Below are 72089 nucleotides of genomic sequence, written 5' to 3'. Positions count from 1 at the left end.
TGCAAATGAAGAAGATGAATATGATGAATACGAAGTGAGTGCTAGTGATGATGAAATAGGATTTGTAGCAATTAAAGAAGAAATCCCAGAGAAAGTAGCTTTGGTATCATAGGTTGAAAAGAAATCTAATTGGATAATTGATCATGGTTGTTCACATCATATGACTGGTGATATGAACAAGTTTGTTAACTTCAAAAGTCAGGATGGAGGCATTGCCAGAGTTGGAAACAATGCAACATGCCAAGTTAAAGGTATTGGATCTATAACTCTTGATGGTAAAGCTAACACTAAGGATGTATATTTTGTTGATTGTTTGAAGCACAACCTTTTGAGTGTTGGACAACTAGTGTATAAAGGTTATCAGTTGCAGTTCATAGAAAAGAAATGCATGATTAGAGACAAAGATAGAAAGGTAATTGGAATAAGAAATAGATCTAGAGGTAATGTATTTTAGTTTAATCCTACTAAAATGACATGTTTGGTTGCAAAGGTAGATGATAGTTGGTTATGGTATAAGATATTTTGTCATATAAACTTTGACAACATTGTGAAGACTAGTAGTATGTTCGCAGTTAGAGATTTTCCTAAGATTGTAAAACCTTCTAACACAATTTACAAGGAGTGTGTTTTGGTAAAGCATAACAAAACCTCTTTTCCCTGCAAGAAGTTTACTACTACAAAAAAATTGGAGATTGTACACATAGATCTTAGTGGTCCTACAAAGACTAAAGGATTCTATAGTGAAAAGTATTTTATGATTTTAGTTGATGAGTTTTCTAGAATGATGTGGGTTTCATTTCTTGAAGAAAAAATTGAGGCATTTGATAAGTTTAAGATATTCAAGAATAGAGTTGAGAATGAATCAGGCATAAATATTAAATTTTTGAGATCAAATAGAGGAGAGTTTACTTCAAATGAGTTTAACATGTTTTGTGAAGAAAATAGAATCAAAAGATAGTTATCAGCTCCAAGAACCCCTGAATGAAATGGTATAACAGAGAAAAGAAATAGGCCAGTAATAGAAGCTACAAGAGCTATGTTAGCTGAGAATGAAGTATCCAAGATGTTTTGGAGAGAAGCTATGAATACAACAGTCTACACTTTGAATAGAGTATAGGTCAGGAAAGATAGAAACAATACCCCTTATAAATTGTGGTTTGGTCACTCACCTAGAGTTAAATATTTCAAAAATTTTCACAATAAGTGTTATATCAAAAGAGATGATGATATTGATAAGTTTGATGCTAGAAGTGATGAAGGTATGTTTCATGGTTATTCATTGAAAAGAAAGGCTTATAATGTTATAATCAGAGAACTAAAACTATTATAGAAAGTGCAAATGTAAGAGTTGATAAGAAATTTAGGATATAAGAAAAAATAGTTCATTACAATTTAGATGATGACATTGTTACTAAACCAAGGAATGATGAAGTATTATTTGAGACTAACAATGATTTGTAGAATGAAGGAGAGTTAAGACAGGAACAAAACTCAGAACCTTCAACAGAGCCAAGAGTTGAGATAACAACTCCTACTTTGGGAAAGAATATGACAAATAATCATCCACTTGAGCAGATCATCGGAAGTAGAGATAAAGGTGTGATGCCAAGAAGTAGAGTCAATGAGGAACTATGTTTGATTGTATCTCAAGTTAAACCTAAGAATGTACATGAAGCATGTAAAGATGACTATTGGAAGCAAGTTATGAAAGAGGAATTGGATCAGATAGTAAATAATGAGACATGGGAGTTGGTCCCAAGATCATCATACAAGAATGTGATATGAATTAAATGGGTATTTAGGAACAAGATAAATGAACAAGGAGAAGTCGTAAGGAACAAGGCAAGATTGGTATGTAAAGGTTACTCACAACAAGAAGGAATAGAATATGATGAGACCTATGCTCCTATGGCTAGAATAGAAGTAGTAAGATTATTCGTAGCATATGCAACATATAAAAAATTCAAAGTATATTAGATGGATGTGAAGTCAACATTTTTGAATGGAGAATTTGAAGAAGAGGTATACATTGAACAACTTGAAGGTTGTCCTTTGACAAACAACAAGGACATAACATGTAGATTGAAGAAAGCATTGTATGACTTAAAGCAAGCACCCATAACCTAGTATGTGAGGTTGAACATGCATTTGACAAATCTTGGATATAGCAAGGGTATGGAAGATAGTAATCTCTATTAGAAAGAAATTGATGATGAACTAATGATTTTGGTAATATTTGTTGATGATATCATATTTGGAGGGAATGATGAGGAAAATGAAAAGTTTGCAATAGAAAGAAGAAGGAATTTGAAATGAGTATGATAGGAGAAATGAAATATTATCTAGGATTATAGATTTGTAGGTGCACTTTTAGTTCACCATTTAAAAAAATTTTAAAGTCACCTCACATAAAGAATTTCCCAAAATTGTTCCCAATATGCTTAACAAAATCTTTATGAAAGATTGAATTTTTACTGAGTCCAAATATACAAATATGAAAGCAAATGGAAGTCAAAGCTCATTTTTCTGCCATGGAGAAGCACTTCTTGAATTTTTTGCAATGGAGTAGTCAACTTGGGATTTTCCATCAAAGGGAAAAGTAGAGTGGAAAACTTATTTTCCACTACACCTTCGTAGTCATTTTTAGATTTTCCATTCGAGAAGCAAATGTTTCATTTTCCATCAAAGGGAAAAGCGTAGTGGAAAACTCATTTTCTACTATGCCTTTCATAGTCAAAGTTAAGTTTTCCACATGAGGAGAGAAAAGACAAATCTAAATCCAAAATGAAGATATATGGGGTCTAGTATCAAGATCACTTCTGAAAAGTAATTTATGAATCAATCTTCATCAAAATTGTGCCCACTACATTGAGGTGGAAAATTGAAGATTGGGTGCACTTTTTGCACTCAACAATGAAATTTCTGCCAAGCATCAAATCCACAATAGAGAGATGGAAAAGAGCTGTTAATTGATTAAACAAAGAATAGTAATATCATAATGATTTATTGCATGAAGATTTGTACATCAACATGACATTAAATATGAAGTGGAAAATTCATTTTCTGCTATGACTTTCACAGTCAGTTTGGAGTTTTCCAAAAAGGGAGAAGACAAAAATCAAATTTCCACAAAGGATGAATTAGAGTGTTCCATAGCCAGTGACCTGATAGCAAATAAGAAGTATTGCTTGTTAATTATTTTCAAAGTGCAGCTATTACTAGAATGTGTGAATTTCACCTACAACATAGAAGTGAAAAAATGAGAACTTGGTACGCTTTACAACCTTCATTTGGGATTTTCTGCCACAAGCATTCTAGAGAATCACTTCCAAAATTTAGCAAGGAATAAACATGGTAAGCATTGAATATAAAATAGTGGCAAATTGAAGATATCTGGGTTACATAGCATGTGAAAGAAGAATGGTTGGAATCTTTATTTTATCAATTCTGATTGTAACAATCATATAGAGCAGAATTCAGTAGCTCATATCTTTTGACTCTGTTGGTGCTTGAAAATGTTACCCATTTCCAATTATCTTGATGAGAATAGAACACATCTAGGGGCAGCTAACTCCCATTTTCAACATGCCCATTGAGACACCAGGCCAACTATAAGGCTAGACCCTTCTTCTTCTTTAGGATTTGCAAAACCTAGGCGGGTAGACCTATAGATTCTTCATATGGTACCAGTTGTCAAAGCATACACTGAATCTATTCAAAGCAGATAAAACCCTTATTTCTCCTAAGAACTCATGAAATAACACAGACCTATGATAGCTAGATGCAGATCTATGAACCTCATAAGCTGAGTGAGGGAATTCTATGATAACTCTTCAACATGAAAGGGGAAAAGCATTTGATTTTTGATGTTGATTTCAACAACCCTCAGATATGCAGCAGTGAAAAAGTAATGACCCTGTAGCTGATCAGTGCCTAGTCCATTGGGAAAATTCATGGATCACAAACATACATATGCATATCTAAGACATGTGTGTATCTTCAGATATAGATCTATCTATTTAACTTGTAAATAGACATCTATGTTTAGTTTAAAATCTCATTCTTACCTGATATCCTCCTCAATAAATTTGCAACCCTGTTGACTTCTATGCAGCATTTAAACAATTCCTTGAACTATCAGCAACAATGAAACAACATACAGTCTTAGGGGACTGCAACTACGACCTAAACTCTTTGTTCAGAGATCGTAAAACATTGAAATTCAATGAGAATGGAGACAAGATTCAACTGAAACTTAATTGTCTGCTGCTCTTTGCATTATTTCCTTGAAAATATACAATCATATGCATGGAATGAAAGACATGAAACAACCTAACAGATCTGAACTATCTATATTTATCTTCCTACTGCTGTTCACATGAGAGAAATTGCTGAAGAAAATATGTGGTATCATAGTATGGGAACATATCAAAACTGGATCCAAAATCTGGTATCTCAGTAGTGACTGGTTTTTCTCCAAAGACTGGAATCCCTCCAAAGAATGAAAGATAGAAAGATATAAAAGAGAAAGAATTCTCGGATCTAATCTTCATGTGACAAGTGTCCATTTGAAATGCAATCCTCTGTAACTGAAAAACTTCTCTCTTCCATCTCCATTCTGATTTGATCTTGTTTCATCATTATCTGCAACTGATTTGCAAAATATCTCTATTGAAATGATGAAAACCTTGCCGAGTCACCAAAATATCCGATTTACCCATTGAAATGCTTAGCAAAAATCGGGTTAAATTGAGTTAATGTGAGAAAAGTGAACTCCAACCTCATTCTTACCAAGTTTTACTGATCCCCTAATTGGATTTTTAGTTTTTTACCCATTCCATTGAAAAAGCCCCAAAATTCATGTTTTTCGCTATAGCTCAAACCAGGAAGCACCTATGCAAAAACTGACTTCAGAAATGGAAAATTTGGATTCTCACGATTCCAACGGTATATGATAAGGCATATCTAGCCTCTGAGAAATGCCTAAAATCTTCGTTTGAAAAATAGTCCCCTGGTTAAGATTGTTCAGGTCTATATTTAAAATAATTTCAAAAAGTTTAAAGTTTAAACTTTAGGAAATAAAAATTTCAATTAAAAAGACCCTGCATATCACGTCATTTTGTTGGCAAAATAATTTTAAAATGAAAAATTTAAAATCATTTAATTTTTTCTAGCCCTTCCAAATTTGAGTCAACTCTAGGTTTGACCAATGCCACGTGGCACACTCTGATTGGACACCTAATCTGCATCATCCTCCATGTGTCATCTCCTTGCTACTTCGCCATGCTTAACCGGTGAGCAACTTGGTGAGCAACTTCGGTTAGCGAGGTAACGCAAATCGTCATATCTGCCACGTGGCGCAATCTGGTGCACTCCTAACAGTTGCTTGCCACATCATAATCCAGTCACTCTGTCGCTGCCACTTGTCACCATCTGATTAGCTGTTATCTCTGGGTGGGACCCACTTGGCATTCTAACTCTTGCCAGATTTTGGAAATTTTTCAGCGACCTCGCTATCTCGCTAGCCAGAGTTGCCAAGATTTTTTGGCTGGCAAAGTAGCGAGGTGCCGAATTCTTGGATTTTCTGATTGTGCTGACGTCATCAATTTTAATTGCATTTTCCTTCAAAATTGTGCTTTGTCAGCGTCCATGTGCACAGGTTTTCCGCAATGAACTAATGCTTTTACTTCAAAAGTGTGCGTGTCTTTTAGACACAACCTTTGTTGCTTGTTGACGTATTTAAACACTCGAAAAAGATTTTCCCTCCCCGATGTGGGATTAAGAGTTTTTTTTTTTTAAACTTCTCCTGGGATTACTGTCCTCACTGGTCAGCGGCTTCTCTCTTTGAATTTGGCAGCTTGCTATTATTTAAGTGCCTGCAATAACTTCCCTTTGACATACGAGAATCTTTCTTCGTTATTGGATGAAGGCTTCTTCCCTTGCTACGAAGTTTTTGGCATTCCTTATGTGCCCTGCTACTAACCGGTGCTATTCTTTTAATGTTTGAGGCTTTTTTATCTTGCAGGCATGGGCTGCTTAGAACTCTAAGCCTCTTTTAAATGCATAAGTCTCTCTTTGGAGCTGGCATGGGTTGCTGCATTTTTGATGATGATGCGTTCTTTATTCTTTGCGTGGGTTCATTTTTTTGAGTATTCTTGATGGCCTATGTTCCAAATCGCATGGTCCCTTTTACTGGCTGTGTGTTCTGCTGGTGTTAAAATGCGTGGAGATATTTGCTTGCACCTCCTCTTATTCAACCTGTGGAGTCTTCTTTTTCGCTGCTTTTGCCGAGGTTTATTATTCAATGTGGGTGCCCATTCTGACTGGGGCCTCTGTTCATGCATGGAGCTGCTTCAGCATGGCATGGAGACCCATGTTCTTAATGTCCTTTTCAACCTGATCCTGCGCTTCATAATAGGTGCCTCCCTATTTTTTGCGTGAGGCTCCTTCATGCTTTGAATGGCATCACATCTTAAAACTACAGCTTCCATTGTGGATGCTCTGTCTATGGCCTTTTAATCTCCTACCTCGATGGGACTCATGCTCATCTCCAAGTCCCCTATACTGAAAACTAACAAGAATTTGATGTGCCGCATTGCATTGAGAGCGAGACATATTTCTAGCATGTTCAATGGCATTATGCCTCTTCAACTCAAATTCTGAAGAAAAGACAATAAAATCTTGTTTTGCAAGGCACTCCGGATTTTCACATAGGAAGTGATTTTAACTGAAGTGTGCCTCTAAATCATTGTAGTTTCAATGGTAATCATAGCGGCTAGGGTGACTTCTCTGGCATATGTAGCAAGTATAATCTTCTATTTGCATATGCATATAAAGTTTATTTTCTCTATAGAATCTTTTTTGGAAAAAATCACAAATTGGATGGCCCATAAGACGTCCTCTTTCTATTCCATTGCCATCCACTTCTGAATCACCTTCTTTGCAATTTTCTACCTCGAGTTCTTTAACCTATAAGTAGTCGGATGTCAAAATCAATAATGCACCCTTAGCCAACTTGACACCTCCTATTTCAAACATTCTACTATTATATCACTGGCCCTCTATATAGAGCAATCAACACTTAGAGCCAACTGCGAGTGGGGACATATCTATAGATTCTACTTCGTCCACTAGTTTTGATAGCACGACTTTGGCATCTTCATACTTCGAGATGGAGCCAGTTATTTCCACATCTCTTATATTGCTTTTGCATTATGATACTTTAATAAAACAAATCCATTCCAATCGCAATTTAATCATGTTGAAAACTTCATTATGCCTTATAAATCTGATAACATTAGTCGGGCCCCAAAGTGGGTCTGGCAAAAAAAATTTTCATTTCCAAATGACTGAAATGCAGAAGTAATCCATTGATCATTTTGAACTAATTAGAATCAAATTTGATCATTGACTGATCAACTGAAACCCAGTTTACCACTAATCTGGAAACTATCAAATTAGTGCCAGAAGGTCTGTTGACTGGCCTTAAAAACTAACCTAAACAACTGACAATGCTCTGAAAATTGGCATACTGAATCTTTGTTCCACATTCTTGCCTCCTATCAATTTTTGTCTCATGAAAAGATCGCAGCCAAAAGATATTGACTGTCAAAGTTGCCTTCTCAGATCTACGTGCAAGCAAACACGTCAGAAAGCAATAAACTAAGTTTGGATTCGTCTTAGAAAACTAGGCAAATGAACGCTTGGGAAGACGAAAATTGGGGTACTCATTCTTTGTCATGAGGACATTACGGCTCTAAGATTTAGGATCATGAGGAATAACAGGGCGCAAATGGTGATTAGTCAAAGTGGGCTACTCAAAATTTTGCAAACTGGACATGCTGATAGAAAGCATTTTTTGCGAATGTAATTGACCTGGAAAAGTGTGCAAATAGATTCGTCATGACTTGCAAATTGGTACACTTGTAGTATTTTTAGTGGACAATACAAGGGAACAAACCGTTTGATCTTGCCAATCACGAATTTCAAGTTATAACGTCACGAACAAGGGTACTGATAAATCTGTAAATGCTGACACCAGTATAACTTCAAAAATTCCATTTTGAATCGCGTTTGAAAACTGATCAAACAGATTTTTCAAGAGCTGAAACTTGAAACATGACAAGTCTCTGATGTCTACAATGCAATGCAAAAGGAATTTTCTCCTTTGGGTCAACTGGTCAAAAGTTATTGCACGTCAAACAGGGCTTCCCAGAAATATGCGCAAAGTGCAAAAGCATGAAAACAGTAACTGACCAACTTTGAGGGATTCAAAACCTATTCAAAAGGACTCGAAACAACTCAAAATCTGAAACATAGGTTCTCAGGTATAGATATTAGATACTCCCAAAGTGGTAAGTCTTGAAACATTTCTAGGTGTGAGATATTTTGATGCAAACACAGCCTCTTGTCGCTGTTTGACACTTTGGGCAAAATTGTAAATTTGACAAATGCTTGAAACAGGACTTTGCCAAATGACTCAGACACTCAATTTAACTTCATGAAGTGCTTAGGCATGCTGAATGAAAGGTGCTAGAAGCATTAAACACCTTAGGGGTCTCAAATGGACAGCTGGGTACAACCAGGCACATACGCATTTTAAAAGCGTTTAAGGGCTTGATTTTTCAATGGTGCTCAAAATCAATAAGGTAATTTTGAGCGCCAACAGTGGCTCTGTCTGGGGATGCATGTCCCTTGCGGGCATGGCAAGGATTCAGATCTCTGGAGAAGTAGACCATTCCAAAACTTCAAAATTCTCCTGAACAACAAAATTTTCTCGAACAATTTTATTGAAAACAGGAAACTACTCTAACTATGTGCAAGTGATGGCCCCAGACCACCAAAAAAGTTTCAGAACTCCTTACCTCTATCAAAAACCTGATTCTCATTTACATCCTTCTGAGGCAAACTGAAACTCTCTTTCCCATCAATTCCACCAATCAGATTAGCACTTTGAAGCAAAACACTTGGCAAAATTGAATTCACACTTTAATTCTCATAATGCATACATATATCAGAATTTCCCTTTACTTCATGCTCATTATGAGAGAACAAATCAGCATGCTCATAATTATACAAACTGGTTTTAGAATCAAAATCTGACAATGATTCATGCACGCTGATCGGAAACACAAAGACTTCATATTCTATATCATTCATCAAGTTGCAAACACCAAAAACTTGCAACTCACCTTGTGCCTTCGGCTTCAAAGAATACAATGGATTTGAATCAACTTCATGTATCATGTCATCACATACCGAATCAGATCTGAAACTTACTAAAAAAAAAACACCATAGTCTTCAAACGAAGATTCTTTTCATCAGACATATGAAAAGAATCTTCATTAAAATTCTCATAAGCAGGAACTCTACTAGCATCAATATTCTTATCAAAGAAATTGCTAGAGATACTTGTGAATGCGTCAAACTCACTAGCATAAGACTCACCAACCTGTAGAGAAGATTTAACTATAGATTCATGTGTACCATTGTCGGTATTCACTTTACTGCACGAATCATCAAATATAATCTCAAGTAATTGCAGATTACTATCATATACTTCATCTGGATCAGATAAAAAACCAACTGATCTCTCATCATCATTAGTAACATCAATCATAGGAATTTCTTCATTAAATGTTAAATCAGAATCGAAAGACATCAACAACCTCTCGTTATCATCTCTATAACATAGATATGATTTAACATCACTCATGACAGTAGTAAATACATCTCTACTGGTCTTCATTTCTTCAAACAAATCTTCATGCTTAAGCTGAAAGTCTTCAAAAGAATAACAATGTTGATATGCAGGTGAACAAACATAGGGGTATACATCATACCTTACATCATCCTTACGAGATGCATGCACTAATAAAGGCAAATTTGAGTCACACATTTACATATACCTTTCAAACTCATGTTGCAACAAGGCTGAGACCTCATTTGTATTCAACAGATCTTTTTCACAAACTTCTTCATCTTGATTGCAATTATTTCTCAGATAATCTGAAGAACTTATAACAGTAACACCATTAGTCATACAATCTAAACAATTAGTAGTACTTTCACAATATATATCCTCTTCCCTGCACCACATCTAGACATTAGATGCGTCGCTACATTCAACTTCATTGCAGGAAGATATTTCAAGATTACTGTTATAACCCTTTTCATTCTCAAACATATTGTCATAGGACTCATCACTTTCACTATGACTATGAACATTTTCAATTTCGACAATACAATAACCATTCTTTTCTAAATAGCCTTCACATTCTCTAAATACTCTCTCAAAGTATTTGATCTTTTCAAATCTTGTTTTCACTGTCCAATGTACTGAATTAGGCATGAAAACTAATAAAAACACAAAAGCCCATGATAATTCACTGGGTCTTGCTGAAATGGGAAGCTCTAAGATTTCCAACTTGAATTGCATGTAAATCTGAACTGCATCTAAGTCATCTACACTTCCCACATTCCTTTGGATAGAAGAAATGACTTGACTATGAAGCTTTCCATACAACATAAACAAATTTTCATGTACCTCTTCATAGCTTGACAGAGTATGATCAGATCTACAATCTGAATCCATTTTGAGAATGAAATTTCTACCTCTTTATCCTAGTGCTAAAAACCAATGAATAGAGGCAACCATGTTTTTAACGTTTGAATTCCATGAAAAGAAAACATGAAAACCAAAATACCTTAAGTGCTGGTGCAAACTTCGATCTGCTGATTTGGCATAGGTGCAAGACTGAATATTCTTTACACCACTAGTCAAAATTTTATAGATTCGCCACCTCTTTGCAAGAGGAATGAAATAACCACTACTATGATCTACTTTTACATTTCAATTATTTATAACAACAGATTGCAACCAACACTTAAAACTTATCAAGAATTTGAAACTCCTTTTCAAGAAACTACCAAAAGCTTCAGATCTGCCCATACAACTGAAAGTCCTTCAAAAATTTGCAATGAAATCAACTAGGAATAAACTGGTATAGAGATTTGAGAGTCGCCACTCACATTTGGTGAGAAATAAAACATAATTTGTCACTTGACAAATCTAAACCAGACCTTCAATGTAGCAGAAACTTGCAGATCACTGACATCCTGAAAAGAATTTACACTTTATAAATGAATTCTTGACTCTGAAACTTTCTCAACAATATTGGCAAACTGGACTGGTTGAAGATAGACCTATGACAGTCATAGAATACAATTTTTATCCAATTTTACAACCTACTACTGATCATGAATAAAGCTTAACTGGGGAACATGAAACTTCAGTAAGGAAAAGGAACACATCTTGCTACATATTTGCTATATCCAATCTGTTTCATGACAGAGATTTTGGTTCTTTCTATATGCAACTCCCCAGCAGAGTCACCATTTTGTTGGTGTTTGAAAATGTTACCCATTTCCAATTATCCTGATGAGAACAGAACACATCTAGGGGCAGCTAACTCCCATTTTCAACATGCCCATTGAGACACCAGGCCAACTATAAGGCTAGACCCTTCTTCTTCTTCAGGCTCTGCAAAACCTAGGCAGGTAGACCTATAGATTCTTCATATGGTACCAGTTGTCAAAGCATACATTGAATCTATTCAAAGCAGATAAAACCCTTATTTCTCCTAAGAACTCATGAAATAACACAGACCTACGATAGCTAGATGCAGATCTATGAACCTAATAAGCTGAGTGAGGGCATTCTATGATAACTCTTCAACATGAAAGGGGAAAAGCATTTGATTTTTGATGTTGATTTCAACAACCCTCAGATATGCAGCAGTGAGAAAGTAATGACCCTGTAGCTGATCACTGCCTAGTCCATTAGGAAAATTCATGGATCACAAACATACATATGAATATCTGAGACATGTGTGTATCTTCAGATATAGGTCTATCTATTTAACTTGTAGATAGACATCTATGTTTAGTTTAAAATCTCGTTCTTACCTGATATCCTCCTCAATAAATCTACAACCCTGTTGATTTCTATGAAGCATTTACTCAATTCCTTGACCTATTAGCAACAATGAAACAACATACAGTCTTAGGGGACTGCAACTATGACCTAAACTCTTTGTTTAGAGATCGTAAAACATTGAAATTCAATGAGAATGGAGACAAGATTCAACTGAAACTTAATTATCTGCTGCTCTTTGCATTATTTCCTTGAAAATATACAATCATATGCATGAAATGAAAGACATGAAACAACCTAACAGATCTGAACTATCTGTATTTATCTTCCTACTGCTGTTCACATGAGAGAAATTGCTGAAGAAAATATGTGGTATCACAGTATGGGAACATATCAAAACTGGATCCAAAATCTGGTATCTCAGTAGTGACTGGTTTTTCTCCAAAGACTAGAACCCCTCGAAAGAATGAAAGATAGAAAGATATAGAAGAGAAAGAATTCCTGGATCTGATCTTCATGTGACAAGTGTCCATTTGAAATGCAATCCTCTGTAATTGAAAAACTTCTTTCTTCCATCTCCATTCTGATCTAATCTTGTTTCATCATTATCTGTAACTAATTTGCAAAATATCTCTATTGAAATGATGAAAACCTTGCTGAGTCACCAAAATATCTGATTTACCCATTGAAATGCTTGGCAAAAATCGGGTTAAATTGAGTTAATGTGAAAAAAGTGAACTCCAATCTCATTCTTACCAAGTTTTACTGATCCCCTAACTGAATTTTTAGTTTTTTACCCATTCCATTGAAAAAGCCCCAAAATTCATGTTTTTGACTATAGCTCAAACTAGGAAGCACCTGTGCAAAAACTGACTTCAGAAATGGAAAATTTGGATTCTCACGATTCCAACGGCATATGATAAGGCATATCTAGCCTCTGAGAAACGCCTAAAATCTTCGTTTGAAAAACAGTCCCCTGGTTAAGATTGTTCAGGTCTGTATTTAAAATAATTTCAAAAAGTTTAAAGTTTAAACTTTAGGAAATAAAAATTTCAATTTAAAAGACCCTGCATGTCATGTCAGTTTGTTGGCAAAATAATTTTAAAATGAAAATTTTAAAATCATTTTATTTTTTCTAGCCCTTCCAAATTTGAGTCAACTCTAGGTTTGACCAATGCCACATGGTGCACTCTGATTGGACACCTGATCTGCATCATCCGCCATGTGTCATCTCCTCACTACTTTGCCATGCTTAACTGGTGAGCAACTTCGGTTAGCGAGGTAACGCGAACCGTCAGATCTGCCACGTGGCGCAATCTGGTGCGCTCCTGACAGTTGCTTGCCACATCATAATCCAGTCACTCTGTTGCCGCCACTTGTCACCATCCGATTAGCTGTTGTCTTCGAGCGGGACCCACTCGGCATTCTAACTCTTGCCAGATTTTGGAAATTTTTTGATGACCTCGCTATCTCGCTAGCCGGAGTTGCCAAGATTTTCCGGCTGGCGAAGTAGTGAGGTGCTGAATTCTTGAATTTTTTGATTGTGCTGATGTCATTAGTTTTAATTGCGTTTGCCTTCAAAATTATGCTTTGTCAGCGTCCATGTGCACAGGTTTTCCGTAATGAACTAATGCTTTTACTTCAAAAGTGTGCGTGTCTTTTAGACACAACCTTTGTTGCTTGTTGACGTATTTAAAAACTCGAAAAAGATTTTCCCTCCCCGATGTGGGATTAAGAGTTTTTTTTTTTTAAACTTCTCCTGGGATTACCCTCCTCACTGGTCAGCAGCTTCTCTCTTTGAATTTGGCAACTTGCTATTATTTAAGTGCCTCCGATAACTTCCCTTTGACATACGAGAATCTTTCTTCATTATTTGATGAAGGGTTCTTCCCTTGCTACGGAGCTGTTGGCATTCCTTATGTGCCCTGCTACTAACCGGTGCTATTCTTTTAATGTTTGAGGCTTTTTAATCTTGTAGGCATGGGCTGCTTAGAACTCTGAGCCTCTTTTAAATGCATAAGTCTCTCTTTGGAGCTGGCGTGGGTTGCTGCATTTTTGATGATGATGCATTCTTTATTCTTTGCGTGGGTTCATTTTTTTGAGTATTCCTGATGGCCTATGTTCCAAATCGCATGGTCCCTTTTACTGGCTGTGTGTTCTGCTTGTTTTAAAATGAATGGAGTGTAGAACAAGAATTAGTATGCAAAGAACATTAACAAATAAAGTAAACATTCACAAACCAAAAACTAAATTCACATATATGCTTAGACAAAGAAAGCAAACAAGAAGTGCAAACCTCACAAGAGAAAACACTCCATGCTTTCTTGATTCTATAGATGTGTCCTTTTGCTGTGGATGTATGCTCAAGATGCTCAAAAGCTGCTTCAATGGAGATGGATAATAGCAAATTGGTAGCTTTGTGAGCTCTCAATTTGGCATTATAAGGGTATGGGTATGGCTTTTGGCTCTCAAAAGGGCATGGTAACTTTACCTCAAAGATTGTTGATGAAATGGCTTGGGATGGGATTCAATTTATAGGCTAAGGGGTAGAGGGATGGAGGGCTTAGATGCAAGGATGGATGAAGGCTTAAGGAGGGCTAGAATGCACTCAAAGGAGAGCACATGGATTGTGCTTGTTTAGCACCAATGGGAAGGTGACACTTGTCACAAGGAGGATGAGTGTGAGAGGGTAGGGTAAAGGGTTGGTTAAAGGCATGATGAGTGGGGTTGAGTATGTAAGAGGGATGTAAGAGGAATGAGTGTGGAAGAGGGAAGAGTGTGGAAGATGGGTGTAAGAGTCATGAGTGGGCTTGTAAGAGTCTTTTATGTTTTGTAAGAGCACTCATGACTTAGTGGTTGGGTTTTTTGAGGGGAGACTTTGGTTTGGATTAGGAAAGTCTTAAACTTGTTTAAGGAATGTGACAAGATTAGGGGGTGGATTAGGCTTGGGTTTAGGATTAGATTAGGGATGTTAGAGATGTGCAAGTGGATGGCATTAATGAGGGTGGGTGAGTTAGTGGCTAAGCTTGGTTAGTATGGGTGGATGGGGTGGATTAGGCTAAATGGAGGATTAGAGATAGGTTAGGGGTTTTTGAATTTGAGGATTTCATTTATCAAATAGATTTATTTAATAAATGGGGATTTTTGGAATTAGATAGGAGAAAAGGATTTAATTGATAAATAATAGATTATTTGATTTATCAATTAGGACTATAGATGATTAATTAAATTAATCAACTAGGGATGGCAAAGGATTAATTAAATAAGAATTTAATTAATGATGCCTTTAGAGATGGCTAAATTAGATTACCAAAGCAGTGTAATCAAATTTAGGTGTCTACATGGAGATCTTTGCTTGCGCCTCCTCTTATTCAACTTGTGGAGTCTTCTTTTTCGCTGCTTTTGTCGAGGTTTATTATTCAATGTGGGTGCCCATTCTGACTGGGGCCTCTGTTCATGCATGGAGCTGCTTCAGCATGTCATGGAGACCCATGTTCTTAATGTCCTTTTCAACCTGATCCTGCGCTTCATAATGGGTGCCTCCTTATTTTTTGCGTGAGGCTCCTTCATGCTTTGAATGGCATCACATCTTAAAACTACGGCTTCCATTGTGGATGCTCTGTCTATGGCCTTTTAATCTCCTGCCTCGATGGGACTCATGCTCATCTCCAAGTCCCCTATACTGAAAACTAACAGGAATTTGAAGTGCCGCATTGCATTGAGAGCGAGACATATTTCCAGCATGTTCAATCGCATTATGCCTCTTCAACTCAAATTTTGAAGAAAAGACAATAAAATCTTTTTTTGCAAGGCACTCCGAATTTTCACATAGGAAGTGATTTTAACTGAAGTGTGCCTCTATATCGTTGTAGTTTCAATGGTAATCATAGCGGCTAGGGTGACTTCTCTGGCATATGTAGCAAGTATAATCTTCTATTTGCATATGCATATAAAGTTTATTTTCTCTATAGAATATTTTTTGGAAAAAATCACAAATTGGATGGCCCATAAGACATCCTCTTTCTATTCCACTGCCATCCACTTCTGAATCACCTTCTTTGCAATTTTCTACCTCGAGTTCTTTAACCTATAAGTAGTCAGATGTCAAAATCAATAATGCACCCTTAGCCAACTTGACACCTCCTATTTCAAACATTCTACTGTTATATCACTGGCCCTCTATATAGAGCAATCAACACTTAGAGCCAACTGCGAGTGGAGACATATCTATAGATTCTACTTTGTCCACTAGTTTTGATAGCACGACTTTGGCATCTTCATACTCCGAGATGAAGCCAGTTATTTCCATATCTCTTATATTGCTTTTGTATTATGATACTTTAATAAAACAAATCCATTCCAATCACAATTTAATCATGTTGAAAACTTCATTATGCCTTATAAATCTGATAACATTAGTCGGGCCCCAAAGTGGGTCTGGCAAAAAAAATTTTCATTTCCAAATGACTGAAATGCAGAAGTAATCCATTGATCATTTTGAACTAATTAGAATCAAATTTGATCATTGACTGATCAACTGAAACCTAGTTTACCACTAATATGGAAACTATCAAATTAGTGCCAGAAGGTTCGTTGACTGGCCTTAAAAACTAATCCAAACAACTGACAATGCTCTTAAAATTGGCATACTGAATGTTTGTTCCACATTCTTGCCTTCTGTCAATTTTCATCTCATGACGAGATCGCAGTCAAAAGATATTGACTATCAAAGTTTCCTTCTCAGATCTACATGCAAGCAAACACGTCAGAAAGCAATAAACTAGGTTTGGATTCGGCTCAGAAAATTGGGCAAATGAACACTTGGGAAGACGAAAACTGGGGTACTCATTCTTTGTCATGAGGACATTACAGATCTAAGATTTAGGATCATGAAAAATAACAAGGTGCAAATGGTGATCAGTCAAAGTGGGCTACTTAGAATTTTACAAACTGGACATGCTGACAGAAAGCATTTTTTGCGAATGTAATTGACCTGGAAAAGTGTGCAAATGGATTCGTCATGACTTGCAAACTGGAGCACTTGTAGTATTTTCAGTGGAAAATACAAGGGAACAAACTGTTCGATCTTGCCAATCATGAATTTCAAGTTATAATGTCACGAACAGGGGTACTGATGAATCTATAAATGTTGACACTAGTATAACTTTAAAAATTCCATTTTGAATCGCATTTGAAAATTGATCAAATGGATTCGTCAAGAGCTGAAACTTGAAACATGACAAGTCTCTGATTTCTACAATGCAACGCAAAAGGAATTTTCTCCTTTGGGTCAACTGGTCAAAAGTTATTGCACGTCAAACAGGGCTTCCCAAAAATATGTGCAAAGTGCAAAAGCATGAAAACAATAACTGACCAACTTTGAGGGATTCAAAACCTATTCAAACGGACTCGAAACAACTCAAAATTTGAAACATAGGTTCTTAGGTATAGATATCAGAAACTCCCAAAGTGGTAAGTCTTGAAACATTTCTAGGTGCGAGATATTCCGATGCAAACACAGCCTCCTGTCGCTGTTTGACACTTTGGGCAAAATTGTAAATTTGACAAATGCTTGAAATAGGACTTTGCCAAATGACTCAGACACTCAATTTAACTTCACGAAGCACTTAGGCATGCTGAATGAAAGATGCTAGAAGCATTAAACACCTTAGGGGTCTCAAATGGATAGCCGGGTACAACCAGGCACATATGCATTTTAAAAGCGTTTAAGGGTTTGATTTTTCAATGGTGCCCAAAATCAATAAGGCAATTTTGAGCGCCAACAGACTCATTGATTATTTTTTTGATCGCTTTAGTCAGAATGAAGATAATTAGGTTTGGAAAAACATATCTAAAGATGAGCTTGATCCAAGGTGGAATGAAAAGATATGCCCCCGAAACATGACCCATTTTTACCTAGCAACAGTATTTATTTTGCTGTCCACTCAACAAAGGAAATTTTTTGATATTGATTTAACATATTTAAATGTTAATTGTTAAAATATAATTTAAATATGTTAATATATATCATTATTAACTTTAAAAGTTAATAAGCATATCAGTTTTCAAAAGGAAAAATATGAGAAGTCAAAGAGATAAGATTCGTTACAGAACTGAAAAGTCACTGGAAGAAACCAAACGATTGTTGGAGAATGTATTTATTGTAAAACCTTTTCATTTGAAGGGGTTCTTCTTTTCTACAAGAGTAGGTAATGCTGGAGTAGAGGGGAGACAATAATTTATTTAATGCATTTCATTTCATGCATTGATTTCTGTAATAGATTTGGTCAGAGTTGTAGGCAAATAAAAATCAGAGCATTGTATTTGTTGTGTTAAAAAAGAAGAGTTTTGCTTCAAATCAGAGAATTTGGGTATTATTTTATGAATATATTCAATTAGAGCATTGTTGTATTTGGTTTTGGACATTATCTTGCATCTTGTGTTAGATAATGAATGTGTTGTAGATCAGAGCATTTGCACATATTCCTATTGCAGAAATATGAATATTAAATCTTCATTTCTTCATTGCATTCACATAATCTACATTCATTGCATTACCAATGTTGAGAAGTCATAGGAATTGTGGGTTCTTATTATTGGCTAGGTGTAGAACTAAAGTCTGCCTGAGTTAGTTCTATCTAGGACTGGCTTGGTTTTCCTCTTCCGTTCTCGGGTTAAGAACGCACCCAATTAGTTTAGGAACAAAAAAATTCATTGAATATCATTGATAAGGGAGCTAAACCTTTCAATTCAGAGGAAATCTATCAACCTCATGATAGATTATCCAACAATTGGTATCAAATTATTTCTCATAGGTTTAGGCATTTAAGAGTTACATTGGAAAGAACAATCTGTTTACCAACAAGATTGTACAAAATAAAGAAGGAATGTTTATTTCTCAGACTAAGTACTTGAAAGATTTATTGAAAAGGTTTAGTTTGGAAACATATAAACCTATTGGAACACTATGGTAACTAGAAACAAGTTATCTACAAAGGATGAGACACCTATTGTTGAGCAGAAAATTATAGATCTATGATCAAAGGTTTGCAATATCTGACTCACACAAGGCTAGAAATAGAAAATGTAGTTGGAACTGTTGCAAGATTTCAAGCTGATCCCAGAGAAGCACATTATGAAATAGTCAAAAGGATATTTAAATATTTGAAAGGGACACTAGAGTTTGGATTGTGGTATGATAGATCTAATGATTTCACTCTAAGTGCTTATACTAATGTTGATTGGGCATGCAATATGGATGATAGAAAGAGCACCAGTGGTGGAGCCTTCTTTCTTGGAGGAAGATTAGTTTCTTGGTTGAGCAAGAAATAGGATTATAGCTCAAAAAATACAACAAAAATAGAATATATTGCAGCAACAAACAATTGTAATCAATTTGTTTGGATGAAGCAGATGCTAAAGGATATAAGGATAGAATTCAATGAACATGTTGTCATACATTGTGATATCACAAGCATAGTAAATATGTCTAAGAATCTAGTGTTACATTCAAAGACCAAACACATTTCTATCAAGTATCACATGTTGAGAGAGAATGTTGTAAAAAAGGAAATTAGATTGGAGTACATGAGCACTAAAGAGTAGATTGTAGATATATTCACTAAGCCTCTTTCCAAAGAGACTTTTGAGTATTTGTGAGGTACGTTAGGGGTTACACCCCTTCCTACATTAGAGTAGAAGATGCAAGAGTGCATCAGTCTAGTGTAACAGAGCACCATTGTTTGTTTGGACCGAATATTGATGATTCCTGTATGGGGGAGTATCTATGATGGATAGAGTCATTTAAGAATCTTGTTTGATGTTGTTTTTGAATAGTGTCTTTGGACACTTGAGCTAGTAAGAATTAATTGTTGCAGAGTTTGATGGATGCTAAAATCTTTTACATTGATGTCAATAGGGGAGAAGATTAGCATGAAATACATATGGGAAAAAAAAGTTGGAACAAGTACATCATGTTCAAAAGAATTTTTTTTTTTGGGAGAATGATTGATAAATAGGATTTGAAAAGAAAGCTTAATAGTCTTTAATTGTTGGTATTCTTGGAACTAGACTTTCATCTATGTTGCCATCAATGCCAAAAGGGGAGATTGTTGAAAGCATGAATGCTGATGATATTCCTATGGGGGAGTATTGTAGATACATGGCTAGATCATTATCATGATGATATGTTACATTCATGACTAAGTTTTTCATTGATGTCAACATAGCAGTATTCTATAGTATTTGACAAAATAACAACAAAAAGATCAAGTTGGTAGGGATGCTAGTTGAGTATTCTCACTATTTGAGGTTATGGGAGATACTTCTAAGTATCTAGTATATGGAGTTAACATTAGGTGAAGAAATTTTTAGTCTAGAAGAAGTTATGTAAGTTTTGGTGATGTCTACTCTAAGATAGAGTTTATAGAGGCATGTTCTGGTAAACTTGTTATATCTCTTAGTAGAATTGTTATTCTAAGAATTAAGGTTGAGGATATGAAGAAGACATGTTGATGATGATGTGGTTAAGCTCACTTGTCACAATATTATGTGTATGGAAAGATATTCAAGTTGTAAGGTAGAAGATTAATGTTATCGCTAAGTATAATATGTTCTTAATGTGGTCTTATAATAATTAATTGAGAAGTTATAAAAATTGACTTAGGAAATTGTTTTATGGATTTGGTATAAAGGAAGGACATTTTTCTTTATCGAGCATGACATGAAGAAGTGATTTGTAAGCAACACAAAGAGCAGAATGTGAAGTTGAGAAAATCAAAGCGAAGGTGAAGGAAACTTCATTGCTAAGGTTTTATTGTATGATCCAAGGTTTCATATTTGGGTATGAGGTTCATGACCTAGTCTACAAGGTCTAATAGTGATTGGTTCAATTGAAAAAATAAAGTGAAGAGGAAATTAATAGTAGATTACTTGTTTGGGCAGTGAGCTCTTCCTGTAATTGAAATTGCATTTTTAGGCAGTGGGCTCTTCTTGAATACATTGTACTACAACTCCTAATAGGGTTGGAATCACCTAATAGGGATTCAAAGTCTCTGAACAAGGACTCTACATACTAAATGTTGTAATAGACTTCTAACAAGGTCCATCCTCTAACAAGGAATATTTATATTAGTACATCATGTTGTGGGCATCATTCCCATCGAGGTTTTCCCTTTGATCAAGGGTTTCCCTAGTTAACATATCTAGTGTAATCATCTATGCACATCTTTTTATGGTTGTTGTTTAGTTTATTTGAATGGATAAGATTGTTTAAAGATAATAAATGTTATAATTGTTGGATAACTGATTCACCCCCCCTCCCCCCCAGTTATCTTAGTGGACTATTGTTTCTAACACCTTGATATACTTGCACTTGGTTGTGATATCTACAGAGGTGTAACATGTGTTCTCAACCTCTCAAAAGCTTGACTACTAGGAGGAGTAATAGAAACTAGTAGGATAACTAGAGTTTGTATGGAAATTTGTCCTTTTTTTGTAGTATTCACATTCAACTCTTCAAACTTATCATATTTACTCTCTTCCTATTGTGCTTCACCTTGTGTTTGTGGAGTAAGTACATGACTTTCTTCCCGACCTGTATGAACCTCAGTTCCATCTCTCTCAATAGTTAAGATAGTTGGCATACCTAAACTATGTATGCTAGGCAATGATGTATCTATCTATTATGCCTCAACCTCTTTTATCTAAAATGTAACTATAGACATTACATATTGTTTCTTAGTTGTAACAACTGTTTGTTCTAGATTTGCACTATGATATGTTTGTAGATCCTATTTTTCTTTCTCCTTTGCTTCTATGGATTGAGGGGGCATAATAAATTTGTCTTTTGTTTGCTCCCATGTTGATGCAACTTCTACATTTTGAATCTCATCAACTCTCACCAATATGGGCTTTGAGCATAGTTATGTTACTATGGTGGAGTCCTTCAATATCTTTTTCAAATCTTCTTCAGTTAAGGTATTGATGTTCTAAGCTGAATTATCAAGAACATCCTTTATTTGTATTGAGTCCCAATGAGTCACTTGGTCTATATGTGGAGGACTAACACTCGACACTTGTTCATCTTTAAAATTTTGCTACTCATCTTTAGATGCGACCTCTTTTGCTATTGTCTCCTTAGTGCCTTCCACATTACCATCCTTGATTGGAGCCTCTTTTGTAGTATCTGATGCCTCTTGTTTACTTTTCTTAGTATCTTGCATTTCTTGCTCCTCTTTGTCCTTGATTGTTAGAGTGGATATCCCATATATTGATTTCCAAATTGCTATGCTTTTGGTAACCACATCTTCAATATTCTTTGTCAATAAATGGAAAGCTCTATATTTGGGGGTAAATTTAGTCTTATGATTTTCCATAGTTTTAGCAATCATTCTTTTGTCTAATTTTGGCATAACTTGGGCTAAATTTTATTCCTTGATCTATCTTTTAGTTTGCAAGCTATATTGCCATTTCTGCTCAACTTAGTCATATACACTCTTGGGTAGTGAGTTGGTAATTTCTACAGGAGTTGATTTAAATGTAGCCATCATGTCATATATGGCTTCTTCAATTTTATTTTGATGAACTTTCCCTATCTTATCAAATTCAATATGTGTGAAACTAGATAAATTTGTATTTGACTTGATATTATCACACAAATTGTCTAAGTCAGAGGAGGGATTGTTGCTTGCCACTTTAAATTGGCTCATGTCATCTAACTCTATTTTCTCCTCATCTAAATTTGGTTGAGGCATTGACTTCTTGATTTCCAGATGGGTCTCCTTTATATATTATCTTAGGAATAGATTAGAAAGGGGGCTGCCTAATGTCATTACTTATCAATTGAATATTGAAGACCTCTTTCCCCTCTTTCCTAACATTTGCAAAAGAGATAGACACCCTTTCAAATGTCTAGGGTTTGCAAAAATTCAAACAATATAAGTTCACAATAGGTAAATACCTATTGAATTTGATGATTGATGATGAGTGGCGATTGAATTTAGTTCAAAAACACATGAATCATCTTTCTCAATTGGCCTTCATGCTCTTCATTCACTCTGAAAACTCTGGTAAGTGAAAATGAGTCAAAAATTGACTATATACCCATTCATATTTGACGATAAATTCTCAATGCTTACACAACTATAAGCTTAGCTATCATTGGACTTTCAACATGCTTGGTCAACATTGAGAGCTCAAGACTTACTACCATGTCTCCATAACTCAATAATAACCACTATTCCTTTCCTTGCTTGGTAACAACAGTAATGTCTTCCATGCTCGAAACCAACATAGAAAACAATAAAACTAAAGATTTCTTCTAGGTTCTAACCAATACATTAGATCTTAATTCATGCATATATAATCTTTTTAGATCTTATATTCTTGGAACTGATGCATAATATAACTTTTAAAATATCAGTTCCATACATACCTCTTGATTTCCTAGTTGGGGGTGATGTGATCACCTAATCCATTGGATGAAGTGACCTCATATTAGCTTGATGTGCTACAATATTACTTCTTATTCCATGTCTTGTTCATGTACACCTTTATCTTCTCTACATTGACCTTTTCTTTTCCTTTATTGTTTCTATTACTTGGCACTAGTGACCTAGTTGGATAATTTTTGCTAACATGACTAATCTTGAGACAACTAAAGCATGTATTCTCACTCAACCATCTATTATAGTTTCCTCTAAAATGTGTTCTAATGCAATTCTGAAGAACATGTCCATATTCTTCACAATAGTGACAACTATACCTTGTGTTGTAATCCCAATGATAGGATTTTTCATTTTTTGTACCTTTGTCTACTTTTTTGATGTCCACTTGGCATTACATCTACATTCATATTCTTTATGTCCATAATTCTGAAAATTGTGGTAGCATCCTTCAAATCTCTAAGTTATCATGGTCTTGGTCTCACATTCATGTGCCTTATGTCCTTTCTTGTTGCACTTATGATAGTAACCCTTGAATTTCTATTTAGGGTTCTGATTTGCATTGTTGCTCCTGCAAACATTTTCTGTATGACCTAGCTTTCCATAATTATGACAAGTAGGTTTATATTTCTTACATTTTTTATTCTGTTTCTCACCACTTTTAGATGATTTTCCTTCCTTAGTATTAGTGTACCCCAATCCAGCAGTATCAGTGTTAGGTCTTGGAGATCTCATTAGTTTCTTTAAGTATTTGATGGCTTCACTAGGTTTGTTAAAACTTTCAACAAATTCCTTTTCTACTCTCAATTAATTCCTCAGTTGATCATTCTATAACTTTAGGGTTGTGATCTTAATTTCCTTTCCATTCAATTCATGGCTTGCAATCATCAATTGATTCATTGTATCTAGTTGCATGTTAGCAAGATTTTGCACATCTGATGTCTTCTCTTCCAATCTGTTGGTCAATGTTCTTTTGTCATCTTCAATCATGACTTTTTTTTCCTCAAATTTATTTTTCTATTTGTTCATCTCACATAGTAATACTAATTGGACTTCTTGTTCTATCTTAAGATTTCTAACCTCTTCAGTTAGGGCATTATTCTTTTCCATTAGATCTACAACTACTGCATCAAACTCACTTGAGTTTCCATTCTCAAACAATCTAGTAGTGTCTTCTTCTTGGTATTGAGTGTCATTTTTCTAAATAACTAGTTACTTTATTCTTTATAATGAACATTATAGTTCATCTCTTACTTTATTGAGTTGGTGTAGGGCAAGCTGTACTTTAATCTTTTGGTTCTCAATAGTCTTTCCCAACTTGTATATTTCCATCTTCAAGATCTTTCCTCCAAAGTTGTAAAGCTTTCCTTTCTAGAGAACAAAGCTTTGATACCAATTGTTGAAAATAACAATGGGAAAGTAAACTCTGAAAGGGGGGGAGGGTGAATCAACACTTCAAAGCTTTAACCATAAAACATTCACCACACATCCATCTTACAATTTAGCATGTAAATTGAAATAGCTAACTACACATGTTCATCCATAGAATGAAACAAATAACACATAACACAATAAATTTGTTACCTAGAAACCCTTCAATGAGAAGGTAAAACTGGGGTGGTGATGATACCCAAAAATCTGCACTACTGCAAGTATAAAGTGTAGCCAATTATGGTTACAATAAGTTTGACCATAAACTATGATCTTGTTGGAATTACAACAGGAAAGGTAAAATTTAGAGGGGGGGAGGGGGTGAATCAATAGTTTAAACTTGGACCCATAAAACTTTCACCACACATCTATCTCATGCATTCAATGAGTAAATTAAAATAACATGTAAAGCATATACATCTAAATCAGGTAAAAATATAAGAATTCACACACATAACACCAGATATTATTACCCAAAAACCCTCCAAGTGAGAAGGTAAAATTGGGGTGGGGATGACACCCACAAATCTTCAGTACTGCAATAATAAAGTGTATCCAATGAAGGTTACAATGTTTTGATCATGAGACATGATCTACCCTATGAAAGGTCTACTTTGTTAAAGACTTACAAAGATTATTAGGTCTTACCTTGTTAGAGGATTTCAACACCCTGTTAGAAGTGTGCCTTGTTAGAGGACTTCAACTTACAACTAGGTATGCACCCTATTAAAGGATTTCATATAGTCTGTTAGGACTACTCTATTAAGACATTTGACTGAAATCACCTATTAGAATTTCTTAGCATAGATCTTATAGTTGGCACTTGCTTTCCTGATAACAGATCACCTCTAAACAATGTCTTCTTGATCCTTCTTGATTAGATGTCTCAATGCTGTATCCTTTTCTCTATCCTCTATTTTTTTCTAACTGATTTTGCAATTGACTCTCTCTTCTTAACTTCTAAGTCACCATGAATGCTCTATTTTCTCATGCAAACTAGCCTTTTTACTCCTTCAATTCCTTATATGCTCGATAGATAGTTTAGGGTTTTTATCTTCCTTAAAAATAAATTGATGGCTTAGGGTTAGGTATGAATCTACGGCTAAGATTTATCCATTTTTCCACTCAATCCTTTCCATTTTTTGATTGACTGCATGTAATTGCATAGGGAATCCAACTAGAGATTCATTCTTATTTCCAAAATATCATAATTTACCTTTAAGTTGGCTAAAAAATGGTTTACATAGTTGTTTATGCCATTACAAACAAATATGTCAAACTGTGTCACTTGGCATCTAAAGTTTTTGATGCTCGACACACACTAATGTTTATATTGTGACTCAACACTTGTATTCCTCTACATCCACTATTTACTCGACTCCTAAATCAATCAACATTGTCTATCTTCTTGGCACTTGAGTGATTCAACACATGATTGGATCGACACTCACCGTGACTCAACATGGTATAATATTTACATGTTGTGCTTAACATGTATTGCTAATTTGGCATGAACTAAATAAATTACTTAATTGTGTTAACACTTGTCAAAACAAATTTGAGATCAATAGATTTTCCTTACGAGGGGTCTACCCTATGAAAGGCTTACAAAGACTATTTGGTCTCACCTTGTTAAAGGATTTCAACACCCTATTAAAAGTGTGCCTTGTCAGAGGACTTAAACTTACAATAAAGTAAGCACTCAGTTAAGAGATTTACACAAGTTTGTTAAGACTACTATGTTAAGAGATTTTCTTTGTATCACCTATTAAAATGATTCAACACCATGATCCTTTGGTTAGCATTCCGTTGCTAAATGTCAGATCTTCTCTTTACTAATAAAACCTTGATCCTTCTAATTAGATATGTCTCCTCTATCCTCTCTCTACTTTCCTATGTTCTCTCTAATTAATTCTACAATTTAGATTAGTGTCACAATCTCCATAGCCACCACAAATGCTCTATCTACACTTAAAATTTATCTCCTTTTGTACATAGAAACTCCTTAGGGTTTGCCTCCTTAAGTAAACATAGGTGGACTAGGGTTAGGTAAGAATCAACAACTGAGGTTGATCCATATTGCCACTTAAGGAGTCCCTTAATTTGATTGTTTGCATGTACTACATAGGGATTTGTAATATACCTCCATACTTATCTTCCAAAATCATAAAATAATCATTATTTCATCCCAAAAATGATTTACATAAAAGTTTGTGCCAATACAAACAACTATGTCCAAAAATGTTCACTCGACATTTGAAGATTCTGATGTTTGGCCATCACTACATTCTTAATGCTATAACTTGGCTCCTAAATGGCTTGGCATGCACTACTTACTTAGCTCCTAAATCACTTGACATGTATAGTTTTCTTGGCTCATGAGTGACTTAGCACATACTATATGCTCGACATGCATTGTTTGACAACTAAAGCTCAACATTGTTTTATCACTTGGCTTACATTGATTGCTTGACTCACTTTGATCACTCAGCTTGCACTAAAATACTAATAGATAATGACCAAGTGTTTTTTTCACTGACTTGTCAAAACCAATATAAGATTAATGTAGTTTTGGTCTATGCACCATCGTAGCACACAAGTCCTCTCTGTACAAAAGACTTGTGACACCTCAAAGAGCACACAATTGTATTGATTGCAAGGTCACAACATAAAACCTCACAACAGGAGTTGGCTCCATGACCATATGAAAGAAGGATACCACAAAATCACAACCTTGCAACTTCACAATGTCAAAAGAGCAAAAAATTACTCATTCGATGAGAAACTTATTTGACATGCAACTCCTTTGATACACAAATTTGCATTGATTACATGATCACAACATAAAAGCTCCCTTCATAAATCTGCCCTATGATCTTATGTGGATACAAAACCGTACTATAATTTTTGACCTATGAATGTTGAATGATTAGAAAATTGTTTATTTGATATTGGACTCATTTGATATAGCTCCTATGATGCCCAAAATTGCACAACTATTTCTGGTTGAATGATGCACAACTTATCCCATGAAATGTGTTTGAGATCAATTATTTGTAATGGGATAAATGGTGACACAAATGTCAACAGTTACCAAGATTGGACCCATGACAATCGATGATAGATGTTTGAGGACTCCTGATTTTTAGGTGGGGCTACTTGCCAGGGGTGGAAGATGGTGGGATGACATGACACTAGAGTTTTGATGATATTTTTTGAGTCATTGTTTCCCATGATTTATAGATCTTGTGGCACCAGTACCACTAGAGTCCAAACAAAAACCACTAGTATCTCCTCTATAGAAGGCGCAACAAAAGGTATCATGGTAGAGAGTGACTTAGATCCCCATTCCTCCTTGGCAAATGAGGATAGATCTAGGCGTAGGTAGCATTGCTTTTGGGTAGACACAACCTCGTGAAGAGATGGGTACCTTGGGTTTGATTAGTGGAGAGGCCTAGATGCCTAGAGTGGACCCAACACAATAGGGAGAGAAGGGTGAGAAGGGTGAGAAGATGGGTGGGGGAGATGAGGATATGTATGACCAACCTCCACAGGGTCCTACAATGGGAGATATATTATCATAGACACAAGACAACCTTCATTGGTCTAGTGAGAGAGTACAAAATACTCAACAACAACTAGAAGAGCTATAGATCCAAGTCACCGTACAAGATGTAGGGCTAGTAGAGTGAGACACAAGATTTGAGAGCTGAGAGACAAGATTGAGCACCATCAAGATGAGGTTCACTACTAGAATGCCTGAGCAACATAATACTTCATGACGTATGTTAGAGTTGTTCCTGATGCTATGGGGCAGGTTCCCTAATTTCTTGAGTATGCACATTCTTATGAGGGTGCCACCCCTCCTACAAGAGAGAATGTGCCTCCTCCTCCTCCTAGTGATTAGGGGGAAGTACATAGTTATCACACTCTTCCTATCATATTTTGATGTGTATCATGTATTTATGATGTATCAACATCATGTTTTGTATCACTTTAAGAAATTGTTATCGATAGTGCTTGAGTAGCACACATTTTGTATCATCCCCATTTTGAATTTGATACACACACATGCATATGTATATGAACACTCATTTTGATATCTTTGCACATGAAATGCTTTTCCTTTATGATGTTCATACATGAGATGTATCTTGGATGGATTTTGATTATGCAAATGTTATGATGTATGGATTTTAATGTAGATATATGATATGTATATGCCTATGTATGAAAATATGATGGATTAGACACAGATATATGATGCATGTTTATGAGATGAGATGTAGATGATATGATTCTATCATGCATAAGTGTAAACATATGTTATGATAATGCAAAATGAATATGTACTAACATCTCATGTAGGTTTCAATTTTGTTGTTCATGATAGGTGCTCGATCAAATTCTTGAAGATCAATAGTGGGATTGAATGATTGTGTAGCCAAGATGAAGATGTGATACACATAAGAAGCCTTCTAACTCTCAAGTCAATAAATGAAATCAAATGACTTATTGAGATAATGCCATGATGCAAGTTTAAAATGAAATGCAATCTTATGCTAGATGTGATCCCTAGGACTTGGTTATTGAAGCCATAAGATATAATTTTCATCATAGAGCATTTTTTTAAGGCCACCAAATGTCATACAACCCTCACTAACATTTCAATCAAAAGAATATGGATATGCAACGAGTTGTATATTTGTCAAAATAAAATTTAAGCACTAAGGCACAAGAAGCTAGAATAACTAGAACATATTTTCTTGTTAATTTAGCACGTGAATATAAGCATTAGAGCGTAAATGCTAGGATGACCAGAACATTTCTTGTGTATAAGAACACTAGACACATGAGAGATCCTTCTCATGCTAAGTAATAAGTAAGTATTCTATTCACAATGACCCTTACATTCGTAACCTAAGATAGAACTATGCTATGAATACTCATAGTGGCCCGTACATTCACTTCATAGGGAAAATATCAATATTTACTGTAGTATAGAAAATTCAATAAAAAAAAACAAGGAGAAGAACCAACCTCACCAAAGTTTCCATATAAAATGAGTTAAGGTACACTTGGCCATCCAACTCAAGATAGAGGCTCTTATAGTGGGCACCTCTTTTATATGGACTCTTCAAATCATTGGAACTAAACTTGCAAACTTAAAACAAAGAAAAGATCATGACCCCAATCATTATTCCTCTACTTGAAGTAGACATCCTAGAGTTTATCAAAGGGGAATGATAAAGAAAAATTAAAATAAACAAATAAAAGCTCAACATAGCTTAAATAGTTTCAATTTTTAATTTTAGTTTTAGTGTCAAAGGATTGATGTAAAATGTTGAATTTGAATGTTCATTAGAAATCTCTTTAGTATATAGACGATAGTGGGTAGAGTTAATTAGGACAACTAGTGATTGATGCAAGATAAATCCTCTTCAAGAGGAGTCTCATCAGTAACTTGAGTGACAATAGGTAGACATAGTTAGGAAAAATGGTGACTGATGCAAGAGAGATCATTTAAGAACATAGGGAATTTCCTCCTAGACTAGGTAGGTTGCCCCTATACTATGATCAATTTCAATCCATGTAGGTATAAATAGGGTCTCGAAGATAATTGAGAATGATGAGATCAATAGCTAAAGAAGAAAGAAAAGAACTCAAAGTAGGAAGGTGACTGTACAAAAGCTAGAAGGCGTGCTGCTGGAAGGAGCATTTGAAATAAGAAGCACCTATTTACCAGGTTTTTACCTTCTTGGCAGAGATTCTATTTTTTCTACCACAATGCCTATTTGCCAAGTTTTTCATCAATGACAGTATTTCTTATTTTTCAATTTTTTTTGTATTTTCAATTTTTATTTTATTTTATTTTATTCAAAATTTTTGGTATTATCAAGGTGGCTATTGCTTGGTTTTCACCACGATAATAGATTTTTGCAAGACATTTTGCAAAAATTTTAGACTTTTTTAAGGACATATAGATATATATAAAGAGCTTCAAAGAATTTTAGCTATAGAACCTTTTCAGATGACATTTGTTGATCATCTCCTTGAGCAGTTCTCCTTAAGTAGTTGGGAGTTGATAAATGTCTGATTCGAATATTGTAGTGATGATGTCTTTCCCTTTTGTACTTGATGTTGTTGATTATTGGGTTTCTCCCTTAGAATAAGGTCACCCACTTGGAAGTCCTCTTGTTCAACTTTCTTGTTGTATCTCTTAGACATCCTCTTTTGATAATCTCTTTGATGATCGAGTGCCACTTACTGACATTCATCTAGTAGTTCTAGCTTTTCTAGCTAAGATATTCTATACCCATCATAAGTAATGATGCCCTTCAGAGAGAATCATAGAGTAGAAATCTTGACCTCAATTAGAAGCATAACATCTACTCCATATATCAAAACAAAGGGTGTTTATCCTATAGGCCTTCAGATACTTGTTTTATAAGCCCATAGAGTCGAGTTGATTTGAAGGTGTTAGTCCTTTTTAGACTTGTTAACTGTGCAATGTAGGATTTTAAGGATAAATTTATTGGATGCTTCCACTTTTTGGTTACCTTGAGGGTAGTAGATGGAAGACCAATGTTGTATGATTTTGAACTTTGAACATAGCTCTTTCAGATCTTTGTTTTTGAATTTCCTTTGTTGTCAATGATATTAGAGGAGGGTACACCATACCTATAGATGATGTAATTGAGAATGAAGATAGCTATAATTTTGCCATTGGCCTTAGTAAGAGGTACTACTTCTACCCACTTCGCAAAGTAGTCTATAACTGTGATAATGAACTTGTGTCCATTAGAGGAAGAAGGGTGAATTCAACCCACCAAATCAAAGGCCCATTGTTGGAATGGCCAAAGTGTGATGAATGGATTTAGATCCATGGCTAGAGCATGAATTAGATTTCCATGGAGTTGGCAATGTTTGCAAGAATTAACATAATTTATTGCCTCTTTGTCCATTTTTGGCCAATAGTAACCAGCTCTAATAAGTTTGTGAGCTAGTGTTAGGCTATTTGAGTGGGATCCACACATGCCTTCATGCACCTTAGCTAAAAAACATTTTGATTCTTTAGGTTCTAGACAACTAAGGAGTGTACCATCCAAACCTCTTCAAAATAATTCATTATCTATGATGACATACTGTGAAGCATTTTAGATAAGGTGACATTTTTCATTCTGGGTCAAAGTATCCAAAACAATCTAGGTACGTGAGTAGGAGTATATGTGATGGTAACAAGATGAATCATGTCCCACAATAGAAAAAATCATCTAGGATTCATGAGGGTGATAAGAAGGGTAGGGTAATGTTTTGACTAGGAACTTGTGTCTGAAGTCATTGTTTGGAATTTGTAACATGGAATCTAGAGTAGCCATTGCATCAACCACCTACTTATCCACTTGAGGAATCTATAGGAAAGTGACATGTGCAAAGTAATTATTCAAATCATCAACCATTCTTGTGTAGGGCATCAATTATTTATCCTTTGTTTGATAAATCTCATTAACTTGGATAATGACCACCTATGACTCTCCAAAGATGTTCAGTTCATCTACCCTCCGTTGAATGGCGATCTTCATTCCGTTAACTAAGGCTTCATATTCAAAAATGTTATTGGTATAAGGGAAAAAAATCTTGTACACCTTAAGTAGTGAGTAATTTTGTGGTTTGATGAATAGTATTCCAACACCAAATCTTTGTTACATGAATAATTTGCTAAAGAACACAATCCATGTTTGGTGTGTTAGAAGTAGAATGGACTTGTCAAGAAATTCATATTCAGTGGTTGGTGACTTTGTAATGGTGCTTATTCTAGTTGATCAATGATCACTTTCCCTTTGATACATTTCCTTTCCATATATTTGATATCAAACTCACTCAATATCATGGCCCATTTTTCTAGTCTTCCTATTAGAGTGGATTTTCTTAGCAAATATTTCAATGGATTAATTTTTGCAACCAGTCTTGTAGTGTGAGCAAGCATATAGTGTCCCAACTTTTGGGAAGTGAAAACAACTGGCAAGCAAGCTTTCTCAATCATACTATAATTTATTTCATATGAGACTAAAGTATGACTAATATAGTAGATAGCTCATTTCTTATTGTTGTCTTCTTGCAATAGCAAGATGCCCAAGGATGAGTTAGTCATAGAAATGTACAAAATAAGTGGCTTCTCATGAATGAGACATATTAGTATAGGTAGGTTGACAAGTTATTGTTTGATTTTTGTTAAGCTCTAATCATATTATGTGTTCTAGTAGTATTTCATACCCTTATGCAAAGTCTTATTAAAGGGTTATGATTTATCTACTAACTATGAGATGAACTGGCGAATAGATTAAAGTCTTCCCTATAGTCATCTCATTTGAATGATATTCTAAGTTGGAGGAATTTCCATTGTAATTTAGACCTTTTCAAGATCCACATCGATGCCTTTTGTAGAAACAATGTACCTTAGCAACTTTCTTGATGTGACTCCAAATGCACACTTCTTGGGATTCAGTATAAGACTAATTTTTTTTCCATAAGATCTAATATGGGTCCCGAGTCTTTGAGATGAGTGCTTCTCTACATGCTCTTATATAGAGTAATATCAACATAATCTTCCATTGTTTTGTGCATCATATCGTAGAATATTGTTGTGACAACTTGTTGATATGTCACTCTAGTGTTCTTCAAGCCAAATGACATTATCTTCTAAAAAAATGTCCCCATTGCATAGATGAAGTCTTTTCTTGGTCTTCTGGCACAATCTTGATTTGGTTGTAGCCAGAGAAACCATCCATTAGTGAATACATTTCATACCCAAATGCTATATCCACTATCAAGCCAATGCTAGGTAGCGAAAAATCATCCTTCGAGCATGCTTTGTCGAGATCATTGAAATAAGTATAGACTCTGATAGATTTATCATGTTTTGATATCCATTTAGCATAGTCGATGGCTCGAATGAATCCAAGTTTTAGTAGTTTTTCCGATTTAGCTTTGACCAAAAGTGCTACATGAGGGTGCATCTTTCAAAGATTTTGTTTAATAGGTTTTACCTCCAGTACAATGGACAAGTGATGCATAATGAGGTCATAATCTAAACCTGATATATTTGAGTATGCCTATGCAAAGTTGATTTTCTCTTCTAAAAAGACAAAAATGAACTCTTCTTTTCCTCAGTAGATAATGATTGTGAAAGATGTATGATGTCTAGATTTCTTTAGTACTCAAAATTAATGGTTACATTGGTTCTATTAGCACTGATGATAATTTTTGAAAGTGACTCAAAAGTGCATAAAATATCCCATCCTTAGGTGCCTTAGAGAGGTTTTCACCTTTGGATATGTGTTTTATTTTTACTATTTTAGGCTCTAATACCACCACAACATGGTTTTCACCATCAGAGAACCTATTCTTTTTCTTTTTGATTGTATGATTGAGATATTTGATGTCATCTTCACTCATGTTGATATTGTGTTTAATAGTGGAAGACATGACCAATTTGACAATAGGTAGGTAATAGGTGAGAGTGTAGCCATTCTAGAACATAGGGACTTTTCTAGATGTTGTGTTTGAGTTCTAGTCTATTAGCTTTAGATAGGTGAGTGAAAGAGAAGTGGTGGGTTTGAGGGTGTTCATAGTATATTCATCAAATGTATGAACAAGTAAGTCAAGACCTAGTATGATTTTGTCCAAAGATATGTTTAAATTTCTTTGAATCCTAACAACATCAACCAAAGACAAATCAACATTAGTAGATTTAGACTCATTGGACCAAAACCTAGAATGATCTCCTACTTTGAGTTGGTTTTCATATGTGTGTTCCCAAAGTTGTGTAAGAGAGGGAATCAAATTCATATTCTTGGGAATCAATACCACATTGAGGTAAATTGAAGTTTCAATGCCATCTTCATTTTGGTCAACTCTTTCAATAATAAGAGCATGAATAAACTTATCCTATTCTAGTTGAGTTATGGGAGTATTAGTAGTAGTCTCAGTAGAATTGTTGTCAGTTTCAACAATATTGACACATGGTATAAAGTCTTTAGGCATTGCAAAGAGTGTAGAAGGATCCAATGAAATAGGATAGGGAAATGTGCAATAATCATTAGGACTTTCCTCCTAATTTTTAGCCTCAGATTGATATTCATGTTTGGATGGACTATCATACTCTAGCATAAATTTGTTGATTCCCAAGTGAAAGGGTACTTTCTTGAAACCTAGGCCCACTATGTCATGAGGCCATCTAGATGTAGCTTCAATTGGATCTATCAGTCCTTTATTGTTTCATCTTATAGGACCATTACCTTTATAGACAAGTAGTTTCATGAGTTTTTGATGCAAGGAGTGCAAGAAAAAATTGGGCCAAAGGCACACCCAGCAATCCAACCAACCTTATAGAGTAAACACAATAGAAGAAAACACACAAAGAGAATAACACCATAGAGAGAGAGAGAGAGAGAGAGAGAGAGAGAGAGAGAGAGAGAGAGAGAGAGAGAGAGAGAGAGAGAGAGAGAGAGAGAGAGAGAGAGAGAGAGAGAGAGAGAGAGAGAGAGAGCAATTTTTTTTATTGATTCATCAAATAATTAAGATACATGCCCAGCTCTAAGGCCTTCTAGGTTATGGCTAGATACAAAATACATTCAAAATCCAAGATCTAGCTTCAAATTCTCACTTGCAGACACATATGCATCAAACTTTCTAAGTTATGCTCCAATTTTTCTAAGTTCTTCCCAAATCTCTCCCAAAATCTAAGCCTAAACACCCTATTTATAGTTGCCAAAATGGCTTACAAAAGGTTCTAGAACATTACATAATAGAAAGGCTGACCCTAAAATAGTTTGCACACATTCTAAGATAAGATCTTATCATTAAAGTTGTGATCAAAACCAATCTTGCACTTCAGCTCCCAAAATATAGACAACTCAACAAAAAATGCTGACACTCGACATCAACAAGAACACTTGGCACATGAAGGATCACTCGACACATGAAGAATCACTTGACACATCAAGGATCACTTGACACACACTGTCAAACTTGGTAGATACAACAGAGTGAGATGGAATAACATGCTAATTTGAATGTTTACATAATGTGGGATAACTTCAACTCGACAAATACTACAAAATTATTGGCACTCGATAACTGCTACAACTTGGTAACAATTGGCAGAATGAACACAAATGAACAGGACAACACGTCAACCTAGGATGCTCCTACATTAAACAATTAGGGTAGAAAGAAATGATTCTCGTGAATCATGCAAGTGTCACAACTTGAGCTGAATCCAACTTAGATTGGGAAATCCATGTAGCATCTTCAATTGGTCTGTTCTTCCACTTTACCAAATATTCATAGCAGTCTTTTCCTCTTGTACTTTCACCAACTCTTTGATACAATATTTGTTCAACCTCTTCAATCTACTTCTTAGGATAATCATTAGGTACAACAATGTCATCATTTGACTCATGATACTTAGATAGATCAACAACATTAAATATAGGAGATATATCCATGTCATCAGGTAACTCAACTTCATAAGCATTACCACTATCAGAATTCTTCAAGATCTTACAAGGTCCAAACTTCTTCATCTTTAGCTTATTGTATGTTCCAACAAGAAATCTATCTTTCTTCAAATGAACAATCACTTCATCACTAACATGACATCTTCTAGACTTATTAGAATTCTCCTTGTACTTTTGATTACTTTTTTCCAACTTCAGCTTCACTTCCTTATGCAAAGATTCCATAAAATTTGAAAATTCTTCTCTTGCAACACTTCTGTTCTCTTCACCAATAACATTTGTTAAATCTAATACTTGTCTAGACTTCATTCTAGTAAAAATCTCATAAGGTGTTTTTCCTATACTTCTATTCAAAGAATTATTACATGCAAACTTAGCTTATGCTAATATCATCTCCCAATTATGTGGTTCATCTCCAACTAAGCATCTCAAAAAATTACCCAAGCTTCTATTAACAATCTTTATCTATCCATCAGTTTGTGGATGGAATGTAGAACTAAATTTTAACTTAGTACCCCTATTCTTCCACAAAGTTCTCTAGAAATAACCAACAAATTTACTATCTTTGTCAAAAATAATACATCTTGGTAATCCATGCAATCTCACAATCTCTTTGAAGAAAAGTTCAACAACATGCTCAAAATTGGATGTCTTCTTACATGGTATGAAATGAGCCATATTTAAAAATCTATCTACAACAATAAATAAAGAATTATAACCCTTTTCTATTTTAGGCAATCCAAGAACAAAACCCATACTGATGTCACTCCAAGGTTTCTCAGGAATAAAAATAGGTGTATACAATCTAGTATTCTGACTTACTCCTTTTGCAACTTGAAAAAATCCACAACTCTTCACAAACTTCTAAACATCCTTATACATTTGTGGCCAATAATACTTTTCCTTTAGCAAACTTAATGTCTTATCAATTCCAAAATTTGTAGCCAATCCACCACAATATTTTTCCTTAATCAAATTAGCTCTCATAGAACTTATTGATATACACAACTAAATACCTTTAAAAAACATATCTTCTTGAATAAAATATTCATCATACTTACTGATGTGATTTTTTAGATTTGGTGCTCTCCACTCTCTCCACACCTAAGAAAAATCAATATTAGTAATCATACAACTCTTTTATCTCATCAAAACCAAGAACTTCAACCTTCATCTCAGTCAACAAAGAATGTCTTCTACTCAATGCATAAACAACTTTGTTAGTAACTGCACTCTTATGCTTAATCACAAATGTAAAACTCTAAAAATACTTAACCCACTTCATATGTCTCTGATTCAATTTATGTTAACTTCCCAAGTACTATAAATCTTTATGATCAATATAAAAAACAACCTTCATAGGAATCAAATAATGTCTCCACTTCTTCAATGCTTGAACAATAGCATAAAAATCTTGATCATACACATAATACTTCCTTTTAGCATCATTTAACTTCTCACTAAATAAAGCAATAGGTTTACCATCTTGACTTAATACAACTGCTATTGCACTACCACTTGTATCTCATTGAACTTGAAATACCTTGTTGAAATCAAGCAAATCCAATATAGGTAACTCAAAAACCTTTTGTTTCAATGTCTCAAAACTCTTATCATCTCCATGTGTCCACTTGAATTCCTTTTTATCTCCTCTCATTGTCTTAGTCATAGCATTACAAACAACACTAAAATTATTTATAAACTTTCTATAAAAACTAACCAAACCATGAAATAATCATACCTCACTTACATTCTCAATTGTAGGCCATTCCAAAATTGCTTTAACGTTCTCAGGATCCATTCTCAAACCATCATTTGAAATCACAAATCCTAAATACACAATCTGTCTTGCATAAAAGAATACTTCTTTAGATTAATCATTAACTTCTACTCTTTCAATCTCTACAATGCTTGTCTAACATGCTCAAGATGTTCTTCCTTGGTATTACTAAATATTAGAATATCATCCAAATAAACAATCACAAATTTACCCAAAAATCTTTTTAGAACTTCATTCATCAACTTCATGAAAATACTAGGTGCATTAGTCAAACCAAAAGGTATAACCAACCATTTATACAGACCATCTTTTGTCTTGAAAGAAGTCTTACTTTCATCTCCTTCTTTGATTATGATATGATGATAGCCACTCTTGAACCAATTTTGATAAAATACTTTCCTCCACTCAAACAATCCATTATGTCATCCATCCTTGACATAGCAAACCTATCTTTCACTGTGATCTTGTTAATAGCTCTAGAATCAGTACACATTCTCCATTATTTTTAGGTGCCAATACAGTAGGTACAACACATGGACACAAATTTTCTCTGATTAATCCTTTCTACAATAATTCATGCACTTTTTTGTTAAGTCCTTCATTCTCTATAGGTGTCAATCTATATGTGCTTTGTTTGGAAAACTAGCTCCAGGAATTAGATCCATACAATGACTTATACTTCTTGCTGGTGGTAAACCATCATGAATATCCTCTACAATAATATCCTTATACTCATTCAAATATTCTATAATTTCTATTGGTACTCGATCAATATCACTAGTTTCTGTTGTCACTCGATCATTACTAGCTTCTGCTACTCAATTATTACTACCAAAGCTTAGTCCTCTAGGAACTATAGCAAAAAAACTTGATTTTTTTTCACTTCTTTTTCAAATTTATTTCCATTAACCATGCAAATTCTCATAGTAGTACACTTAACCTCATCTATACTTTCAATCAAAGACAACAATATTTGCTTCTTCCCATTCACCCAAGGAGTATATTGATTCAATCATCCATCATGTACATCATATCTATCATATTTTCAAGGTCCACCCAAAAAAATAAGACAAGAATCCATAGGCATAATATCACACAACACTTCATCAAAGTAATGTCCAATCTTGAACTTCACAATGCATTGCTCACTTACCAATATCTTATGCTCATCTTTGATCCATGAAACATGATAGGGTTTAGGATGTTTCAGCCTCTACAACTCCAAATTTGTAACCAAATATTTTGTTGCCAAATTTGTAGAACTTCCACTATCAATGATCACCTTGCAACATTTTCCATCCATCTTATATCTGGTCTTGAAAAGACTTCTTCTGAGGATAGGTTCCTCATCACTTCTCTTATTACATAAGGTTCTTCTCACCATCAAATTTTCTCTAGCCTCAAGTCCACTAAGTGAAATCTCAATGTCTTCTTGAATCAAAACATTTCTATTACCTTGCCCACTTTTAGAGGATCTACATTCAAAAGATCTATGCCATTCTTTACCACATTTGAAACAACTACCACATGAACCACCTCTAGAATAAGAATTACCTCTTCCTCGATAAGAACCAGTACCTCTTTAGTATGAACTACCACCTTTCCACTTGGTCTTGTCTTTGTCATCATTCCTCCATTTAGATTTTCCCTTATCTTACATAGAACTATCAGATCTTCCATCTTCACCATATGATCTACCTTTGCCTGTCTAGAATCTATCACCTCTACCACTTTGTCTTTGTTCATGCTTCTTTGTCAAGATCTCCTTAGCTTTCAAGGAATATCGGTATGCTTCTTCCACACTTTTTAATTTCAAAAAACTTATCTCATCTTGAATTCTAGATCTCAATCCATTTAGATATCTTGCAATTTTCTCAAAATCATCATCTACATGTCTGGATCTATATCCAATCTATAGAATTACTTAGTATACAAGATTTCACACTCATGTATTTTTGTCTCAAATTTTGCATCTTTCTCAAGAAGCTAACTTGGTAATGAACAAGAAGGAATTTTTTCTTTATCATGTTCACCATCTTCACCTAAGTTCTAATCTTTTACTTTCCTCTCCTTTGTCTATTAGTTTGCAAATGCTCCCACTATACTGAAGCATGACCTTTCAACCTAGTAACTACAAGTTTTACCTTCCTATTATTAGGAGTGTTTTCATACTCAAAGATCTTCTCCATATTAGAGATCCAATCCAACACAATGTTGGTGTCCAACTTTCCATCATAAGGAACAACTTTTATAGTAGGATTTGAATGTGACATAGACAATACTCTCAACAATATTTCATCATCTTGATCTTCATTAGGTTTTGGATTAGGGTTTGGTGTACTACTTAATCATCACTCACATCCTTAAGATGTGCTCCTCTATTATGGGCTATCTCCACAACATCTAATCTAGCTGCAATTCATATCAATGTATCCAATATGGCATTATCGACATTTCCTCTACCATGAACCATTTATAAAAAATTAGGTTCCTACAAGATCATAACCCTCTGTAAGTTATAGGTCAAATCTATAGATCTGCAAGCATACAACCAAATCTACTTAGGGTACCACCTAATGCAAGGATGATAGGAAAAAATAGAGCCAAAGGCACACCCAACAATCCAACCAACCTTATAGAGTAAACAGAACAGAAGAAAACACACAAAGAGAACAATACCATATAAAGAGAGAACAAGATTATTTTATTGATTCATCAAATAATCAACATACATACCTAGCTGTAAGGCCTTTTGGGTTATGGACAAATACAAAATACATTCAAGATCCAAGATCCAACTTCAAATTCACACTTCTAGACACATATGCATCAAACTTTCTAAGTTCTACTCTAGCTTCTCCGAGTTCTTCCCAAATCTCTCCCAAAATCTAAGCCTAAACACCCTATTTATACTTGCCAAAATGACTTACAGAAGATTCTAGAATATTTCATAATAGAAAGGCCAACCCTAAAATGTTTTTCACAGATTCCAAGACAAGATCTTATCATTAAATTTGTGACCAGAATTAATCTTGCACATCAGTTCCCAAAATACAAACAACTTAGCAAAAGAAGGAACAAAATAGTGACACTCAGCATCAAGAGGAACACTTAGCAAATGAAGGATCACTTGATACATGAAGAATCACTCAACACATGAAGGATCACTCAACACACACTGTGGAACTTGACACATACTATAGAGTGAGATGGGATAACATGCTAATTAGAATGTTAACATGATGTGGGATAACTTCAACTCAGAAGATACTACAAAATTACTAGCACTTGATAATTGCTGTAATGTGGTAACAACTGGTAGCATGAACACAAATGAGTAGGATAACATGTCAACCTGGGATACTCCTACATTAGTTTGAGACCTTGTCCAAAATCTTTAGGAGTTATTTCATGAGACTATACTATGAGATCAACTAGGACCTCTTTCTTATACAACTAGGCAACAATGACTTTTTTCTCATCTTTGTCTTCTAAAGGTATAGCGGCATGTATAAATGTGCCATTAGAGATAGTCTTAGGTGATATAGTAGAGGATCTCTTTGGTTTAGAAGGTCTCCCATAGTAATAGGGAGATATAGGAAGAGACATCAGAGATAATACTAGTTCAATTTCATATTCTCCTATACCTATTTCTTCCATTTTTTGAGTCTTTGCCATATCCTTTAACTTGTTACCATGATTGTTAGTAGACTTTTGGTTGGTCAAAACAAAACTATTCATATATTTGAGCATGTTACAAGTGTAGTTGGTGCTGGCCGGTATTGTCACCTCCCCCCTTGGAATGATAATTTTACACATTGGTGATAAGTTGAAGAGACTGCCTACATCTCATGAATCTAAGGTCTTCCTAACAATATGATGAATGCCAGAGGAATATAAGGAACTTGACAGATGACATCACCTTCTATAGGTCCTACTCTAATAGGTATTACAACAACACCCTTTGATTTTTCTTCTTCTTCATCATATGCCTTGATGGTAATTTTCCTACGAGGATTGATGGGCTCCTCATCATAGCCTAGTTGAGTAAGCAAGCTAGTAGAATAGATGTTAAGACCAAAACCATTGTCTAAAACAACATGACATACATGTTTCTAATGGATCATGACTTCGATGCAATGGTTGGTTGTGTTGGAAATATAAGAGGAGTAACTAAGAGGGGAGGGGTGTATTAGTTACCACTAAAACAATTAATACTTGCCAAAATGACTTACAGAAGATTCTAGAATATTGCATAAGAGAAAGGCCAACCCTAAAATGTTTTGCACAGATTCCAAGACAAGATCTTATCATTAAATTTATGACTAGAATTAATCTTGCACATCAGTTCCCAAAATACAAACAACTTAGCAAAAGAAGGAACAAAATAGTGACACTCAACATCAAGAGGAACACTTAGCACATGAAGGATCACTTGATACATGAAGAATCACTCAATACATGAAGGATCACTCAGCACACACTGTGGAACTTGGCACATACTATAGAGTGAGATGGGATAACATGCTAATTAGAATGTTAACATGATGTGGGATAACTTCAACTCAGAAGATACTAAAAAATTACTAGCACTTGATAATTGTTGTAACATGGTAACAATTGGTAGCATGAACACAAATAAGTAGGATAACATGTCAACCTGGGATACTCCTACATTAGTTTGAGACCTTGTCCAAAATCTTTAGGAGTTATTTCATGAGACTATACTATGAGATCAACTAGGACCTCTTTCTTATACAACTAGGCAACAATGACTTTGTTCTCATCTTTGTCTTCTAAAGGTATAGTGGCATGTATAAATGTGCCATTGGAGATAGTCTTAGGTGATATAGTAGAGGATCTCTTTGGTTTAGAAGGTCTCCCATAGTAATAGGGAGATATAGGAAGAGACATCAGAGATAATACTGGTTCAATTTCATATTCTCCTATACCTATTTCTTCCATTTTTTGAGTCTTTGCCATATCCTTTAACTTGTTACCATGATTGTTAGTAGAATTTTGGTTGGTCAAAACAAAACTATTCATATATTTGAGCATGTTACAAGTGTAGTTGGTGCTGGCTGGTATTGTCACCTCCCCCCCTGGAATGATAATTTTACACATTGGTGATAAGTTGAAGAGACTGCCTACATCTCATGAATCTAAGGTCTTCCTAACAATATGATGAATGCCAGAGGAATATAAGGAACTTGATAGATGGCATCGCCTTTTATAGGTCCTACTCTAATAGGTATTACAACAACACCCTTTGATTTTTCTTCTTCTTCATCATATGCCTTGATGGTAATTTTCCTACGATGATTGATGGGCTCCTCATCATAGCCTAGCTGAGTAAGCAAGCTAGTAGAATAGATGTTAAGACCAACACCATTGTCTAAAACAACATGACATACATGTTTCTAATGGATCATGACTTCGATGCAATGGTTGGTTGTGTTGGAAATATAAGAGGAGTAACTAAGAGGGGAGGGGTGTATTAGTTACCACTAAAACAATTAATACTTGCCACAATGACTTACAAAAGATTCTAGAATATTGCATAATAGAAAGGCCAACCCTAAATTTTTTTGCACAGATTCCAAGACAAGATCTTATCATTAAATTTGTGACTAGAATTAATCTTGCACATCAGTTCCCAAAATACAAACAACTTAGCAAAAGAAGGAACAAAATAGTGACACTCAACATCAAGAGGAACACTTAGCACATGAAGGATCACTTGATACATGAAGAATCACTCAACACATGAAGGATCACTCAGCACACACTGTGGAACTTGGCACATACTATAGAGTGAGATGGGATAACATGCTAATTAGAATGTTAACATGATGTGGGATAACTTCAACTCAGAAGATACTAAAAAATTAATAGCACTTGATAATTGCTTGAACATGGTAACAACTGGTAGCATGAACACAAATGAGTAGGATAACATGTCAACCTGGGATACTCCTACATTAGTTTGAGACCTTGTCCAAAATCTTTAGGATTTATTTCATGAGACTATACTATGAGATCAACTGGGACCTCTTTCTTATACAACTAGGCAACAATGACTTTGTTCTCATCTTTGTCTTCTAAAGGTATAGTGGCATGTATAAATGTGCCATTGGAGATAGTCTTAGGTGATATAGTAGAGGATCTCTTTGGTTTAGAAGGTCTCCCATAGTAATAGGGAGATATAGGAAGAGACATCAGAGATAATACTGGTTCAATTTCATATTCTCCTATACCTATTTCTTCCATTTTTTGAGTCTTTGCCATATCCTTTAACTTGTTACCATGATTGTTAGTAGACTTTTGGTTGGTCAAAACAAAACTGTTCATATATTTGAGCATGTTACAAGTGTAGTTGGTGCTGGCCGGTATTGTCACCTCCCCCCCTGGAATGATAATTTTACACATTGGTGATAAGTTGAAGAGACTGCCTACATCTCATGAATCTAAGGTCTTCCTAACAATATGATGAATGCCAGAGGAATATAAGGAACTTGACAGATGACATCGCCTTCTATAGGTCCTACTCTAATAGGTATTACAACAACACCCTTTGATTTTTCTTCTTCTTCATCATATGCCTTGATGGTAATTTTCCTACGAGGATTGATGGGCTCCTCATCATAGCCTAGTTGAGTAAGCAAGCTAGTAGATTAGATGTTAAGACGAACACCATTGTCTAAAACAACATGACATACATGTTTCTAATGGATCATGACTTCGATGCAATGGTTGGTTGTGTTGGAAATATAAGAGGAGTAACTAAGAGGGGAGGGGTGTATTAGTTACCACTAAAACAATTCCAAATCCCTTAGACGTTAATACAAACTTCCTTTTAACTCACATCTCGGTTAGAACTAGATATTCACTATAACACTATAACTCAATTAACAAAACAATCTGACATATTATTGTGTATTAACTTTTAGTAACTTAGTTGTAGAAAGATAAATCAGTAAGAAAATAACATGAACACATGAGACACCAAGATTTAATATGGAAACCCAATTTGAGAAAACCACCAATGCAACTAGTTACAACTTTTCACTCTTTTGAAGTGAGCCCTATTAGGAGACAACCCTTTTAAAGGTTACAAAATACACTATTAGGTGTGAACCTATTAAAGGATTTAGATCACCCTATAAGGAGTGGCCTTGTTAGAGGTCTTAAGACACTTCAATTTAGAAATGCCACCTGGTTAGAGGATTCATGATTTTTAAGTTAACTATGTTAATAGATTTCTTCACTGCTAAAATTTTTAGAGAGTAACAAAGATTGACCTGATTGATGAAGAAACTGAATTGAAAATTCAAATCATTATTTTGGCTTATCCTTTGGCTCCTCCCTGATAAGAATATTCTTTAAAAATCCTTGGATACTCTTCTCTTAGTTAGATATCCTTCTCTATTTGCATCTTACTTTCTTCTCCACTTTTTCATATTCAATCCACAACTTGACCTTTCATATATATGAAACCTAATGTCAAGTCAGCTTGAATACCCTTTCAAACAAACAAATAACATCCACATAGTTAGCTTGCATAAACCAACTAATAGATAAAACTAATCTATTGAAGGTTGACTAAAATTGGGTTGCTCGGTTACCATTGAGTTGCTTGGTAACCGACCTAACTTGGTTTACACTGAACTCCTTTTGGAAATGACCCGAGTCAGTTTAGATAGGAATTCCTAAACTTCTTTTCTTCTAAACTTATGCTCAACTGATACTAGAGTTTGCTAAACTTGATTCCAATTGGTAGTGCTCAGTTAGAGTATAACATTTGTGTAACATAAATGACAATATATGATTGAATAATTATTATCAACAATCTACCTCTTTGGCATTGATGGCAACACAATATTTTATTAATTAAAGAAAACATAGAGAAATAAAATGATTTGAAATGTTTTTATAATATCCTTAGTTTTATTCTGATTCTCCATCCATCTATGAGAATACCCTCTAAGATTCTACCTTTACCATCTTATCTTCAAACTCCACTAGATCAAGTTCTCCCTCTTGCAAATTATTGCCTCTGATTCTTCTCTAATTATATCAATCTCTCTCTTAATGAATATATGACATGATTCTCTCGCTCTTTGACATCAAATGCCAAAGACTTGACACACTAATTTTGCAATGTACCTAATGAATTGATTCATATGCAATGAGCTCTATCTTCTTTGGATCAACTTGATAGATCTTCAAAATAGTTTGGTTGATGCATCACTAATCTATACTCTAGTGAGCATCAGATAGGGGAATGACCCCTAGCTTTCCTCTTAGATACAAAAATGCATCCTTAGGTAATGGTTCAATAAATATGTTAGCAACCTACTCCTTTGTGTTAACAGATTCCAACCTAACCTCTTTATCTTGAACTCATTCTCTCAAAAAATGATACTTGATTGCAATGTGTTTTGTCTTAGTGTGCATCACTAGATTTTTAGATATATTGATTGCACTTGTTATCACAATAGATAACCATTGAATCCTCGATTTCTTCGTTCAAGCCTAATAAATTTTTCTTGAACCACATTATATTGGAGCAATTAACTATTGCAACAACATATTCTACTTCTACTATAGACTGAGAGATGCAATTCTGCTTCTTGCTTGTACAAGATACTAACCTCTTTCCAAGAAATAATTCTTCTCCACTGGTGCTCTTCCTATCATCAATGCTTCCAGCCCAATCAACACTAGTCAAGGATTTCATCTCAAAGTTTCCTCCTTTCTTGTACCATAGAACATAGTCTTGAGCGCATTTTAGATATCTCATAATTTTTTTGATTGTCATCATATGATTTTCTTTGGGATTTGTAGAGAATCTTGCAACTATACCAACTGTAATACAATATTAGGTCTTGCATGAACAACATACTGAAGTTTCCCAATCATAGATCTATAGGTAGTCTAATTTACCTCTTTTTAATCATCAATCTTGGATAACTTATGTCCAGTATAAATAGGTCTTCCAATTGGTTTTAAATCTTTCATTCTAAAGGTCTTCAATATATCCTTGATATATTTTCACTGAGTAATGTAAATGCCATCCTTCATTTGATGAACTTGTAAACCAAAAAATAATTTTATTTCTCCAAACATTGACATTTCAAACTCTTTCCTCATTTCTTTAGAGAATGAATTGCATAAGTCATCATGACCTATAAATAGGATATCATCCACAAATATTTCTGCTAACAAAATCTCATTCTATGGTCCCTCTTTGATATACAAGCTGTTGTTATCACTAGTTCTTTGAAAGCCAAATCTCTACTAGATATCCATGAAGTCTCTCATACCATGCTCTAGGAGCTTGCTTTAGACCATATAAAGCTTAGTGTAACTTATTAACCATGTCTCTTTTGTTTGGATCAATGAAACCTTTAGGATGATCAATGTAGAATTCTTCTTCTAGAATTTCATTTAAGAAAGCTGATTTCACATTCATTTGATATACTTTGAATCCTTTAAATGTAGCATATGAAAGTAGTTTTCTGACTCCAAGTCTAGCAATAGGAGAAAATATTTCTCCATAGTCTATGTCTTCTTCTTCAACATATCCTTTGCACACTAGCCTTGCCTTATTCCTTGATACTTTTCCATTTCCATTTAGTTTGTTTCTAAATAGCCACTTTATACCAATTGCATTTTTATCCTTGGGTCTAGGAACAAGTATCCAAGTATTCTTCCTCTTAATTTTCTCAATCTCTTCATTCATTCCCTTTATCCAACTTTCATTATTCAATGCATCATTAATAGTTCTAGGTTCAAATTCAGTAAGCAAACATGTACCTTTTAGTTTATTCCCTTTCATTGTGCTTCCTACTAGATCTTCAATTATTGGCTTATGTCCATGATGCCTTTATCCATATCTAGCAAGTACAGGTATCTTACTTCTAGATTATAGATTAGATTCACCACACTCAAAGATTATATGAATTTCCAAATTCTTCTATGTTTATACTATCTTAGACTTGGTTCCCATAGACTGTGACTCAAGTTCCTCTGTCTGAGAATCAATTTGAAATATATCTGATTAGTCTAAAAAATACCTTTATTTTGTTATGTTTAAGATAATTTGTGATACTCCGTTTATCCTTGTTTTAACACTTATAAGCCTATGTTTGATAAACCTTTGATGATTTATGGGGTAGAAAAACTATGTCATCTTTTGCCTAAATTATATCTAATATGCGGTATTTCATATAAATATCCAAATGTGCATTCTTATGCTTGAATTTAGTTTGATGGATGTTTATTTGCAAATATGTCTTATATCATAACTAACCTGATGATAAGGATTAAAGGATGAGTCGAAGAATCCAGAAGTTGGTTGCCGACAACGTTCAAGGAGAAATGAGCATCAAGGAACAACCACGAAAAGGAAGTTATAACCACTCTAGGAAATATGGCTGTGAATAAGGAGGAGCTTTTATGAGCCATTGCCTTCTCTGCATTTATGTTGTAACAAACGGATGCTGAGACTTCATTGCTCTCTCCTCAATTTTTTTATCCTTCCTTTTTGCTTTTAGTTGTTCTCCTATATTCTCTCCTGCAGACTTAACTTAAGATAGTTACTTTTCTGTTATGTAATAAAGAGTAGATTCCCTATATATGTCAAGATCGACTCATGTGTGTGAAGTTTTAGTTTTTGATAAGTTTTATCAAGTAAGAGAGAACACTGATTTACAGTTTGTTGTAGTTGTGTTTTACAATTTTGAATCATGTAATGGCTGATTAATGAAATGAATTAGTTCTCTTTAGCTTCTATCCTGCATTGGTAGATTAGAGAAGCCAACCAAGGGGGCCCACTTGGAAGGTGGATTAGATTAGGATAGAATAGATTCATTTTACTAGCATTAGCAGTATTTTAAGTAAGACATAGCTAGCTAATTCCTTCTTGTAGCATCACACTTCATAAATGTTCCTATAGCATTTGTAAGAATAGTCTAGTGGATGAGTCAAGATGGAATCTCTGTTATCTTGTCATTGTGTTTTCAACATTCATAGATTCAATATTTTCTTTTCCATAGCAGTAGTGTAGTTTCCTTCCTTTGCATTTTTACTTTCCTGCAACACAAGCATAATGACTCATCAAGGTACCTAGTGCACATACTGTGCCGACCATTTAAAGTATACGTCCTTGGGTTGACAATCTAAATGCACCTCATGGTAGGGGAAAAGTAGTCCTTAGCTTGAATAGATTATTCCTAAGCTAGGCCTAGCGCATGACTATGGAACACCTATTGTGAGGCAGTTCAATCTCCAACTTAGGTTGTACTAGTTGCAACTTGGTTGACACTGGATGTAACCCAATTGATGCTCTAGACTTGGGTGACTCAGGTGGGGTAATTTGTTGAATGCTAGGTAAAGTAGTAGGCTTAAAGTAAACAAAGTTTCTATAATCCTCAGGTTTTTTGCTACTTTGATCTTCATTCTTTTCTACAAACTCATCAATTTTTACATGTGCACTTTCTATAACCTTGTGAGTAGCAAGATTCAAATGTTTATATGCTTTTCTCTTGTTGGAGTATCATAGGAAAATGACTTCATCACTTTTCACATCAAACTTTCCTTTCCTTGAACCTTTTCAGATATAACATTTCCTTCAAAATAATTTTAAATAATAGACATTAAGTTTATAGCCATACCATGATTCATAAGGTGTTTGATTTTTACTTTTCTTTAGTTGAACTCAGTTCAAAGTATGAATTGCTATGCTAATTGCTTCCTTCTAGTATTTGGTTCTAATGTTTTTCTCTATCATCAGTGTTCTTGCACAACCCATGATGGATCTATTTCTTCTTTCTACTATGCCATTTTGCTAAGGTGTACCAGGTCTAGATACCTATCTTTTGATTCCTCTTTCATTGCATAATTCACTGAATTCATTAGAGATTAATTCTCCTCCTCTATTTGATCTTAAGAATTTTAACTTCTCACCTATTTCTTTCTGAACTCTAACTAGATACCACTTGATTTTTTGAAAAGCTTCAGATTTATCCTTCAAGTAAATTACTGTCATCATCCTAGAATAATCATTAACACATAAAATGAAGAACTTGTCTCTAGTGTATCTCTCTGTACCTATTGGTCCACAAAGTTTGTATGAACTAGTTCTAAGACTTTTTCATTATTATAATTTGTACTTTTGAAGTTAGTTTTACCCATCTTTCCAATCTGACATTGTTTACATATGGCTATTTTAGGTTTCTTTGGATTTGGAATACCCCTTACTCTTTTGTTATTACTTATAGTAACCAAATTATAAAAGTTTAAATGACACATCCTTTTATGCCATAACCAACTTTCCTCTACATGTGTCAAGAAGCATGAACTATCAATTAGATCTAGATAGAATAGATTACCTTTTGTCCAATTTCCAGTTCCAACTAAGTTTCCTTTACCATCTAGAAGCTTGGCCTTCCTATTCATGAATTCTACCTTGAAACCAATGTTGTTCAGCTGTGCCACACTTAGAAGATTATGTCTCAATCCTTCAACCTAGTAGGCATTTTCACATCTGATTCCATCAGTCAATTTAATACAAGATTTTCTCTTCACATCACATGGTTCATTTTTTCCAAATTTAACACTTCCACCATCATAGTGCTCCAAGTGATTTTTTGGATACAATTGTTTAATTATGTGTTGTCTTTGATGTTACAAAAATGTCATATCAGTTGGCAGATAGTGCTTACCAAGCTTAGTTGGTCAACAAAGCAAATTTTAGAGTCTACCAAGCATTTTTGGAAATTACTCTATGGAAATAGTGTCTACTGAAATAGTGTTAACCGAGCTCACATGGTTAACAAAGGAAAGTCAGTGTTTATTGAGTTTAATCAGTCTCCAAAGGATTTTGTAGAATTTTTAGTGTTAAATAAACTTCTATTGGTTAACATAGGAAATTAGTTTTGGAACAGTGTTTACCAAGTAGGGTCGGCACCAATGAAGGATTTTGTTAATCTGAGAAATAAAGTTTAATTATTTGAAGTAATGATTGTAGCCGATCGAGGTAATGATTATTGGTAGTTGTATGTTGTAAATGATCTGACTTGATAATTTGTAAGGTATAAATAAAAGGTCAAGTTGAGAATTCTAAAGTGTAATGAGTGAGCATGCAATTGTATTGATTGTTTGAAGAAGAAAGTGTGAGCGAACTATGAAGGATGGTCAAATATACTTGAGAAGCAACAAAGATTTATTTGATCAGGAGGGATCTAGTGGAGAAGAACAAAGATCTATATTAGCAATTCAGTTGCATCTCATTTAGGTCACTTCATTGTTACTTTCTTAGCATTGTAGTAGTGATTCTTGAATCTGTTAACAGAGTTGGTTTAACAACCATTTGTAAATCCTCTAAAAAGGTGATAGTTCTATTGAATTATTCTAAAAACCTCTTACAAGGCCACTCTTAATAGGGTGATTAAATCCTCTAACAAGGCCACACCTAACAGTGTGTTTTGTAACCTTTAACTAGGTTGGCTTCTAATAGGGTTCACTTCAGAAGAGTGAAAATCAATAGCTAGTTACTTGGTGGTTTTTTCCATATTGGGTTTCCATGTTAAATTTGGTGTCCCATGTGTTCATGTTATTTCTTTTATATTTGCATGTTATCACTGTGAATTTTTAAGATTTGTTAAAGTTAACATACACTGCATCTACTGAGTTACAACATTTTTCTATATGTTTACCGAGTGATAGTAGTAACTAGTTTTGTCAGACATCTAAGGGATTTGTGGATTTATTTTTGTAGTAACTGATTCAGCCCCCCTCTCAATTACTCCATCTATATTTCCAACAATTGGTATTAGAGCTTTTGGTGCTTGCAGGAAGGATTTTAAGTATCTAAGCTAAAGATCAAGATGTCTTACAAGAGGGAAATTCCAAAGCCTATCAGGGATAACTTTTCATCATGGAAAGGTCTCATTAGACTCCATCTAGCTTCGATTGGAGATACAAGATTGAAATATCTTGATGAAGAATATACAACTCCTTCTAGTACATTATCTATCAATGACATTACTAACAAAAAGATTCATAACATCATGATGATAGACATTGCATCAGATCTAAGCTATGAAGAATCTGATGATATCAAGGATTGAAAAACTATCTTTGAAATGTGGAACAAGTTGAAGGAAATCTATGAAGGTGATGAAAGGATAAGAAGAGCCAAAGCAGAAAGTCTAAGGGAACAATTTGATCAGATGAGGATGAGAGAGGATGAAAACATTGCCAAATATGTTGAAAGGATAAAAGCAAGTTGCAGTGCAATCGAAGCTTCTGGAGGAGATATCAAGGAGGAAACAATTGTAAGTAAAGTTCTTAGAACTCTGCTTCCCATTTATACAATTAAAATATCTACAATTCAAGAAAGAAGATGTGAAGAAAATCATAAAATAAATTTGGATGCCATAGTAGGAAGGTTGATAGCCTTTGAGCTAGATAACTATGACATTTATGTTCTAGCTTCCAAGAACATTGAATTAGCATTTGAAGCCAATTTTTTACTTAAAGAAAAAGGGAAAAAAATAAAGGACTCTCAGTCAAAAAGTGAAGAAGAATCAGAGGAAAGTTCTGACAGTGAGCTTGAAGTAGTTGAAGCTCTACTTGCAAGGAAATATTCAAGAGGCAAAGGAAAATACAAAGGTAAGGTTCCCCTAATCTATTTTTCTTGTGAGGAAATTGGTCATATTGTAGCTAGGTGCCCAAACAAGCAAAGCAAGGATGAGAAGAAAGTTCATAAATACAATGGCAAGAAAGACTTCAAATCATTCAAGGACAAAGGTAAGAAAACATTTTTTATGGCTAAGGACACCAAAGATTTTGATAATAGTGAGGATGAAATTGTTTACACTGTTGTGAAAGATGAATCTAATAATGATGAGGAAGATAAGATGACACTCATCTCTCATGTAAGAAAAAATGATATATGGATCATAGACAGTGGTTGTTCTTATCATATGACTAGTGACAAAACAAAGTTTGAACATTTTGAAGACTATGATGGTGGTAGTGTGAGGTTTGGTAATAATGAACCTGTAAGGAAATTTGGAAATAAAGAATATAACCATTTCCACATAACCCATAATAGATCTGAAATAAACACGAAATTAAAATCCACATGCAAGAGAATAGACAACATACCCACAAAATTGTGACACAAGATATACCCTGGGAAACCCTCATTGAGGGAAAAACCCAGCCTCCAAAAGCATCCATCACCATGTATTATTCAGCAAAAACTACCATTGCCATACAACCATGGAAGCCTTCATGGCCATAGCCACAACCGAGCAAACTATGTGAAGAAGCATGAATCCACACATCCCATGCCATGCTTCCAACTTTCACAAATGCTCCCTTGGCTAACCTGTCAAGCCTTGTCCCACTCGACTCTTGCCTTTTGTCTTCTCCTTGTCACTCTTACTCTCACTCTACAACAACTACCCTTGTGGCTACTTATATAGTAGCAAGTCCCACAAAACCACTAAGTGGTATTACATAAACCATGTGCTAAAACCATGTACTACCTAACCCACTGACCCCACATTTAATAGTGGGCATTTAATTCTTTTCCCCAATATTAAATAATTACATAAAATATTTTTACAATGTTACAATACAACTCATCAAGAATATTCCATGAGAATCTTTACATGTTGCACGTCCATCTAGGTACAACATTACATAATAAAATAAAATAATAAAATAAAAATATTATGCAATGTGTGCAACACCCATTATCTTAACAATCTCCCACTTGTTGTATACATTACATAGGGTCAATCCGTAGCCACATAAATGAACAAGGGAACAATCCCTCCCAGCACATCCACCATCATGAATCAAAATACACCAAGTGCTCCATCTTAGTACCTGCAACAAAATCAAAGTATCCAGCATCTCAAACATGAATGATCTCACCTCCTATTATGCCACTCCCACTGGACATACATAGAAGCCATCCAAAGAGAAAGCCACCCAACCTGTCGCATTAGAAGATCATAAAATCCTATACCAACTGAAATTCCAAGCACAAAAAACCTGATCCAAAGGTAATCACATGTATCCATAGTTGTCAAAATATCCATAGCTGAAATAACACTCACAGCAAAGTGCCAAACCCATCCAACTATCCATACCTCAAAGGTATAACAAGTGAATCTCATATCACCGACATATCCAATCTATAACCTGCAATCACAAGCCTCAAGAGCAATATCTGCCACATATATACCAAGAAGCTCCCACTGCAAAAGATAATGTCAAATCTATAACCAATCCACTCAACACATCTCAAAGAAGTGAATCCATGTAGTATCAAGGACACCCACAATACATCAACTGATATCCTGCAAGAACAATTCTCATAACAAGTCTCCAATGCTCTCCCAAGTTCACCACAACCAACAGAAGAAAGAGATAAATGAATAACCATGTCATCTCTCACATGACATACATGAGCACAAACTAGTGATCACAATCTCTAACCAATCTCAAATCCAGTGTAAGAAAAAAAATTGAACATCCAGGAAGATAACCAAGACCAGAGAAACCATGCAAATCATAACCTGTATCATGTCCTTCTACACACACCTCTAGAGGTAAACTGTGAAAGTATGATCTCCTCCATAAAAACCCCAACAAGAAGCCTCAACAACACCCAAACCATACCATATAACTAATCATGGATGTAAGCCTCTCACAAGAAGATCAAACTCAATAAACCCATTCCTAAACCAAGGAATAACCATTCCTAATCCAAGGAAAATGCCCAATATAAAACCATCTCCCAAACTCAACCAGCATAACAACATATGCACATGGAGATAACCAATGCTAAACCATCTCTCAAATGAACCCTCCAAAACTAACTCATGTACCATAGCTCAAGATCCATATCCATGAAAGACAAGCATAAATATAATGCAACTGAGAGAAAAAAATGGGCTATACCTCTCAAGTAGCAAACCGTCAAGTAGACCAAGAGTGGGGAATGAGAATGCTCATCAAGATACCCAAGTCTCCAACCAAGACTCATCTAAGAACAATCTCCTCTCAAGTCCATATCAGGTGACTACCCCTCAGACTTCTTGCTGAAACCATCAACCATCCCAACAAATACTTCTCTAATCCAAGAGAAATCAGCGTCACCACCGTCTCTAAGTATCCATGAGCACCTGTAACCAATCAATCCATGCCAACTCCAAATGCAACATAGCAATATCATGAAGTATCTAGCTTATGATCAGTGTAATCAATACCAAGAAACTAAACCAAGATCAATGTCAAAGTTCCAACCATGGCCTCAGGAACATAAACATGACAACATGATCTTACCATATCAACTAAAGAGATAACATGCTCCACATGAACATATCATAACATGTCACAACTCTAAATGCGTATCAAGAGTATACCATGACATAATAATGAAACCATCCTCATACCAAGGATAACATGCCAAATAAAAGTATAAACCACACGTTTGCCAAGAACCATGTGAGTCCTCAAGATGCAACCATCTCCACACACCATGAAGAAAACCATCTCCACATACCATGAAGAACCATCTCCACACACCATGAAGATAACCAAGAACTCCATGAGTCCTCAAGATCTAACCATCTTCAAACATCACGAAGATAACAAGTGCACCATGCAAATGTCAAAGACGCTTCTGCAGCAACAGGATCTAAGACAAACCTCCAACATCTGTAAACACTCAATAAATATATCAATGCCACCAACTCCCACTCAACCGTGGTACCAAGTCACCGATGGCATCATAAAATCCATCTCCTATATGAAGATCCAAACCAAACCAGGAACTAATCCTACACTGTCACCCCATCACTGTCACAAGCTCCCACTAAACCGTGTATCCAAGCTATCCATGACATCATGATGAAAACCCATCCTCTAACCATGAGAATCAACCAAGACATCAAACCATCAAAGAACTCAAAATGCACATCATGAGCTCCTCAAAAGAAACTAAATAACCATGATCCTCAACCAAGAAGATATACCACCATAACTGAATCAAAAATCCAAGCTAATGAACATCAAGGATGTACCTATATAACCAATCATGTCATGCCAAAATCCATGACACCATGATCACATCTGTGAACCGAGCATCAGGCTCTCAATATGTCCAACCTGTCAGCATAGTCAACCAAAATCCTCCACCATGACTGTCCCTGGTAACAACATCTCATCCCTTCTACATGAAAAAAATAGTAAATCATAAAATCATGTGACTTAGGGCATAGACAACCCAAATCCAAGCCACCAATCTGAATATGCATCAGTAATGAAAGATCAATGGGCAAAGACAACCCATAACCAAGCTATAAATGCAACTTGTAAGTATAGACCACTTACAACACTGCACAACTTGTAGACCCAATAAGTCATCATGCATATCCAAACCAAACACTGATAACCATATCATCATGAGACCAAACTTGAGTATACAATGACATCAAAATCTTAAATCTCCAATGCCATAAACTCACAATGTTACCATAGTAAAAAATATACCTATAAACTGTTCAGATCAATATATCAACAAATAAATCATACCAAACCTACACCAAATCTAAACCAATGTGTAGAGCTCTCCAAGAGCTTTCCGTTGACTACTCGAAGTTCAAAATCTGACTCCATATGCCCGAGTTATGCCCCAATTCATGCTTAAAATAAAGAACATCTAACTTTAGGGCTCTTAAAACCTAAAAAAATTGCAAAATCACACAACCAAACCTACACCATCTTGTAGTGCTCTGAATTAGCTTTCCAACGCCTATAAGAACTCTAAAATCCAATATTCTGAGAGAAAGTTATGGTCATTTTACTAAGACAGTCTTTTTACCATTTTCAGTACGATTTTCATTTTTAATTTTTCAGTGACGAAAATTCTGACGGGATTAAATTTGACGGGCCATCATGGGCTGAAACCAAAAAACTCTTTCATTTCCTCTGAATATGGCCAAACTAGGGCATATTATATATCAAAATTTATTAAAATGTCGACCCGGATCCAATGGTGAGGTCTTTTTTTACCTAGGATGTCATTTATGCAAGCTACCCCCCAAAACCCTCATTTAAATAAAACATCCGAAAAACTCTTTTTGTCCAACAATTTCACATGCCCAAATATTTTAACATCCCATCATAACAGAAAATCCAAAACCCTCAGATATGTAATAAATCATTCATATATCTTGCCCTTTCTTTTATCCTCTCATGCATTCCCATGGATTCAATCTAGGGTTACAATAATAAAACCATAGCTCTGATACCACTTGTAAGGAAATTTGGCAATAAAGAATATAACCATTTCCACATAACCCATAATAGATATGAAATAAACATGAAATTAAAATCCACATGCAAGAGAATAGACAACATACCCACAAAATTGTGACACAAGATATACCCTGGGAAACCCTCATTGAGGGAAAAACCCAGCCTCCAAAAGCATCCATCACCATGTATTATTCAGCAAAAAATACCATTACCATACAACCATGGAAGCCTTCATGGCCATAGCCACAACCGAGCAAACTATGTGAAGAAGCATGAATCCACACATCCCATGCCATGCTTCCAACTTTCACAAATGCTCCCTTGGCTAACCTGTCAAGCCTTGTCCCGCTCGACTCTTGCCTTTTGTCTTCTCCTTGTTACTCTTACTCTCACTCTACAACAATTACCCTTGTGGCTGCTTATATAGTAGCAAGTCCCACAAAACCACTAAGTGGTATTACATAAACCATGTGTTACCTAACCCACTGACCCCACATTTAATATTGGGCATTTAATTCTTTTTCCCAATATTAAATAATTACATAAAATATTTTTACAATGTTACAATACAATTCATCAAGAATATTCCATGAGAATCTTTACATGTTGCACGTCCATCTAGGTACAACATTACATAATAAAATAAAATAATAAAATAACAATATTATGCAATGTGTGCAACACCCATTATCTTAACAGAACCTTGTTGCATAAAAGGAAGAGGAAGAATCTCATTAACCAAAAAACTTGTATGTGATAATTCCTATTAGGTTGAAGGACTAAAACATAATCTATTGAGTGTGGCACAACTAATCAATATTGGATTCAAGGTGGAATTCATGCATGGAAAGGCAAGACTGCTGGATCACAAAGGAAAGTTGATTAGATTAGGCATACAAACAAAAGGTAACTTATTTTATCTTGAATTTGGTGAGTGCTCATGTTTTATTGCTCAAGTTGAAGAAAGTTATCAGTAGCACAGAAGGTTATGTCATGTGAATTTTGATAACATGGTAAAGATAAGAAAATTTAGGAAAGTAAGAGGCATTCCTAGTATAAAGAAACAAGAATTGTTAGATTAGTAAGATGGGAAAGACTAGTTTTAAAAGAAAAAACTATCAGTTTGAAGATATTTTGAAAATTGTGTATACTGATTTGTGTGGACCTATTGGAATTGAGAGCTATACTAGAGAAAAGTTCTTCATTCTTTTTGTTGATGACGACTCTAGAATGATGACTGTTATGTATTTGAGAGAGAAGTTAGAAGCATTTGAGAAGTTCAAATGGCATTTGGCCAGAGTAGAAAAGGAAATAGGAAAAAGATTGAAATTTTTGAGATTAAATAGAGGTGGTGAGTTCATTTCCAATGAATTCAATAAATTTTGAATTGAAAGAGGAATCCAAAAATAGATATCAACTCTTAGAACTCCTGAGCAGAATGAAATAGTTGAAAGAAGGAACATATCTATCATGAATTGTGCAAGGAATCTAATGATTAAGAAGAACATTTCTATCAAATACTAGAAGGAAGCTATTAGCACTGTAGTTCATACCTTGAATTGAGTACAACTAAAGAATGATACATTCAAAACCCCCTATGAGTTATGGTATGGCTATAAACCCAATGTAAGTTACCTATAAGTATTTGGAAGTAAATGTTATATCTTGAAAGAATCTAGAAAAAGGAAAATTTGATGTGAAAGGTGATGAAGGCATATTTTTGGGATATTCTTGCAAGAGTAAGGCATATAGATGTTTGAATTTGTCTACTCAAAAAATCATAGAAAATGCACATGTGAAAGTTGATGAGTTTGTAGAAAGGATTGAAGAAGAAAGCAAGAAGAAACTAGAAGATTATAGGAGAGTTGTTTTCATTGAATCTGATATAGTGCCAGATACATCTATCAATCAGGAGACTTCTACTCTTGAGTCTTCATTAGTCACCAAGTTACAAGAAGTTCAAACCAATTTGTAGGAACTCGAGTCACATTCTGAAGCTACCAAGCCAATGCTTACCAAGTCTCAACAGCTAGAACCTAAAGTTGAAGTTCAAGAGAATGACAATGAAATTCATTCAAGAGGCAAGGAACCTATATTGAGCAAGTATGTCATAAGGCATCATGCACTAGATTAGATTATTGGAGACAAATTAGAAGGTACTATGACAAGAAGTAAGCTAAAAGGTACTTGTTTACTTGCTGATTTTGAACCTAGAGATGTCAAAGATGCATTGAAAAATAAAAATTGGATTGAGGCTATGAATGAAGAGATAGAAAAAATATATAAGAACAAAACATGGATTCTTGTACCTAGGCCTAAAGATAAAAATGTGATTAGAACTAAGTGGATATTCAGGAATAAGTTGAATGAAGTGTAGGGCCCATTTGCCATTGCACCAAAAGCCATGACTGTTAGTGAACATGGAACACCACATAATTAACCACCTGTGGGCAGGGGAGCGCATCGCATCACCCAACAATCTCCTCCTCGACGCGCATACCAGGTGCTTACACGGGTTGGGAAGGCACCGGGGAGATTTGAACCCATGACCAAGCCAAAACCAGGCTTTGATACCAATTGTAGGGCCCATTTGCCATTGCACCAAAAGCCATGACTGTTAGTGAACATGGAACACCACATAATTAACCACCTGTGGGCAGGGGAGCGCGTCGCATCACCCAACATGAAGATGGGAAGGTATCAAGAAAAAAAGCTAGATTGGTATGTAAAGGCTACTATCAAGAGGAAGGAATTGATTATGGAGAGACTTTTGCTCTTATTGCAAGATTGGAAGGTGTTAGGATCCTACTTGCATATGCTACATATAAAAGATTTAAGGTATATCAGATGAATTTCAAATTTGTATTTCTCAATGGTATTTTGGATGAAGAAGTCTATATTGAGCAACTTGAAGGTTTTGTTGATCCAAACAAAAAGGACATGGTCTAAAAATTACACAAAGCATTGTATGGTTTGAAACAAGCTCCTAAAGCATGGTATGAGAGGTTGCATAACTATCTTATTCAGATTGGTTTCTAGAGAACTAATAATAATAGTGGTTTGTACATCAAGGAAGGACCAGATAACAAGATTGTTTTGGCAAAAATATTTATGGATGATACTTTGTTTACAGGGAATGGTGATCTATGAAAAGGATTTTTAGAACAAATGAACAAGGAATTTGAAATGTCTATGTTTGGTTAGATTAAATTCTTTGTTGGTCTTTAGATTCAATAGAGCAAGAATGGTATCTACATCACTCAATCTAAATACATCAATGAGATACTCAAGAAGTTTGGTATGGAAGATTTAAGACTAGTTGGAACTCCCATGTGTACTAGACTAAAGCTTACCAAAGATGATGATTCAAAAGAGGTAGATCAAACCTTATATATATCAATGATTAAAAAACTATAGTATATGGTTCATACAAGGCCTAATATTGCTCTTGCAGTTGGTATAGTGGCAAGATTTTCAACAAAACCTAGAGAAAATCACATGATGGCAATCAAGAGGATCCTGAGATACTTGAAAGGCACTAAAGATTATGGATTGTGGTATAAATTTGGAGGATATTTGGACTTGAAAGTGTTTATAGATGCTGATTGGGCATCAAACATTGATGAAAAAAAGAGTACAAGTGGTGGAGCATTCTTTCTTGGAAAGAGGCTGGTATCTTGGACAAGTAAAAAGCAAAATTGCACATCCCAATCTATAGCTGAAGCAAAATATGTTGTAGCAGCAGTGAACTATTCTAATATTGTTTAGTTTAAATAGTTGTTGGAAGGCATGAAGGTTAAAATCAAAGAACTAGTTGTTATGTTTTGTGATAATACAAGTGCAATTAACATATCAAAGAATCCAATGATGCATTCCAAAACCAAGCACATTGATATAAAGTATCACTTTGTTAGAGAATTGATGTAGGATAAAGAAATCAAATTGGAATATGTCCATACAAAAAAAATAGATTGCAAACATATTCACTAAGACATTACCTAAGGATGCATTCTTGTACCTAATAGGTAACTTAGGGGTCATTCCCCTATCTAAATCTCACTAAAATAAAGTTTTAGTGATGCATCAACATGAACCAAGTTGAAGATCTATTAGTTGATACAACATAGTCATGGAAACATTGCATATGAATCAGTACTTAAGGTACATTGTTACTCATTGTGTATGTGTTGTCTTTGGAATGTGTTGTCAAAGAGGGAGAGTTTACTATCATATTTTTCTAAAATTTGAATTTGTTTGAAGGAGAGTTTTCTATTTGAAAAGAAGCTATGTAATTCCTTCACAGAGGGAGATTACTACATTAGAAAAGTTTGTGGCATAAAATCTAAGAAGGAGAAAATTTCTGTCAAAGAAAGACTTGTTTCCAAATTTCATTGTGCTATGACATGTTGTGTTGCCATCAATGCCAAAGAGGAAGATCGTTGGATACAATTTTTTAATTGTGCGTTGTCTTGATGTTACACAAATGTCATATTAGTTGGTAGACAATGCTTACCAAGCTCAGTTGGTTAGCAAAGCAAATTTAAGTGTCTAACAGACATTTTTAAAAATTACTCTATGGAAATAGTGTCTACCGAGCTCACTTAGGTGTTGAAGGATTTTGTGGCAGAAGTAGTGTTAACCAAACTCACATGGTTAACAAAGGAAAGTCAATGTTTACCAAGTTCATTCGGTCTCTAAAGAATTTTGCAAGATCTGTAGTGTTAATTGAACTTTTTTGGTTAACATAGGAAATTAGTTTTGGAATAGTGTTTACTGAGTAGGGTCGGCCAATGAAGGATTTTGTTAATCTAAGAAATAAAGTTTAATTATTTAAAGTAATGATAGTAGCCAACCAAGTTAGTGATTATTGGTAGTTGTAAGTTGTAAATGAGCTGACTTGACAATTTGTAAGGTATAAATAAAAGGTCAAGTTGAGAATTCTAAAGTGTAATGAGCGAGCATGCAAGTGTATTAATTATTTGAAGAACCAAGTGTGAGAACAATTTAAAGGATGGTCAAATATCCTTGATAAGTAGCAAAGATTTATTTGATTAGGAAGGATCTAGTGGATCAAAACAAAGATCTATATCAGTAATTCAGTTGCATCTCATTCAGGTCACTTCATTGTTACTTTCTCATGATTGTAGCAGTGATTCCTAAATCTCTTAATAGAGTTGGATTAATAGCCATTTGTAAATCCTCTAACAAGGTGATAGTTCTATTGATTTGTTCTAAAGACCTCTTACAAGGCTACTCTTAACAAGGTGATTAAATCCTCTAACAAGGTCACACCTAATAGTGTGTTTTGTAACCTTTAACTAGGTTGGCTCCTAATAGGGCTCACTTCAGAAGAGTAAAAATTAGTAGCTAGTTATTTGGTGGTTTTTCCCATATTGGGTTTCTATGTTAAATCTAGTGTCCCATGTGTTCATGTTATTTCTTTTATAGTTTCATGTTATCACTGTGAATGTTTAAGATTTGTTAAAGTTAACATACACTACATCTACCAAGTTACAACATTTTTCTGTATGTTTACCAAGTGACAATAGTAACTATTTTTATCAAACATCTACGGGATCTGTGGATTTGTTTTTGTGTTAACTGGTTCACCCCCTCCTCTTAGTTACTCCATCTATATTTCCAACATGATCAAACTTAGTTTTATCACTAGTCATGTGATGAGAACAACCACTATCTATTATCCATGTGTCATTCTTGCTAATATGAAAAATAAGTGCCATCTTTTCATTATCCTCATCATCTAATTCATCTTTAATAGCAATATGTACCATGTCATATTCATTATCACTATCATAATCTTTAGCAATATAACAAGATTTCTTACCTCTGTCTTTGTAGTCTTTGTATCTCTTGAAATCTTTCTTGACTTTGAACTTGCTAATTTTTTGTTGTCTGTACTTTCCTTGTTTGGACACCTTGCAGCAATGTGACCAACTTCTTCACAAGAAAAAAAAATCAATAGAATTTTGCCTTTATATTTAACTTTTCCTTTTGGTAACATCCTTGCAAGTAGCACTTCAATGGCTTCAAGATCATCATCAAATTATTCTTCTTCTTCACCGTCAGACTATTTTCCTTTTCAATTTCCTCCTTTTCTACCAAAGGATAATTTTACTTTGAATGCTCTATCTATGTTGTAAGATTTAGGAAGATAGTTATCAAAGTTCTCCAAATCAAAATCTATTAACCTTCCCACTAGTGCATCCAAAGTTATATCAATTTTGGGATCACATCCCATCTCTTGAATAGCTGAAACTTTAATTGCATAAATAGAAAGAAGAGTTCTTAATACCTTGCTAAATACTATTTCATCTTCTATATTTTTCTCTTAAGGCTTTGATTAGACTCACACTTTCTTTGATTATCTCACCATATTTTTTTCAATGTTTTCATCTTCTCTCATCTTTATTTGATCAAAATGACCTCTTAAATTTTTTGATTTGGCTCTCCTCACATTGTCATCTTGACCACAGATCTTTTGCAACTTGTTCCACATTTCATGAGTAGTAGGAAAATCTTTGAATTCATCAAATTCAACATAATTGAGATAAAAATCAATTCCAATCATTATTGTGTTGTGATTCCTTTTATCTACCATCTGATCCATAGTCAAAGGATCAAGAGGTGACATATACTAGTTCTCTAGGAATTTTAGGCCTGCATCTCCAATGGTTCCTAGATGTAGCCTCATGAGTTCTTGCCATACTTTGAAGTTCTATTGTTCAACTTGGGAATCTCTCTTCTATAAGATGCCATGATCTTTAGCTTACACTAGTACATTTGCACCTGTTTTTCTACCAAAATTTTTGACCAAAGCTATGAATCCTCCTTTTTTTTGTTTTAATTCTCGTGTTGGTCAAATTTTTTTATATATGCTCGCTTTGGTTGAAATTTCGACCAACCCATGTTTTCCCAAGTTGAATTTCAACCAACTCAATGTCATAACAAAAAATGAAAAAGTTTCATTCGCGGGTAAAAAAGAAAAAATGGTATGAGCGCGACAAGAATCATTTGGTTTATCAAACTTCGAACAAGATGGAGATGTAGACTGATGTGAAGGACATGCCTGCATCAGGCAATTTGAATTCCTCCATGCCCATGGTCACCCATAAGTATTTCTTGCTTTGTTTAGTTGGGGTTTCTTTTTACAGATGGTATAACAATGGGGATTTTTCGAGGCATATCTGAAGAACGTGGCCGCGTTGATAGAGAAGAGACTGGTAGCAAAGGAGGTCTACCTCATGTTTTGTGTGATACAACTCCTGATGATTCTACGAAGGAAGATTAAGGCTTTCTCATATTGCTTTTGTCATCAGATCTAATGCAACCCACGATACAATAGGGTAAATTGCATCTTTTCAGTTTTGCTTCTGGTTCTAATTTTTTTTCTTGCCCCATTTCCTTTTTTCTTGGGGTTTGTCGGAGAAAGGAGGAGGACATCTTTGCAAAAAACAAGATACAATAAGGAGAAGGATATGCTTGTGTTTATTAGTTCCATATGTACATGTGGAGCAGTATAAACTTAATTTCTTTCAACAATCTTTTAGTCCAAATAAAGGGAATCCATCGACATAAAAGAAATATGAAACTAGATTCTCTTTAACCTGATGCAACCGCATTACTTCCCAAATCTAAGTCAAGGAAATATAAAAATCAAGAAAATAAAGAGATGGGACAAGGATTTGTACCAAAAAAATTATTCTTACAAGAAAGAAATGTTCGTTTAATTCTATTTCAGGGAGATTTCAGCAGCCATGGAGATCAGTTTGTTGAAATTTGTGAAAATTTGGTATGGGAAAATCATCTGCAATGCATCACATGAAGTTGAAATTTATAGCGGAAAAATAAATTGATCACTTACCTTTGAATTTTTTCTATAATCTTAAAGTAACTAATTTTTAAGAAATTCTGATTTTTGTGTTATGTATGGGTATATTTTGGATTTTGAGTATTCAAAAAATTTGCTTCAATTGAGTGAATAGCAAAGTAACAGAGTATCAAATAATTGTCTTTTATCTTTTGGATTTGATTGTGGTTTAATTGTTTTCTTGAGTGAGGGTGGCTGGTGAGATGGAAAATGACATAATTCTTCAATTGTTGTTGCTACAATATTGCAGACTTTGTGTTTTGTTTTGGCTCATTTCATCACAATATTTGGAATTATACGTCTATTGTAGATTTCTTTGAAGAGCTACGCACTCAAGAAAAATATGACTGAAATTTTTTTTTTGGATCAAAACTGGTAAGTCTATATGTTCCTATTAATTTATTTTCCCTTGGTAAATGAGTGTAAGCACAAACTGCATGGTTCAAAAAATTCCTTTTCTTTGGTATATGTTTTTGGGGAGATTTTTTTTATACCCCAAATCTTTTCATTCTAGTCATCTATGGCATTTCTTTTGTTGTGTTCATTATGGTGTATTCATTAGAGTTGATTAGGAGGCATCAAAAGATGATCTATGTAACACAAGAATGACATAGATTGAACTAACAGTCATAAGGGAAAAGTATTTTTCCCACTGGTGGCTTGTTTCCAATATTAACAGAGAAGAAAAATGTTCCCATATTCAAGTTTGGTGATCTATACTATAGTCTTTATAGCTACAAGCTTCTTGGTTACAACATTCAGGGTTTCTATTTGGATTGTAGGCAGCTTGGACACCTATTTTCATCCAAAGAATGTTTTTTTATTAATATATAAATAAGACCATCTGTAATTAAAAAAAAATTAAGATACATTATATACTCCAACTATCTACATGTGAACATATACAACCTTAAGCAACAGGCTTTAGGAGAAATTGTCTACAAGAATTTAACATTTTTTACAAAAAGAATTCATCTGTGGATTTAAAAAGCCTCAAGTCTTTGAAGTACAACCTATATACACATGGATTGACTTCTTTTAATTGAATGAAAGTAAGATTACAAAAAAGTGTAGTTACATTGACAAATTTTTTATGACTCAATTCATAAATTTTCAAATAGGATATCAGTAATGTTTATTTGTCTATTTTTCTAGTAATCACCTTGATAAAGTAGCAAGCTCAGCCTCATATGTCTAACTCTAATTATTTTCTGATTGAAATGCTCTCATCACACCCTTCTTCTTCACCATTTGGTGATAATAGAAAGCTCATATAAATGAATGAACATTGAACAAATAACCCCATAGTCCATGAACTGGACCAGAAAAAAATGATTTATCAAGCCTGTATTCAAAAAGTTACTCTTTCTTCTACATTGTTCTTCAAATTTCAATGTAATCAAATTCCCCAAAGAGCCATCCATGCCCATATGAGTATGATTACAATAGCAACTAAAACTACAATGGGCATCCATTTTAGTGCCACCTTCTGAAGTATATCTGAGCCCTTAATTTCTGACTCAATATCAATGGATCCTCTAGTAGACACAAGATTTGTTTCCTTATTTTTTTCTCTGTTGCCAACAATATCACTGAAGTCCTTCATCATAATCTGTTGGACTTGAATTTGATCATTGTTGTTTAGTTTTGCATGTTTCTCTATGTCCTGGTATCCAAATAAAGCTTTTTGATTCTTTGGATGATTGAGTCGAATTTGATTCCAGAGAATGTTGTGAATGGAGATGGAGGGAATGTGAGGGCAGCCATTAGGAGACCTGAAGATAATATAGAAACAAATGAAAATTCTTCTAAATTGAAGGAAAGGTCAATTTAGACCCATTGAAAGGTTTGAAAAGAAAAAAGGATAAGCTGAAAGAAAAAAAATGATTTCAATGAAACTAATGCCTAGATATTTAGAGTTAGACTAGCTGACTCATAGATCCAAACAAGACAATACTTGGCAGAGTATGATGAAGCTATATTGTATGCTTCATTGGGTTTTTCTAACCTTCTCACATATTAGTTTCTCCTTGGATGCTTATCATCTGATGATAAACAGGTTTCTGCTATTTTTTTTGGGGTGACTTGGTTCCCATCCTTGTGGGATTCTTTGCAATATACAAGTTAGCTAGGTTTCTTGGCAGGGTATCTTTAGACAGGTACACCTCAAAAAAAATAGAAAAGCTATTGAGTGTTTTTGTGGGTGTTTTAGGGTTTCTTATATCTCTGACAATTCCTTCAGTCTCTACACTTGGACTTGTTGACCTTAGAGTTGGTCTTAGCAGTAGCACAAAATCAAAAGATAATGATGGAAGTGAGATGTCTTTTCAATCTGGTTTTGTAAGGTTTTTGTTGGCATGTTTTGTTGGTTGGCTTTGTGGTCTTCTCTTCAGCCTTGTTCACAAGGTTATTCGATCATTCTGGCTCAGTACAGATCAACTTCAATGGAATATGTCTGTAATTGGTTATGGAAAAGTCATTCAAGTTTTGTTCTACTTGAATATCACCATGCCTGTCTTTATGTCCTTATTTTGGATTAGCCCAATGGCTGATATCTTTATCTCAAAGTCTAGCTAGAAACAAGGTTTGAAGAGTATGAAGCCTAGGATTCTTCCATTTGATAAAAATCCAATTGGCCTACAACCTGGCACAAAGTACTCAGATCATCTGACTGGGCAAAATATCAAAGTTGGTAATACAGGTATGCAAGATTCTAGACACCAAAGCAAAATGAGTAAGTGTTTTGAGACAAAAGAGGGTTTTCTAAGCCAATGTGAGCATACATTCCATTAGAGGGAAATGAGTGAAATTAGTAATTCTGAAAAGAATCTAGATATGAAGTCAGAACTGTCATATTCAGGTGTTGTCTACAATGAAGCAGAAGATAGAAAATGGTACACCTAGAGAGCCTCCCATTCATTCCATCAAGAAAATTGGGCTCAAGAAATTGGCATGTCTTTTGCATCTTTTGAATAGTTTAGGATTTGGTGTTTGTTATTCACTAGAGTTTTGCAACTATTACTAGTGCGGTCTAATTTGTAGATGTATCTAAATGAAGCCATTTTAATCTGGTATCAGAGATTGCATGGTAGCAAGGTTCCCAATCTTGACTTTAGCAAGGAAAAAATCTTTCTACATAATTATTTCATCTGCTAGGTCACATTACAGTTCTTCATTCCAAGTTCTTTGATATTATTTTTTGTAGGCTTGCCTTAGACGAAGAGTATTATTATTGGTCCAAACTTGCTAGACAGCTTTCTTGTTTCATCAACATTTGTTCAAGAATCGGCCATTTTCATGGCTTGGTGGATACAATCTGTATCGTACTAACCTGTTTGAACCTTGGCCTATATCACCTTGGATTTTTGATGGTTTCATAGTCTCACAAAAGGTCAGTGGTCATGAATTAATGGATTAAATTGTTTTAATTTTCCCCTGTATCCTAGCATTGATAATGTTCTATAGTTTTCTTTATCAATGTTCTATAGTTTTCTTCAATTTTTACATGTACTTCAAATGATGGCAAAAATAATGGTGAAGAAAGCATCTAATTTGGAGTGTGAGCTGATCAAAGATATAGATTTTCCTGGATCAATATGTGACTGAAAGCTAATAGAATTGAAGAAACCATTTCTACTAAAGACAAATGTCAGAAAGCAACAAGATTTCCTATTTGGGTTTCTTCCAAGTGCTATAATTATCTTGAATTTAGTTTTTTAGGAGATAATGATATACTGACACAATATGAATGTTTCGATGTTATTTTATTCTAACATTTGCTTCTGCAATTGGAATCAATAAACTCATATCAATATCCATTAAAAGTAGAGTGGAATTAATTGAAATGCTTCACATTTGGTCTGGTAATGAACTGATAAGCTATATTAGAAGTTAGCTTATGTTTTAAAGCCCTTGTTAATGCGTTGAGGTACAAGTTGGCAAATTATTTTTATCACTTTTGTAAATTAATTTTTTTTGGTATGACCTCACAAATTACTAAGTTGGGCATGGCAAGAAAATGAAAACTTCTTGGGCAGCATTTTGGTGACAATTTTTGAGGATTTACCGAAAAAACCATTTTTCTTTTTAAATTTAGGTTTTTTTTAATGGAAACTTTAGTATTTTTTAGGGAAGTAATTTAGTATCTTTCAAATGAAAAGTAATTATAACTTTGTTAATGGATGATTGATAAGACTGATTTTAAGTTGTAAAAGGTTATTTGGGGAAGCTGGAAAGCTAGCATAATATTTCATTTTGAGTTTTGAAATTGAAACTTTACCAAAATACTTCTAGTTTTGGTGATTTTCTGGGCCATTCTTGGCATTTTTTTGTGAAGTCTATTTGTATTGTCTCTAATGATACTACATAATATCCAACAAGGGAGATACTACTTTAGCTAGAGCAGCATTCGATATTTGAATCACCTTTTTTCTTCTTTTTGCAAGGGTCTTATTTTTGGGAAGCAATTGGTCATATGTTCAACACATTTTCTTAACTATAGGATACATTGTAGCCAAAATATTATTGTAAAAGACTTGAAAATAGTTTTATGTGTTGTAATTCCAGGGACTTAGAACACGACGAATGATTGGTGCTTATATTTGCTTTTCTTATTTAAATTTGAGTTCTAAATCTTTGGTTTTCTATTTGCAGGAGGGATATCATCTAAAAAAAAATGGAGCATATTCATTCTCTTGTCAGAAGCTCAGTGAAATTGTGGTTCATATCTTTGCTGGAGAAGGTGCAAAAGAATCACTGCCATCTATTCTTTTATCACTTAGTGGTGAGGATAGTTACCAAAACAATTCTGTATCTGCTCTGGGTGGAGAATTTAACTTTGAGAATTTGTTTCCTTGGAGTTTTTTCCTTCGTCCACTTTTGAAGGTATGCATAAGGTTGCTGATATTGTGGTTATTGTTAGTCTTTAATTTTATTGATAGTCCAAAACAAGTTTCAAGCAGCAATTGATTCCATGAAATAGTGCATTAATAATGGATTAGTTTCTTCCATTGTTACACAATTCATTGTCATATTGTATAAAGGAGGGAATTTGAAGATGTTAAATGCATCATAACTATGGATTTCCAATGCAATTTTTCATTTCCAATGCTGTGTTTCCTTCCTAGTATTTCGTGAGTTTGTTGAACAATCTTAGGAATAAGCAGGTCCCCAAGCATAGTTTAGTTAGATATTTACTCTAATCACTCCTATTACTAATTAAAATGGGACTGTGTTATCTTGTCCAATCTTTTCATAGATTTGTCTATATTGCCTATGAAGGCTATTAATTATCATCACATACGCCTATTGCAAATGAAAACATAAGAAATTAAAGAAAAAACTCTTGCCAAGTAATGCAATTTGGCTTCATATTTCTTTAATCACTATCTCTATACTGCTAAATGTTTTCCTATCCCACACCCTTTTATCAAGATAGAATATCCAGACTCTTGGTATGTGTACCAGGTACTAGTAGGCCTATCCCATATTGGGTACTTGCCTAGGTATGTACCCTATAGCAAGAAATGCCACATCAACTCACAAATTCCACCCCCCTTGCAAAACGTTAAAAATTGCCATGTAGATTAAAATGTCTGATATTGTTTTCAGTTTTACATTTGCATATCAGCTTGCTATTTATCAGGCTTAATTCAATATGTAATCAGTTAGAATCTTTGATACAATATTGAGTATTAGTAAACTGTTAAACATTTTTTGATTTTCATTGTTCAAGTTAGAACTGGAAGTTTATCATTTGCAATATGTTGTTATATGATTTATGATCCTCTTGTTCATATATAAAGTTTTCCTTCTTTGTTATGCATCAAAATTTTTAACATTCAGCATATATATTTTGACTCGTGAATCATATTTTTAGATTTTCTATAAAATATAAAATCTACGTTTAATATTTTTTTAGGCAACCACATACCTCCTTTCCCTGTTTTGAAAGATAACTATACTTGTACCCGTAGCTATACCCAAGTACCCTCATACCCATGCAACCTCTCCTTTTATTATACATTATCATCATTAAATCTCTTGCAAAGCCAAACATAAGCAATTAAAGAAAAAGATCTTGCCAAATGCAATTTGGCTTCATATTTCTTCAATCAACATATCTATACTGTTAAATTTCTTCCTATCGCACACCTTTTAGGTATACCCTGACAACTCTTTTACTTGTCATCATTTCAAAGACAAACGTGTGCAGTGAGGGATTCCTATACAATTTTCTTCTAGTGTGTGGGGTAGCAACCTTTCTGGTTGCTTTTGGGGAACTTAAGCCTAGATTGCCTTAAGTAGTTCCTTAAAATATATGGATGAAGAATCTAAATTATAGTGTGCTACTAAGTGAAATTGGGCTTATTTCTCTTTGGTTCCAAAATCATACTCTTCATCTGGTGGATAGTAATGTGTTCTCTTTTCCTATAGGCTATAACATATTAATATTGTTAGTGAGAGGTGGAGACCAGAATCGATACAAGTGACGTGGATGTTTGATGGATATTTGAATGCTATTTTTAAAGAGTTGAGGACACTATACATATCATAGAATCCAGCCTTGCCACAAGTCTTGTGAGTATCTCAGGTCTTCCCTATCGAGTCTAGGAAACCTATGACCTTAGCTTGCCGAGTCACAGTGGCTAAAGGAATGCTGAAGGAATGGTGACAGATGATTTCAATTCTAACAAAGTAATTGATTTACATGGGGCTAAATTTAATCTATGCCAGACC

Source organism: Cupressus sempervirens, chromosome 10 (assembly GCF_028749045.1).
Source record: "Cupressus sempervirens isolate cs-2001-9-10 chromosome 10, ASM2874904v1, whole genome shotgun sequence".
NCBI classification, from domain to species: Eukaryota; Viridiplantae; Streptophyta; class Pinopsida; order Cupressales; family Cupressaceae; genus Cupressus; species Cupressus sempervirens.
Note: the sequence above shows the minus strand (reverse complement) of the source record.